Consider the following 70,999-nt stretch of genomic DNA (forward strand, 5'->3'; position numbering starts at 1 on the left):
TACTTATGCACTTGGATTCTTTATGGTGCCTGGACAAAGAACTCTGTGCTATGTAAAAGCCTATGTCTATCTCTAGTTAGCCAGGGAACTGTATTCAACTTGCATCACCTTCTGATTTGAAGATACCTTTGTGATTTAAGATGGTGACCACATGGTTAAGAATGAAAGTATGGGAACTAAGGAGGGGAACCAGAAAAGAAACAAAACCCAGCACTCCAAATGGTTTAAAACAGAACAGCCTCTTGCACAATTGGGGAGAATACTAGGACCACTTTACCGTAGCACTGATTGCCTGATATTCTGATACGTGACCAAATTTGTGCAAATAGTTGTGTAGCTAAGGCTGATATTATTTGGTCTGCAACTGACACAATGGGTGATGATGACCCTGCATGCCAAAATTATGAATGCTGTCACTTCTCAGGCCGCTTTGTGGATTAAATTAAGCTTGTGCTGGGATTTAGTTAGAAACATCATAAAGCAACCCTTTCTCTCTAGCAATGGCAGGAGGAAGAGAGAGGAGCAAGTCTGAATGGCCCTGTTAAGCAGAACTTGGCTTGTGAGCACTTGGACAGGAGACTCCAGAGGGAAAAACTAACTGCCTGCTACTTAATAGCAATGCTGACAATTGGCTACATCACGTGTGGCCAACCTGTGGCCTGGGTGCCACAAGTGGCATAGATAGCTTCTGTGTGTGTGGCATACAGCAGGTAAGGAAGGGGACAGGTAGCAGACTGGTAGATAGAGCAGGAAACAAAGCAAAACAGCAAATCAGGCAGGGAGCACCAGAAAGGAAGCAGAAAGCAGAGCAAATTAGGCAGGGGAATGGAAACAGAGTGGCACTTGGGGAGGGTGTAGGGTTAATTTGTGGCATGCTTGCTAGAAAGGTTGGCCAGCGCTAAGCTACATATTCTTCCCTTGAAGTCAGTAGCACATTTTCAATCTCACATCAGTATCATGTTTTTAGTAAGACAGCACAATTAAGCACTGGGCTTATTCAATTTCCCAATCCCTTTCCTAAGAGCTAGAAAGTTCAAAGGATGGTGGATGCAAGGGGCACCTACACAGGTACCAGATGCCTGCTCCAACACATGCTCATTAGCATGCATTAGAGCAGACTTGATTAAGTCTGGTGGAGCATGCTAATGAGCACGCTCCAGCAGCCTTGGTGTTACGTGTGTTCAGTGTCCCTATGCTTCAAAATGGTGGTGGGGGTGCTAAAGCTGGTCAAACGAACTTTAGTTAAAGTGCCCCCACTGCAATTCTGAAGCCCAGGACGCTGAATACATGGGATATCGTGGGCTCCTTAGAGCTGCTCTAATTAAAGGCTCCCACCCTACACATCCCAAGGCACATGTAAAGATACCCAAAGTCTCTAACCTCGGGTCTTTGCACTTTGTCCACTTGATTTGCACTGGCAGGTGGACAAAGTTCATCTTTCCAGCCTGTTCCAGCTTTGGGTAGTGCCACTTGACCCTATTCAGGTAAAAGGAGCAAGCTACAGTAACTCCTTTTTACAGGCCGGTCCAACATCCTCACTCTCATAAACCAGAGTGTCACTCAGTAATTCTAGCATTAGGCTCAAAGATTTTGCTCAAGCTAATACCTACATTTAAGAAAGCATCCCATCATCCTTCAAGACTGCAGAGACAAAGAATCCACAACACAAATGGTTCCAAACATTGATTGCCCGCAGCACTAACACATTTTTATTTTCAGCCTCAATTTGTCCCACTCCAACTTCAGCCATTGGAACCCACTGTTTTCACACACCACCTCAGAGAGCCGCCCCCCATCCAAGTCATCACCCTTTACAAATATAGCAGCAAGAGATCCTTCTTATGAGCACATAAGGCTATTATTCAATGAAAAGAGCTCCCAGCACCCAGGATCACTGAGCGGAAGGAAATCACTTTACTCTCCCAGAAGTATACAATTTATTTTTATTTACAATACCCTATAAAAATGTAAATTTAGAAACTTTTATTTCATTAATCAGAACCAAAATCAGGGAAGAAAAAGCACAAAGAAAAATATAATAAAATGAACTTTTTTCACTTGATTGGCTGTGAGGGAAGTGAAGGTGGAGGAGGAAGGGAGCAGGGCAGATGGAGGTTCTGGTTGTACTGGGGGTAAAGAAGAGAGGGAGCTGGTTAATATCAGGGAAGAGTTTACTGGTTTGTAAAATACCTACATGTGCAAATATTTTTTGTTTTTAAAAGCAGAGTAAAATTAAAAACCCCACCACATTCCAAAAGGAGCAAACAGCAGGACCCAGCCATGGATGGACATGGAAAACTTCAACTAGCCTGGAGCTCTACCTGCAAAGGATCAAACCCAGACCCCATAGTTAGTGGCCAGAGGGCTCTTGAGCTGCTGGGGGTTAAACAAGGTGCAGGAATGCAGGAGAAGGCTGGGTGTTAAAATGGTTCATGGGAAGACAAGGCAAGTGTGCAAAAAGGGAATAAAAAGTGTGTTCACTGCATCACACGATTGGGATAGGTGAGAGGGGAGCCCACTTGTGCAATTAATTGCACAGGGAACTAGGGCCCTGTGCTGTGTCTGGGGCGGGGGGAGAAGCAGACCTCAGTGCTTGATTATGAGGAGGAAAGGAGAAGCCATGAGACTCACGACTCAGCCAAAGATTAGAGAGGAGGTCACAGGGCCAATAAATTGTTTAAAAGCCTCAACCCTGCCAACCATATAAGGAGGCAGGGTGGCTGTTGAGCACCTCCCACTATCTCCTAGAGTGAGCAGGGATTCTCTTCCCAACTCCTTGGCTCTCTGGCATCTCTATGGCCAGGGGGCAGGAAGGAGGAGCAGGCACATTCCTTACCAATCCCTCAGTAGTGTGTGTGCTGGGGAGGGAAAAGAAGGGGATAGATAAGGGGTGTTTGGAGAAGCAGCAGCTATTGTCAAGAGGCAGAGGGGAAAAAATCAGAACTGGGGGAGAGCTCAGCACAGCAAGGACATATAGAGCTGTGACCTAGCAGCGGGGGCCAGGAGGGGAATAACCAAAACACACACCCAACCAAGTTCATGGAGCCAGGGAGGGTCTCCCATGCCAAAATTCCAAGTGAAAAAAATCCCACAAGACTTTGCTTCGGGGGAGGAAGTGCCTCCCCCTCCTCCACTGAAATACTCTGGTGGTGATGGTGGCGGCAAGGATGGCAGCTGGGGTGTTCTGAAACCTTCTACCGTATTCCCTGCACCAACCTAACAGAGCAGAAGCAAGGAGAAGACAGGGTCAGGCAGTAGCAGTGGTAGGAGATACAGTGACGGTCAGTGTCGTCTTCCCTGCTGGGAAACACCCACAGATTTTTGGCTTTTGTTAGCCATGTTTGTCCTCATCAGGACTGCCCGTTTCTCTGCCCATGGAAAATAACTCCTCTCATTTGTAAAGGTGGACTGTGAACTTCACTGTTACTATGCAGCCACCTTCCCCCTCCCTCTGATACAGCAGGGAGTTGTGGGGCAGCTAATGGCAGTGACACACCCAACCCAGAGGAAAGGGGACCAATGCTGTATACTTACTGCAACTTTGTCTCCAGCAAGTTCAGCTTCTGCTGATCAACATAGCGAGAGAAAAGGGCTAACAGGTTAGAGGGGGTAGACACTGGTTTTGCAAGGGCTGCCTGAGGGATCCGCAGAAGCTCTCTGGTTGCCATGAGCATCAGCTCTGTCCTGCCAAGGAAAATAGGCAGAGAAAAAAGCATGAGAAGGTGGCAAGGCAAGAAAACGGAAAGATTTCATGCCCAGCAGCTGTGGTATGTTGAAACATGCTGTCTCTATGTACGTCTGCAACATATGTGAGCGCCTCAGGATCAAGTCCAGAGATATTTTTTGGAGTGGTACCTAAGCAACATGTAGGTGCCCTGCACCAAACAGTGTGAAGGGTGGTGCACGTTTACTATGCTTCAGTTCTCAGCTGCAGAGCTATGGGTAGGTCAGATTGAAGAAGGGAATGGAAGGCAGACTGCAGAACACACCTATGGGAAAAACACATCTTTAAAAACTCCTGTTACTGTAAGGTAAAGTATTTCCCTTCCTTTGTCCATAAGCACACTCCACTGAGGGAGACTTTTAGAGGCAGCGTCCCATTTACTTAGAGGAAAGACTCTCTCAGAGCAAATGATTTATGCACCATGTTGCCAAAAACACAGCCAGTTGTCAGGAACAACATAACTTTTTGTAACTGTTGTGCTGCTCTGCAAATGCTTGGGTTGGATAAATTTTGTAGCAGTGTGGGAAAGATTACCTGAGCTTTGGCAGAGCATGCCTGATAAGAGAATTCACCCTCAGCATTTTTGTCACTTGGTCTTTCCACAGTCAGGGATTGCTTTGGAGTCCCTGGAGGGAGACTGCTGTGCAATATAGCCCAGTCATGCCATGGCGACAAGTTGCCCAGAAGAACAGTTTTGTCCTCTGTAAGCAGAGGCCAGGGCATGCCTCATGTCCAAGGTATAGACTAATGGCTCCATTCTGGACATGCATGGTTTTTGGAAAGACTGGAAGGTAGATTGTTACTTGAAGTGAGATATTATGATTGCAGTTCACAGGAATGTGTGGCATGTCTTTTAAAGATACCCTGTCCTGATGAAAAACCATATGCAGGGAAACCTGAGGGATCATTTCTTCCCAGCTTTTTCACCGAGGTGTTAGATTGAGAACGTGGTTTTTACTGATAGGTTCAGTAGAAAACTTAGTTCTTCAAATCTGAACAGCCCAGTACCAGATCAAAATGTGATGGGAGGGGAGGTGGAGAGGGGGAAAGGGGATCAGTCTCGTGTTGGAAGGAACACCTTATTCAGGTTGTGCAAGAATTGGGGTTGGGGGGAACCAGTCTGACCACTTACTGGTGAGTACTAAGCTGAGATGGATACTGGAGCACATCTGGACTGAACTTAGGAACAGACTGTTCTACTTGCACTAAAGAAAGTAATTTAGAGTTATAGTTCTTGGGTGCAGAACAGCCCTACTCTTCTGCAGATTACCTCATCCTGGCCAACAGCAGGAAACTTGCTGAGTCAAACCCACCTGGAAAAGGGAAAGAAAGTCTCTTCTTGATATGAGGTCTCTAGTCAGTTATGAACATTGATACTTGTAATCATCCAGTATCCAGGCTGTGAGGTGAAGGATCTGCAGGGAATGATGTCGCAGCAAAGGAAAAAGACTTGTGCTGAAGAACATCTGGGAACCAGAGTCATCTTGGCCATACTGGGGATATCAGGATCAAGTTGGTGGAGGCTTATCCAGCTTTGCAAAGAACTCTGGGGACCAGAGTGCAGGGATATAGTCGTTTCCGTGTCCACAAAACCGAGACAGCATCAGACAGGGACCCCAGTCAGGCCTCCCCTCGAATGAATAACCTTTTCTGTTAAGTCTGAGCTCTGTCTGGAACAACCCATCCAACAAAATGTCATGAAAGACTCTTTGATCGCCTGCTTATGGTACAAAGAGAAAACTCCGCTTTGGTTTTCTGGCCAGCTGTGCAGAAGACCAGGTATATATACACTGCAGAAGACGAACCTACTGTTTGACACTAGTTCCACAGCTCAGGTGCTAGCTTCTGGGAGTAACTGTGACCTGCGCCATTTGCTAATGTAAGAGATAGCCATGGTGTTCTGTCAATCTGTATCAAGTATCTCAAAATGTATTGCAGGAAGGATTCAGAAGCCTTGCAAACTGCCCTGAGCTCCAACATGCTGACAGTCATCTGTGTTTTCCCTGGAGACCACAGTCCTTGCACCTCTGGAGCAAGTCCTCAAAGAATCTATTGTGAAGAACCTTGAGGAGAATAGGACAATTTCTGTCTATGATAAGGTGACAGGCTCAAGCAGTGGATGTGATATACCTTGACTTTAGCAAGGCTTTTGACAATGTCTTCAATGTTCTCATTAACAAGCTAAGGAAATACAGACTAGATGCAAGTGCTGTAAAGTGGATACATAACTGACCGAATTTTGTTCAACGAGTAGTTATCAATGGCTCAAAGTCTAATTGGGAGGAGTTATAAAGTGGGGCTCTCCAGGAGTCTGTCCTGGGTCCGGTATTGTTCAACATGTTCATTCATGATTCGGATGATGAGATTGAGTATACACTTAGCAAATATGTGGATGATAGCAAGTTACAGACACTCTGGAGGGTAGGACTAGGAACCAGAATGACCTGGATAGGCTGGAGAAATGGTTGTCAAATCTTACTTGGTTGATTTGTAAAAGACAAGTGCAAAATCCTGCATGTGGGATGGAATAACTGAAAGCACAAATGCAGACTTGGGTATGACTGACTAGGTTGCAGTACTGCAGAGAAGGACCTGGGCGGTTACAGTTGATCATAAGCTAAATATGAGCCAGCAGTTTGCTTTTGTTGCAAAAAAGGCCAAGAGCATACTGGGTTGTATTAACAGCAGTGTTCCTTGAAAATCAAGGGAAGTGGTTTTTCCATTCTATTTAGCACTGGTAAAATCTCACCTGGGGTACTGTGCCCCGTCTTGGGCCCCATGCTTCAAGAAGAATGTGGATAGTCAGGAAAAAGTGCACCGCAGAGCAACAAAAATTAGGGGCCTAGGAAGCAAGACTTATGAGAACAGGTTGAAAGAACCAGGGCTATTTAGTCTGGAGATAAGAAAACTGAGGAGGAATCAAATACTTGAAGGGCAATTACAGAGAGGATGGAGATGGGCTTTTCACTGTAGTGGTAAGGGACAGGACTAAGACAATGGCCCTCAAGCTTCAGCAGAAGAAACTTAGGTTGGAGATCAGGAGGAACTCTCTATGACGGAGGTCAAGCATTGGAACAGGCTATCTAGAGAAACCTGTGAATCTCCATTCTTGGAAATAGTCAAGAGTAGGTTGAACAGACACATGGGCTAGGATGGTTTAGTCAATGACAAATCTTGCCTTGAGCAGGTAGCTTGACTAGATGACCTCTTGAGGTCAGGCCTGGTTTCCTATGGTCTTATGTCAGCAGTTTTCAAATATTTGTTTTCTCTCTTCTGTGGCAGCATTTCACTCATTCTTCCTTACCATATAAGGCAAAATAGGAGCCAAGGGCTTTAAAATTGCAGCAAAGCAGATTTAGATAGTCTCTCAAAGGAAACCTTTCCAACTGTAAGAACAGGGCAGTAGGCAAGTAGTGGAATTCCCGAAAAGGGGATAAACACCTGTATGGAATGGTTTAAGAACAACACATCCTACACCTGTGAAGTGTTGATTTTTTTTTTTTCCCAAGAAACTTGATCTACCCTAGGAAAAAACTGGGCTGCAGTCAGACTTTGAAGAAAGGGTCAGACTTTGAAGAAAACATAACTGATACCTGTTGTGCTTCTATTTTAGGTGCTGGGTGCTTACAAGTCAAGGAGTCTTTCAGGGTCATAGAATCATAGAAAATGAGTGTTGGAAGGGACCTCAGGAGGTCATCTAGTCCAATCCCCTGCTCAAAGCAGGACCATTGCCAACTAGATCATTCCAGCCAAGGCTTTGTCTAGACAGGTCTTAAAAACCTCCAAGGATGGAGATTCCACAACCCTTCTGGGCAGCCTGTTTCAGTGCTTTACTACCCTCCTAGTGAGAAGGTTTTTCCTCACATCTAACCTAAACTTCCCTTGCTGCAACTTGAGCCCATTGCTCCTTGTTCTGTCATCTGCTACCACTGAGAACAGTCTGGCTCCATCCTCTTTGAAATCACCCTTCAGGTAGTTGAAAGCTGCTATTAAACCTCCCCTCAGTCTTCTCTTTTCTAGACTAAATAAGCTCAGCTCCTTCAGCCCCTCGTCAGAAGCTGTGTCCCAGCTCCCTAACCAATTTTCATTGCCCTCCGCTGGACTCTCCAATTTGCCCACATCCTTTCTGTAGTGGGGGGCTCAAAACTGGACACAGTACTCCAGATGTGGCCTCACCAGTGCAAACTAGAGGGGGAATACTCACTTCCCTTGATCTGTTGGCAACGCTCCTATTAACTTGGCCCAGGATGCCATTAACCTTCTTGGCAACAAGGGCACACATTCAGTTTACTGTCTATTATAACCCCCAGGTCTTTTTCTGCAGAGCTGCTGCTTAGCGAGTCGGTCATAAAATGAATAGTCTGTTTTGGTGCTAACTCCACTGCCTTGAAAGACAGGGCCTTCCAGAGTGGCCTTCCCCAGGGGCCATGGGGGTGCAGCAGATTCATGACTTTCTGCCTGACCACAGCTATCTGCCTTGAATGGGATACCATAGAAGCCACATCTAGGACTGCTTGTTATCTGGCCTGAGCAATCACTTGGCCTTCCAATACCAGTGAAACAAACTGCTCCTAGAAGTCAAGCAGCACCTTCTTCCTAAAGGAGGCAAGCTTCCTGCACTCCTGGAAATTGTAACTCAGCACCTGGATCTGATAATTCATCATGACCCACTGTTTTGAATTTCTTCAGCCCTTTGCTTTGACTGGCGTTTTCTTTTCCAATCTTGCGAGGCAGAGAGTCCTAACTAGTAACCCTGGGTTTTCTTGGGGAATGACCTAGTGAGTCCTGGCTTCCTGAATCCAAGGCCCATCCCACTGATTTGCTCAATGGGGATAGATGACTACAGTCTTGCCCCATCTCCTTAGGGGCAAGGGAGGAGAAGACTTGGAGAGAGGATTTCCTTGGGATGTGGTATTCTCTAATAGGCAGCAGAGATATTTAGAGAGCATCCATTTTTGTGGGGATGGCCTTGCCATGTAAAGGAACAATCCTAGAAACCTGGCAATCTTGACTAAGACATTCAAGGTCCAAGGAATTTTTTCTGTTTATAGTAACCAAAGGAGGCTAATGAGCAACAGTAGAAAATTAAAATGTAGCAACCTGATCTTTTCCATACTACCAGAGAAGACATGAGGAGTTGCAAGAGGCACACACCATTGTGGCCAAAGGAGGGGCTGAGGCAGAGCACATGCACACCCACATGCTGGAAGATGCACATGGACAATCATGCAAAGGAGAGCTCTGCTCTCCAAGCAGCTGTCAAGGTGGGGCAAGAGATGGGGGGGGGGGGGGGGAAGGAGGAGGGAAGGATTAGAAACTTTTGGCTGCTCTGTTAACTCCCTAGCTGCAGGATGCCACAAGGGCTGCTGGCTGAGCCAAACTGCCCAAGCCCTCTTCTTTTCTCAAGCTGAGTGGGCAGCCAACTGCCCCTGCTGAGTCAGCTGAGGCCCTGCCCTGCTGAGTCAGCAGAAGCCTCTGCTGCAGCACCAGGGGCTTAATTTTTTTTTTAGAAACACAGTGGAGCTGAGCCCCAGGGGCAGTAGCAGAGGTTCCTGCCAAATCAGTAGCAGCTTCTGCAGCACCAGTCTCTACCAGGAGAAAGGGAAAGTAATATTGTACATGGGCAATGCAGAGAGCACAAGGGGCTCTTACTGTCCACAGCCAACAGCTAGGGAGCCCCAGCGGGATCCAGTGGCAGGTACAACACTCTCTCCCAGGCTTAGTTCCTAATATCTACCTCTGCCCACTATCAGTGGCAGAGACCTGGCTTGGGAGGCTGTAGTATAAACCATCACCATGCAATTCCTAAGAACATGTTTTAACTTTTGGTAATGCTTACTATGAATTAAAATAAAACAAGTGCTAAGTGTCAAATGCAACAAGGTCCTATGCAAGAGCCCACTCCCAGGAAAATGCAGCCAGAAGTGACAAATTCAAATTCTTCTTACAGGTTAAAATTTTTAACTGGAGGGCTACCTAGGCACCCTCGCCATCCAGCCCACTTGCCTAGACACCACCTGCTGATGTTACCCAAGACGACTGCATGTTGCACACCCTGGCCCAACAGCTTGTTCTAGAAAGGATCTGAAAAGCCTCCAACCATACATTTGCCAGGAGAAGACTGGAGGGTAGAAATTAAGCTCCAAGAGGATATTCAGGCCAAAGTTCAGTTCCCAGAGACAGCAAGGCTTTTCTGTAAAAACTCAGCTAATAAGAGTGGCTTCAGAATCTAACTCACAGGAGCTTTGAAGAGATTCAACTATGGATTACCACTTTGGCCACACTCAATGCATTTATACTTACACTGACCACCTATTCCACATTTTCAGATTCAACAATTGACTGGTTGAACAAATCCCTTCTCAAGTTTCATATATTTTTTAAAAGCTAGAATGGACCATAAAAATCACTCAGTCTGGCTTTCAGCACAGACTACAGCATCTCACTTAGATACCTCTATATGTTGAGCCTAATAATTTGGGCTGGATGAAAGCATTTTCCAGAATGTAGCATCCAGTCCAAGAAGAAGAAATGGAGAATCTACCTCTTCCCTTGGTAGCTTGTTCCAGTAGCTGATCATCAGTACTTTAAAAAGTGTATGTTATATTTCTATGTATCTGATTTTTTAGTTTTAGCTTCCAGCTATTGGTTCCTGCTATTCCTTTTCTCATTACATTAAAAAGCCCTTTGCTACCAGACATTTTCTTCCCATGAAAGTACCTACAACACGATAAATCACATCCTCTTGAAATTTTGACAAGCGAGAAAAGATTTAGTTCGAGTCTCCAATAGTATGGTATTTCTCAAGCCCTCAAACCTTTGAGTCCCCTCTGTATCTTTTATCAGTTTCCCCATCAGGTTCTTTTAAAAAACAAAAATGTTGATACCAATACAGTACCAATACAGTAATTTTGGTATCAACCTCAGCAACGGCATTCATGGAGAAAGGAAAGAGGATCACTCTTCTACCTTTTTCCAGTTCTCTTCTTCATGCATTCAAAAATCATGTCAGCATTTTTCACCCTGACAACACTGCATCTCCTGTTCAGTTTGAAGAACATTCATGGATCACTGTGGATAGAAGTCCCTTACGTTAGGCAGAAACTGCTGTTAACACTTTTCTCCAGCAATATGGCACCATTATACAGGAGTAAACTTATAGCTTCCTAGACTCCAATGTAGAACATCTCCATGGTGACCAGATGCATCACTTTCAAAAGAGGAAGAAGTAGAATCCCTTCAATGGGGCACACGTTCTCCACAACTGGTAATCCTCACTAATCTGATGTGCACAGAAACTTTGTACAGAGCGCAGCACAATCAGCAAGACCATATGAAGGATTCAAATTACTGCAGGAAACCATCAGCTCAGTGCAATTTGCAATTCCCCATTTCTGCTGGGAACATAAAGGATGACATCTCCAGATTCTTGGTCCTATTCTTTGACTGTTACAGAAAGTCTCAACTGTTAATCAGGAGGTTGTATTATTCAGCATGTAGATGGAAAAAGGCAATATCCAACTCACCACTGGCTAGTCTGCATTATCCTCAAAAAGGAAGATAGATGCAGGGGAAGACATAGATACCTATGGAGTTGGGACTCACCACTGGTTGTCTTGCATAAGTTCTGTGGCAGCATCTGAACTCTGCAATTCTTCCCCACGGCTTAAAACCAAGTATAGCAGGGACAAGCCGAACTGCAACAAGAGGGAGAGTGCATGTTTAAGACAGGCTGGTCTTCAAGTCTGCATGCACTCTGTGCACCCAACAGAACAAGGAGCCACTCTTCTTTTCCTGGTCCTGTTACACAGCCATACTTCCCTCTTTCAGGACCAGCCTTCATTTCCCCTTCTCCAGTCCCTGCTGGTTTTCTCTGTGCCTCTCCAGACTGCAGACAGTATCAAGATATCATTTGCAGAATATTCCAGGATAGACAATGCTTTTTCCATTATCTCCCCTTCAAGGACAAACTACTGTAACTTTCCCTCAACCCTGAGGATAACTGTCTTCAAGACACAGTTTACTAAGTTCAGAGAGAAGAGTTGGACAAAGGCCTCCCTAGCCTTTCATACTCGGTGTTGGACTCTAAAGGAGTGATGCTAACCAGGCTCACTTTGAATTAGAAATGCAAGTGGTTTTTTTTCCCCCCACCCAACAGCTAAAAAATAGTCCTGTTTCCTTTTCAGATATTTTGGCACATGCTGCTTCATTTCTTATCTTTCCCTCTCAATCCATTCTCTCCTGGTTATTTCGATAGGTCAAGGCTCATCATCTCAGATTCCACCCCCTGCCAATCCAAAGGTGGTCCACTGCCAGATTATACTGGGATTGGATTCAGAGCCATGGCTATAAACATTTCCATTCCTTGTCTGCAGCCTGCTGCCCCAACAAAATATACTATGTGTCAGTCCACCTGCTCTTTGTACCAGCCTTCACAATATGCTTGGGTATACCAACCATCTTGGCTGAGGTGTCATTGTGATCTGGTCCAAGATGCTGGGTTTATCTTGGTCCAGCATTCGTGATTTCAATTCATTCTTTTCTATATCAAATACCAATCCAGGATAAGGTAACTTATTTCTCACAGGCACCAGAGACCCTGGCATTAAAGTTAAAGCTCAGACAGACCAGCAGAATAAACCCTATTGTGAGGAAGAATGCCCCTATCAACCCTATTGGTAGTATTGCCGAAGGATGTTTTGCTTTAACTCCCAAACCTTTCAAAACTTCCACTGCCCATATTCTGGCTGGCCAATGCAAGGAGTCAGATCTAGAGAAAAGGGAAGAGGAAGGTAATGGAAATTCTCTGTAATGAGCCTGAAAAATTTCCCTTCCTTAAAGCTGCTAGCTAAGGGAATGGGACTTCTTCCTCATTCATTCCTACTTTCACAATTAAGACTACAAATTTCAGCAATATTTGCTCAGACACTACCCCTCCACAGAAGCAAACAATTATTCAAAAGGGGTAGCCTTTGAATAGGCTGTTAGACTAGCCCTAGATTTTGGGCTCAGAGAGGCAGTGTCCAGACTAGTTGGATGGAGAAAAAGTCTGTTTCTCCAGAGGTTTTAATTTATGGAGGGTGTCCTGAACCTCTTCCTGGATGCTGGATCGGCTAATAAGGGTTCCTTCCAGTTAAAAGGAGGCCAAAGGGGCTCTGCCCCCTCCTCTCAATGTCCAGGGGCAAGAGACACTGGGAAAAGTATTAAGAAAGTGAAGCTTTCTTTGTCTAGCACCTTCTCTGCTCTGAAGACCCCAGCCTGCTTTCTATGCTCAAGTCAGATCCTAGCACTGAAGGCAATGAGCACACAGAAGCTGCAGTCAGCTATGGCTCACACAGGGCCTTAAGGGTTTAAACTAGTTATGCTGAAATTCCCTAAAACCAACGTCTTGGCAACAAGCCCGTGTTGAGCAAGAGGGAAGAAAGGCTAGTTCTTCCAGCCCCCTCCAATGCAGAACATGAACCATCTCTTCAGCTCAGCACTATCAACACTGGGGTGAGACCCCAGCAAGATGGAAGAGGATTAGCCCAAGCACCTTGTTCTGGAGCACAGCTGAGAGGTGCAGGTTGGCAGGTGCCAGCGCTGTTGCACTGTGAGGTAGGTTTGCTAGCTGCTGCAGAAGGCTGGTGACAGTTCCCAGTGGAAGATGATATAGAACATGAGAGAAGGGTCTCAACAGGCAGGGCAGCACCTGGGAATGAGAGAAGAGCAACATTAACTAGACAGCTTCCTGAAGAGTTCTCCCAGCTCACGTTCCAGGAAGACCAGGGGACTAAAACACTGGTATGGTCATCTATTGCTAAGCAGAACAAGGGCTCTCCAAAGGATATTCCCTCTTTAAGGGAATCCAGCTCTTGCTGCGACACACAGAACGAAGGTTTAAGGTAGACAGGAGACTGGTAGAAAAATATAGGCAAAACAATAAACGGAACACCAACACCATGGAGTCAACAATAACTTTACCTCAGGGGTGAGACAAGGTGACTATGCACTTTAGACTTGATGAGAACTATTCTACTGTCTCTTGCCTATGTATACTGTAAGCTCCCAGGGGCAGGAACCCACTCTTTCCACATCTCTACAAACCTAAGAGGAGGGGTTCCAACCTCAGAGGTAACTAGGTACTGCTTAAGTTTGAACAGCAGTGCTATTTCAATTCCTCACCCATACCCCATCTTTTGGGGAAGCTGGGTTTCAGCAGAAGTTCCCCAGCCAGGTCAGCAACTACTCTAAACTGTTCCCTTATTCTTGAGATCTGTTCCTTTTAAAATTTATATTATACATTATTCCTTTCATTCTTCTTCTATTACATTATGCAAGGTTCCTGGTGTTTGAGCACTAACAAATGTAACCTCAATGTGGCATTTACATGTCTTCACATTTCGTTTTTCTTTTGGTTTTAAGGAGTGGAAACAAAACAGAACAAGTATTAACCTGGCTACTTATTTTGCTTTGTATTTGCTTTACTTAATTAACAGCCTATGGAATTAATACAGACCTCTGTTGAAGTAGGAGAGACCAGACCCTTTGCCTTCCTCCGGGAAGATACTAAATGATATTATGAGTCTGCTGTTGTTTGCTTTAAAATCTGTAGCCTTGTTTGTACAAGAAGTGAATTTTCAGTCTGTGAAGTCCTTTGCTATTCATGGTTTGGTTCCCTCCCTACCACAACCCCAGCTTAAGCCTTCTTCAGAGGGAGGAAAAATGTCAGCATTTAAGAATTCTGTCCATTTCTGAAGATTTTGCCATGTGTTCTTTCTTCTAGGGAGAGGAAAAAGCTCAGAATTAAGCCTTTAAAAAAGTCTGAAAAGGTCCTTGTTCTTTCAGTCTGATGTCTCCTGAAAGACTCATGAACTGAGGCATTCCCACTACTCAGCTGAAAGAACCAAATTCACTCTTCTACTTGTTTCTCAGATATTTGTTTTTTGTCAAAAACAAAATGCATCTTTTAGTTTAAATTATTTCCTTCTTTTCTGCACTTCCTTGGTAATAGACATTACCTGCATTGTGGTACCATACAGAAATAAAGACACTGTCTAAACTTAAAAGAAAATTATGCCTTTTTGTGGGGGAAGAGGAGGAGCAAGGACAATCATGCCCATACCTTTCTGTTTGTCTTTAGTTTTCTAGAAGACTAGAGGAGGGGATGTACATTAATGTCCTTTGGGCTGCTGTCATACAACACAACAGCAAAAAAAAGAGACAGAGACAGAAACACAAAGTGTTCTCCAGCTTCTTTAAAAAATGGGAAGTTAACAGTGCTCAGAGGGACAGGACAAAAATAGACCATCTGTGTGACCAGACTTCCTTTAGCTTCCTAAGATCATGCATTTTCTATCTTAGATCAAGCTAGGTCAGTTTCAGCCCAAGGGAGAATTTCAGGGACAGCTGACTGTGGGAAGAAGATGGTTCTACAATGGAAGTATCCAACACTGACTTGTCCCAATGCTGTTCCAAGACCACAGAGCACTTTGCTAGTTCTATATAATTCATGCTCACACACCTATGTGAGGTAAGAAAACACAACTGTCCCTGTTACTGGGAACATGGAAATGTCAAGACACTTCCTCCTCAAACTCCTGCCGTGAATCAGGTGTGGAAAGTACAAAACCCAATTCCCAGTCCCCTGCTCTGGTCATAGCTGCTAAGAGAATCAGAGCCAGCGCATACAAACCATTGTGAAAAGGAGCCCCCTTCCTGCCTCAACCTCTCTAGTTACCTCATCCTGAGCATCCTTCTTGATAAGGAAAGGCAAGTTCCTGGCTGTTGCCATGAGTATATCAGCGGCCTGCTCCGTGGACAGGAAGGGGAGGGTCCGGGCAACCAACCGTTTCCCTTTCCGGATACACATGATTTGTACAAAGTGGTCATCACTAGGCCTGCCAAGGACAGAAGAGTCAGGTGGTTGGTCAGTAACAGGAACAATCCCAATTCACAGTGGTTGGGTACAGACTAGGAAAGTATTTAGGGTGCTCCCTCATTCTTGTTAAACACAGGCCAGCATTCAGTCATGACTTCTCTTACTGCCACAGAGAGGATGCCTTCCAAAAGCCTTGCTTGTTCAGCCTGAAGGGAAACGTATGGGAAATAGCATGGTGCTCCTCCAAGCCTTAAAGGTTCCTCTAAAATGGCTCTTAAACTGGGGCAACAATGATCACTGCAGTTAATACTGCACAACTGCTTCCATACCACCCCCTACCCCACATTTCAGAGTATGTCTACACTGCGGTCACTTCTGCATGGCAGTAACTCAACTCAAGTTTGGGTGCTGACACCAGTTGAGCTGTGGCAGTGCAGAGCTTGCATGAGCTCAACACCAGGGAGCTACCAGATTCCCAAGTGAAGCCTTAAAGGTGAGGCTGAGTGAGCCCTGTGCTGCTACAGCTAGACTGTTACTGTTACTAAGCTGACTCTGGTAGTGCCCCCCTTCCTCCCCCCCGACAGTCACTTCTGTGACCACAGCACAGACATGCTATCTGTTGTTTCTTTTACTGGGAAGGTATCTTCCAGGCTCTAGTAAAGGGGTATTGGTTGTAGCTGAGTTTGTCTCAGGACATAGGCAGACAAGATTATTTGGGCAAATCCAATATTTTTTATTAGACCAACTAAGATAGTTGGAAAAATTATTTGCAAGATTTTGGGTACAAACACTCTTCATCCTCTAGTAAAGGAACTTTGTGGGGGCAGGAAGAAACTAGAGTCATTATAAAAAAGGTATGGCAGAACGGGGACAAAAAAGGCCCACCCTACTATAGATAAAAACTCATGCCCCTTTAGAGAGAAAGTCAGAAACAGGAGGACTGGGCAGCAGCCAAGGGAGAAGAGCCTCTCAGTGAGTTATAATCCTTCCACTTGGAATGTGCATGGCATCCCCTCACCATGCCCATGAAGCACATGGCTAATGCCTCTCCATAGCAAACACTTTAGTGATTAATCCACAAGAACTAACAGCACAAGCCCACCACACAGTGCATGGGGGGGGGGGGGGGGGGGGGGGGGTGGTAAGGAGAGGAGAGCAACTACTAATGCCACCAAATACCCAAGCTCCTCTGTTGTTTGCCTGGTTTCTTTTACATTTCTGTACATTTCCTATCTCTTGTACAGAGACAAGTTCCCCATACACTTCAGAATCTTTGCCTCCCTATCCCCATCCTTTCCAACCACAAGGGTAACAGTCAGGGTCCCTACTGGTTTGAGCAAGGCTGTCACTGAGGGACGCTGTTATATGTAGGCAGCAGCTAAGGGCCTGACCACCTTCCCTGACCTTCAACACAGACAGTACTGACAGGTTCTCTTCCCTCCCTACACTGTAAGAGAAGAGCAGCAAGGCTGGGCTAGCTCATGTGCAGTGTTGAGAGTACTGGAGGCTCTTGTTTCTCCAAGGACATCTGCATGGCACCTCATATGAACAGACTCTAGCTACCTTTGTGCCAGCTGGCAAGTATACTGCTACTAGTGCAGACCACAAACCCTGCCTGGGACCAGGGACAAATATTCCGGTGGTTCCCCTGTTGCAAGTGATGCCTGAGCCAGGTGCGGTCCCTTCCATATGCCCACACATTCAGAAAGGGTCCTCACCTATCCTGGCTGGGCATTTTCCCCCTCAGATTGTCATACATGTCACAGATCTTCTGCTTCCTCTCCTCCATCAGGGCTGGCCTTTCCCCTTCCAGGCTCAGAAGATAGCGTCTCTCATAGTCCTCCACATCTAGGAGGAGGCTATATGTCTGTAGAACAAAGAGCTAAATTAGAGCTTGGCAGGTGGAAAAGGAAGTGGTTTCTTAAGTAGTTTTAGGAATGGAAAGTGCAGCTAGTCAGAAGAACCTGAGGAGGGGATTCCATCGATCTCTGGGGCAGACACAAAGGCAGCAGCAGACCACCCTCTCATACTAAAGAGGTCTCCACTAGGGCTGTGCAACGCTTCAGTAGTCGATTAGAGGAGGAGATTCGGCGCCAAATCTCTGAGTCTGAATCGAAACATGAGACCAATGAAAAAGTCTGAATTGAATTGGAAGCCTCTGAATGGATTCGGAAAAGATTTGGTGCTGCTTTGGAGATTCTGCTCTAAACAGGCAGCAGTCCTCACCATGCTGGACACAGCTGCCTCCAGCTGGTAAGTCTGTTGTGGTGGACAGAGTGGGGAGGGAAGGGGCAGATCAACACCCTCACAGCAAGGGAGGGATTGGGGCTGGGACAAGCTGCCCAGCTGGGGCTGGGGGGCGGGAAATGCAGGCATGGCAGTGCTGAGAGCAGGGGCTATGCCCTGCTGCTGCTTACCCCCCTCTGCCCGGAGCAAGCCATGCCTGCATTACGCCCTCCTCCCCTCCCATCTCACTGTGGGAGCTTTGATTTGCCCTCCCCGCCCCCACCACACACATAACAGACTCAACAGCTGGGAGGCAGCTGTGTCCAGCATGGTGAGGACCGCTGCCTGTTTAGCTTAGGGCTGAATCTCTGAAGCAGCGCCGAATCTTCAGACCCAATTCAGCCATGGGACAGCGATTCGAATCTCCAAATCGAATCGCTGTCCCTCCGAACTAGCCGAATCCGAAGTGAATATTTGCTGCTTCACACAGGCCTACTCTCCACTAGCTCCTTGGTGGGACTGCTGAAGGAGCCAATAAGGGGGAAAGCATTGCCATCATTTACTGGGAGTCTTAATAAAAGCCTGATTTATTTCTAGCTTTAAACACAATGCCACAATCAGGCCGACAGAAAAACTTGTGGTGTGAGGCCCCAGTTTGCTATCTGAATCCAAGAGGGGTGCAGGCATGGAGTCTTTACTAGGACTTGCCAGTTTCAGCAGTCCCAAAGCACTCTGATGGCTTAGCAGGTCCCATTTTTTCCTAGCTTGGTTGACTCTTCTGCCTAAAGCGAAGAACAGGAAGGAAGTGTGAGGTGTGCATGTACAGGAGTAAGCTGCACACTCACCTTCTCAATTGTCACAAGTGTCTGACGTCTCTTATCTCGAACCTGCTTCTCCTTGGTCTCCTGGGGAAAGAGATAACAAGGCTGAACCAGCAGAAGACTTAAGGCCAATTCAGCAGGATGGGACCGTGAGGCATGAGCAGAGAGGAGACCATAACCCAGGGAGGAGAAGGAGGAAGAGAGGAAAAGCCCAAGATCAAGTTGAGCAGCTTTCACCACCATTACTTACATCATCCTCACTGCGGGATGTCACCACTGCGTCAATCATTTTCCGGGGGTTATTCACACTGGAGACCGTGAGCTTCCCTAATGAGCCCTCAAACTGCACTACAAGGACAGAGGAGAGGTAATGCAGAGGTAAGCCACACCCAAGCCTAAAACATTCATACTCTATCCTACTGATCCCATTCCCAAGCACAAACAATCTTTGGTTTCACCCTATACCCTGTTTACTCTTGTACTTCCCCAATCAGAGATGGCCAGAGAGCAAGCCTCCAAGACATCTCTCCTGCCCCCAGCTGCATTCTAAAGCATCAGCCTCCACCCTTTTAAGAGCAGAATATATAGCTGTTTCTCATACAAGCTTTGCCACCCATCTCTCCCCTACCTGGGATGTAGAGCAACAAGTGAGGAGAGGCATTTACCTGGCTTGTAGGCATGCTCCAGCTTGGCTACCTGGGGCGTGATGAGTTTAGTACGCTCCTTCTTGGGGCCATCTCCATGCATTTCCTCAGTTGCTGATATTTTCTCCAGCTTCTGGAAGTAATTCTGAATCAAGGAAGGAGAAAGAAAAAGAGAAGGAGAAAGTTAGAACTGCAGAACAAGGACAAGTTTGGATCCTTTGTGCTACTGTCGGCTGAGCCCTGCAGTTGGCCAACAAACCAGACTGCGTAGATATAGTTGGCATACCACCAAAAGCAATACCCATTGAAGGAAAAGCCAGAGCCAACACCAAGAGGAGATGCTGTGCTAAGAGCTTCAGCCTTGCCAGAAGCAATTTATCTAGGGGCACGTAGGACCTGAAAAAGGGGAGCACAGAGTACACTCACAGCTCCAGATTCAGGTTCATACCTAGATGTGGGCTTGGTTGGTGTAGCCAGCTGTGGCTCAGCTGGCAAGTGCAAAGCATTTACCTGATAGTAATAATCATCTAAGTATGGGTCAGTGCTTTGCAGCTGCATCATCTGGATCTTAGACACCCAGTCTTTCTCCCGCTGCAGCATAAGATTGGCATAGGGGTCCTTCTGCATCTGCTCCTGATGGCTGTTTCGATGGCTCCCTCGGTCCCCCGCTGAGCCGTTCAGATTCCGGTGCTGACTGATAGGAGGGCAAGGGGGGGAACCCCATGAAAGCACAGGGAAAAAGGCCCAGTAACAAAAGGGGACCCAGCAGAAAGAACCTGAGACAAAAGCCAGAAGGCCAGCTGTCCTCCCCCTCCTAAGTGACTGGGGATCACCAATTCTTCTAAAAAGATCCCCATAGAGGAATATATTCATACCCCGGGGCAGTATATACCCACCTTGCCCACCAACATAGGTTGTATACCCAAACACTCACTTCCGGTTCTGCTGTTGTCTCTGATGCAGAAGTCGCCGATGCTGTGGGTGAAGATGAGTCGTGTCTGGTCGAAACATCTGTGGCTGGGACCTAGAGGAGAGAGAGTGACCACTGCAGATGGGTTTCTGCGGAAGGGCAGCTACCAAGTATCTACAAACTGAGCACAATCCCATTTGCTTATCCAATGGAAGTATGTGGTACCTTAAGTTCTGCAAATGGGACCCAGGACATGGGGGATGCTGCTGCTGCTGCGCTGAGGGAGGTGCTGGAGGGGGTGGCGCCCCAAAGAAGGCACGGAACCCACTGGCTGGTGACACCATCTGCCCCACTCGGCCCTGCAGCAACTTGGGGTTCATGGATGGGAGGGGACTGCCAACGAGTCCAGAGATTCGAGCAAATTGGCTGGGAGACATACGGCCGGCCTGTAGGGACAGAGAACACTATCAGCCGCATATGCTGGGAAGAGAGCATGAGACAGGTGGACTGACCAGCATAGCTTGATTCGTCCAGCAGAGGAAAGAAAATGGAAGCCACTGACAACCATATAGGAGAAGGGACACAGAGGGAAAGAAAGGGTTGTGCAAAGGCAGAACACATGATTCAGATCCCAAACCGCACACATAGGGTACTACTGAGAGAGGACAATGACAGAACACAAGAGGGAGTAGTCAGAGATTTACCTGTGCTCCTCCTAGCAGCTGTGCTCTCTGCAGGTGGGTGAGAACAGGAGTGACGTTGGGAGGGAACGGGTGGCCCAGGAGGGAGGAATTCTGGGGAAAGAAAATGGAAGAGCGAAAAGGAAACACTAACTCTAAACAAAGAAACAAAACGGATCAAAATATGAATGATCAACAGGGACACTACTACAGATACCTATGGGTCAGGCAAAGCGAGAGGCCGTGAAAAACTAAAGCTAGACAGACTTGAGACACCGAGAGGCTGATCTGATTGGAGGGGAGGAAGGGAAAGTGCTGAGCTACTGACTTTGGTGAATAAAGTTCACAACCGGATGGCTCCCATTAAAAAAAAGTTTAGACACGGGGGCCTGGAATTATGGGTGGGAGCAGAGGGCAGGAATGAGGACTGCAGGGACACATGCCAGTATTAGAAAGTGTTGGAGGTTCAGGAGGGAGACTTAGGGAGCACCAACTTCATTGATACTAGAAATTATGACTCTTATGGTTCAGATGGGGGAGGGGTAGGGGAGGACAGGACTAAGACATTAGCGCAGAAGGGGATCAGGTGGGGAACACACAGAGGGCTGAGGAACTCGGTACCGGGACGCTGCACAGCTGGTTCGGAGACATCCTCTCGCCGTAAGGGGCAGGGTAACGCTGCTGCATTGGAGCCCGAATGTGAACAGGCTTTGGACATAGGATCTATCAGGAAGAGGAAAGGAAAAACAAAAACCACACACACACACACGGAAAATGGTCTTAGTTCTAGTGACCAGACTTCCCACACCAACTCTCCCTCCACCCAACCTCTGAAATCTTTAAGTTACTTGGACCTTGGGTAGCAGGGCTGTATAGGAGCTGACTGACGGATGCATGAAAAGAACACACACTTCTCAATAGACTGCTTGTTCTTAAATGTATAATTGGGAATAACGTGGACCAGCCAACAGCAAGGCCAGCACTAACAAACTGGGTGGGGAGAAAGACTTCTCTTCCATCCCTTCTACCTCCCACATCACTCCATCTCATGGTAGAAAGACAAACCCAACACAACCACGGGCAGCATCCGCAGACAGCACCTTGTGGCAGTTACTCTGGCTAGAGACCACCAGGGTGCACTGATGCATAGTAGTCCCCATGCCCTCCTGCAAATGAAAGCAACCTACATAGCAGGACCAGGCAGGCTGCAGGGACAGTAGGGACATCAGCAGGACAAGGAGTATCTGAGAGAACAAACCCACCCCTCCCCTCCCCTCTTTCCATTTCCTGCCAGAAGCCAGACACTCACAGCAGGTGAAATAAACCATCAATCTTGTGGTTTTCTGCTCTGAAGATTGTGCGAGTGGTAAGAGATTAGGACAGGTGCCTTCAGGACCCCTTTTACACCCTCTCCTCCCCACTATTTCTGTTCTTCTTCTTGACCCAAACCATGCTGCTTCTACTGCTTTCATGGAAGGGGAGAGGAAGGAGAGGAGGCACCTGCTGGTTGAAGTTCGGCATGGCAGCTTGCTTGGGCGGGGTGCCGATGGGGACAGCGCGGACAGGGGGGCTTCCAATGACAGGGGAGGAAGAGCGCCTGGGCAGTGCCCTCTCTGAGAGGTCGCGCTCCTCATCCCGGGCCTGGGGTGGCCTCTGAGGCAGGGCGTAGTCAAGCACTGACACCGACGGCATCTCCTGTACATCAAGGGAAGGAAAATGACGGACAATGGTCAGTTACTTTGAACTGATCACACTCTACCAACCTGCCAGTGACAGGAAGGCAGCCCAGCACACCCTCCATCTCAGAGAGAACCCTTGAATCTCAGAGATCACTTCCCCTCAGCTAGCACATCTTCATGGCAGTCCCACTGGTCCAGCATATCAGAAAGTCAGGAGACAAGCACTCTCCAGGCCTGATTTGCTGCTTGACAAAGAAAGGCATAGAGAGGTTGTGCCTCTCATTACTAGGAGAAATGTTTTTACAAGACTTTTGGATGAATGCAGCAAACTGTTTCATACACATGACTGCTCCTCCTTTTGGCTCTAGCAACAGATTTATGTTTATTAGCCTCATTTGCCTTGCAGAAGACAGGAAGCTGGGTTTTATTCCAGCTTAAGACACCAGAATTCTTGAAGATTTGGCCAGCAGAGATTAGTTATCTTAACTTAGCCTTAACAGCATCTGTACCAACTTTCAAGTGGGGCTAGTTTATTAAGGATAATATGCAAGTACATTATAAGCAGTCTCACTCACAGATCCCAGGGGATACTGGCAGAACTGGCTGTGCTTTTCCTCCAAGCTAAATGTGCTTGATCTGGAGTCAGCAAGGAAAAGCCACAGACCCCTTCTTTCACAATACTATTTTAGAGTCCTGTTTTACAAAGCAGAATTGCTCTTCAAGAGTGAATCAAGTCCCATGATTCAGGGGCTTAGCTGGTTGCCACAAGCACAGGAAGAGATTGCTCATGAAGGACAGGGCATTACACAACAAGGTAAGTGCATTGTGGGTACTTTCAGTTTCTTCCGGCGCATCTGCCAGGCAATGGTCTGATCCTATGCAGCAAGAGGGAGGTCACCAGACAAAAAGCACCTGTGGTTTGATGCAATACAGTAGGACACAAAGTGCAGAAATGGCAAATCTTGTGCTACTCAGGCTTTTGCTCTAATCAGGAAAAGGCCTCCTAAGGTGGGAGAAAGCACCTTTTCTGTATTTACTGCCAGTGCAGGTGGCTGAGAGACCTCAAGTTCTCCTCTGTCAAGGTAGTAACAATACTGGGACACTACACCTGAGTGAGAAGCGGCCCTCGGATGCGTCTCAGAACTGCTGATCCATCCCAGATGCTGGAGTTCAGTCCTCCTGGATGCTGTGGAACAAAAGAGATGGGTTGATATGGAGAAGGTTTTTCTGGCTGCCCACCCTTCTTCTCCCCCACCACCTCCAGCTCCACCCCCCAACTGCACTCACTTGAACAGGGAGCCGGGTTTGCACAGCCTGCATGATGGCTGGGTCTTCCAGTTCATTATCGATTACCATCTTGGTCAGCCTCTCTGCCAGGTTCTCTTCATGGTCCCCCAGCAGGTCCATTTCATCAGTGACTGTCCCATCTTCCTGCTCCCCAGTGGTTGCAGGCTTGTCTTCCAGTTCAGCCAGCCGCTCATGTGCCTCCTGCCAATCATCATCTATAAGGGAACCACAGAGGAGTGGGGCTGGAACTGTTGTACCACACTTCTCCTCCAGTGCCAGCTGCAATTCCCAGGCAGAGGCAATGAGGAACCCCTCAGCTTCCTCACTGGACATCTAACAGAGCTGCAAGTGGAACTGCCTGAGCCTGAAGCAACAGCAGCATGGTGGGGACGGACAACATCTTACTTCAGATACGTCACCTCCTGAAGAAGAGAAGGAGGCAGAGACAAAGACAGGGAAACAAGGGAGAAACACAGCTCTCACCCACAGCACCGGCTCCAAATGTGTCATCGTTGAACTGGTCAATATCTTCATCTTCCTCACCCAGGGCATGAAAGGCATCTTCGTCCTCATCCAGAGGGCAGTCCTCCAGGGACTTGGAAAAAGGAGAGAGAGAGAGAGCAAGCATGTGTGCTATGAGAAGGTCTTGTGATGTGCTGCAATTTCACCTGCCTTCCCAGCACCACCAAGCTGGGTTCCTCCTTGGCCACTTCTCACCCAAACTGGAGGTCTGCCCATCTCTCGACCACTGCCCTGGAGGCTCTCTCAAGTGAGTCTGCGGGTGGGATTGGGGGAGAGGGGGAGGGGGGGGGGGGAAGTGTTCCTCCAGCACCAACCAAGCACAAGGCCTGTATTTCCCAAGTTCACAACATGCATATATGCCAAACACAACCAGAGTGCGCTCTCATTCTACCAAAAAAGGTCCCTCTGCCCAAGAACTGCCAAAGTGCAAGCCCTCAGATAAGGCAAAGCCACCACCATCTCCCTCAACTCCCACTTCCCCCTCCCACACAACAATACTAGCCACAGACCGTTTCCTGAACTTGCCTCCTAAGACAAAGTAACATCTCCCCACCACCTCCCCACATATATCCCCCATCCTATCCCATGCCCACCCTCAAAGCCGACCAAAAGGCAAGACTCATGGTCCAATGGATAAGGTGCCAGTCAGGGAGACCAGGGCTCAATTCTCTGCTCCACTACAGACTTCCTATGACACCTGAGGCAAGTCACTTTGTCTCTGGGCCTCCATTCCCCACCTGTTAATCAAGGCTAATGGTATCACCTGACCTCAATGCACTGCAAAGGCAAAAGTGCTGGCACCCCTGCACTGCTCAGATACTACAGCAGTCAGTACACAGGACAGGAGAAACTGCTGTCACCCACGCATCCACAACACACAAAGCACCCCCCCACCCCACCAAAGGCATCCCCCACGTCTTCCCTGACGCACCCCTGCGAAACAAGGCACCCCATGAAAGCCATGTAAACGAGGACACCCCACAAACAACACACACCAGCCCACGCTTTCCCAGGGCAAGCCAAAAATGTCCACTCAGATTACTGCCTTCCTCAAGACAACTTGGTAAAAAACAAGGGCTCCCCATGCCCCTAAACAACATAAATGCTATGCTGCTACTAGTTAAACTTTTATCATGCCACACCTCTAACCACATCACCCTTTCCCTTGCTCTCAGCAAGGCGGGTCCCCATCAGTAGGCACACGGCAACTGAGCACACAGCAGAGCCAAACAGGCACAGAACCATAGAGAACGAGGGCTGAAAGGGACCTCAGGAGGTCGTGGAGTCCAGCGTGTCTCAACCCGTGGGTCACAGGAATATAGGAAAGGGTCTCGAGCAAACTTTAAAAATGGATTCTCCTTTAAAGGAGAAAAATGAGGCACACGGGGGCTTTTCCCTTGCAGGCTGGCAGAGCTCCAGCCTGTGAGGGGCTGCTTGGGGCCCCCTCCCTGCCCACTGGGGACAGGGAGCAGCAGGACAGGAGTGAGGGGTCCTGGGCTGGGACTGGCCACTAATGTTTACAAGTGGGTCCTGGTACAAAAAAGGTGGAAAATCACTGCTGCAGTCCAACCCCTGCTCAGAGCAGGACCATCCCCAACTTGATCGTTCCAGCCAGGGCTTTGTCTTCCTGGGTCCTGAACACCTCCCAGGATGGAGAGCCCACCACCTTTCTGGGTTACCTGCTCCAATGTTTTCCTACCCTCCCAGTGAGAAAATTCTTCCTAATATTCAACCTAAACTTCCCTGCTGCAACTTGAGACCACTGCTCCTTGCTCTGTCATCTGCCACCACTGAGAGCAGTCAGTCCAGCTCCCTCCTCTTCCCAGCCCCCGTGCAGGGAGTTGAAGGCTGCTATGAAGTCGCCCCTCAGCCGTCTCTTCCCTAAACCAGCCCAGTCCCCTCAGTCTCCCACAGCCCCGGACCATTTCCGTCCCGGGCCGGCTCCCCGCGGTGTGCGCATCCCTCCGGCCGCGAGGCCCAAAGCTGCACACTGGACTCCCGACCCCCCGGCGCGGGCCCAGCCCCCGCTCCGGCCGCAGCCCCCCCGGCCGGGCCCAGCCCATCCCGCGGCTGGAGGGCCGGGGTCAGGGGTCAAAGGTGAGGGCGGGGGGGCGGGGCCGGGTGGCTCCTCACCTGGTAGCGGAACATGGTGCGCGTGAAGAGCGCGGAGCCCCTCCCCCCCAGCACCGCCTGGGAGGCTCCGCGCGGACCCCGCTCCAGCTCCGAGCCCCCACCCCCGGCACGCAGGCAGCGTCACGGCGCACGCACATGACGTCACCGCGCCCTCCAGCCTGCCGAGGGTCGAGTCTCCCGGCGGGCGCATGCGCGGTGCTGCCGGGCGCACCTCCGCCCACCGGCCCCGCCCACCATTAAAGGCACAGCACCGCCTCCCTCCGGCGGCCTGGATGTCACGTTCCTTCCTTGGAACGCTTGGCTTAAAGGGGCCGCGAGGGCTTGGGGCAGCCGGAAAAACCACGCGCCCTCCCGTCCGAGCAGCTGTTCTGCTGTCTCTTCTCTGCCCCGCTTCTGATCTGATCTGCAGTTCTGCTGTCTGCTCCCCGCCCCACTTCTTCTGATGTGCAGCTCTGCTGTCCCCCGCCCCCTGCCCTCTGATCTGATCTGCTGCTCTGCCATGTACTCCCGCCTCGTGCTCCTGGATCCTGCCGGGTGCCACTCGCGGCCCCAAGGGGCAGCTTGGCCACCCCAGCCCTGGAGCCGCTCTGTGTGATAACAGCAGTCGCAGAGCCGAGGTGCTGCTGCCTCCCCAGCCCGGGGGTTACGCGTCCCTGCCCCCCAGCTCTCCCCGTTCACGCATCACTCAGCTTTCAGTTCGGTTTGCTGTATCACCCGGGCCAGGCATGACTTGCTCAGATGGGGCCAGGGGAGAGTTTCTAGGCAGGACAGTGGCAACAGCAGACTTAAGATCCTTTTATCGCTAGGTTATAACCTGGGTTTTTTTCCTTACCCCACTCAGAATCTGACATGACTTTGAGTCCCCTGGATCTCACTAGAAACGATGGCCGGGAGCGTGGCCAATTTGGAAGCCAGGACTTGCTGCTACAGAGCAGCTTTCTAGCTCTCGCCAAGTGGTTCCCAACCTGAACCTGGCACGCCAGATGCCTTGAAGGGGGCTGCAAGGTCTGAGATGGTAGGAGCAAGCTCAGAGTCATCCCTGCCTGGCCACTCCCCTGCCTCCGCTGCCCTGTCCCCCTACAAGAGGGTAAGCACGGTAATAAATACGTTTTTGAATTTCACAGAAGGTAAGGAGGGGTACCTGGAATCTGTATAGGTCGACAGGGTATATAAGTTGGCCCCATTTTTCTGATCCGAAAAGTTAGGTCAGCATTGGATCTATGACATTCCTACCTTTTTGGATCAGAAATATGGGGTCAACTTGTACTGGCCCCTGCACTCCCTCACTACAGGCCGGGCACCCGGGGAGTGGGCATGTGCCACAGTGCCATGGGGCCAGGCTCGGTGTTTGGCTGGTGCAGCCCCATCCCCTGTGAGTGGCGATGCCTGTACACAGAGCCCGGTGCTGTTCGCAGGGGATGGAGCCCCATCAGCTGAGCGCCAAGCCTGGCTTTGTCTGCTGTGAGCGGTACTGCTGAGCACTAAGCCTAGCTCTGTCCCCTGCGAGCAGTGCTGGGCTTGGCACTTGGCTGGTGCACCCTCACCCCCCTGAGAGGGATGCTGCCTGGGCCACACCAACCAAGCGCCAAACCCAGCTCCATCCCCTGTGAGTGGCACTGCTGAGCACTAAACCCAGCGCCGCTCGCAGTGGATGAGGCTGGGCTCAGCACTCAGCAACACCACTCACAGCAGACAGGGCCAGGTTTGGCACTCAGCTGGTGCACCCGCATCCCCTGCGAACAGCACTGCCTGGGCCGCACGAGCCAATTGCGGAGCTTGGCACCACTCACAAGGGACGGTGATATGGTGTATAAGCCGAGGTTAAATTTTAAAGAGTCAAAAATTGGGTTTCAATAGTTGACTTACATACTGTGAAATATGGTGTTTCAGGGCACAGTTTCTAAAAGCATGTCAGGATTCAAGTCAAGAGGTAGAAGGAAGCAGAGTAATTGGAGTGGTGTAACTGGAAGGACCAGTACCTTGCTGCCAGAACTGGACCCCACCTGCAAAACTCAAACAGCTCTGATGTTCACGGTTGTTCAGGGTTTTGGAATGACCTGTTGTAGGAACCTGTGTCCAAACGTTCCCAGAACTAAAGAGTGCTCTAATCTGAGGTTCTACGTCAGGCCCAACTCTATTCACATCATAGCAGGGCTAGAAAGAACCATCTGAATGAGAGGATACAGGACCTGGCTTGTAACCTATCAGACCTTCACATACTTGTTGCCCTTAGGGTCAGCTGTGTTACTGGAAAAGGTCCAAAACAAGGCAGTGTGCTAGCCCCTGAACTTGTGGGGGAGTCAAGTCCCCTGTCACTCGTTAGTCCAAGCCAGGGCTAATAAAGACTTTGCCCCTGCCTCTCCACTGTTTCAGGCAGGCTGCCTCCTAAACTGGAACCAGCTTAGCCTCATCCCTGTGATACTTCAGGTTAGCTAATTAGCACTGCTGGGTGGCAATGCCACAGTGCCCATCTCCATGCTAATTAGTCTGCCAGGGCAGCTGCATGGGCTCACCTATCTTGCTTCTGGTTGAGGAGACAGTCTGCCCGGTGTGTTTGAGGGGCCTGGCATGGTAAGTTTAATTATATCTGGCCTTGGTTTGCATAGACTGTACAAGTTGTGTTAGTCCAAGAGCTGGAGAGCTACAGAGTGCAGCAAGGTCTAGCCCTGGCCAGCAGCCTGAAGAAGGAAAGCCCAGTGGATATCCATCACAGCCACATCTGCTTCTATTCTGCAACCACAGCTCAGAATGTATTTCTCTGTGGTACCTTCACTGAGATTTCTGCTCTTCTAAGTGCCAGGGTATTTGGGTTACTACCGTTCAGTGCTGGCCTTGTGTATTTTTAAAGGAAGTGTGAGTATCGTCAAGAGATGGATGAAGCGAGAGGGAGGGGGAAGGGGAAGGGGAAGGAGAAGGGAGGGGGTGGGGCACAATAATCTTTATCTCTCTTCCCTCTTCCCACCAGGGAGTTTTGGCCACTGATCACAAGATCTCCACTCCTCTTAACCTGTTTTCTTCCTACTTAAAACAATATTTACTCTCTTGCTACTGTTCCCAGACCCAGAGCTGGAGACCCAACCTGCAACCAGGCTGTTTGCACAACTTTAGGGACAACTCTTCTAACATGAACATACTTTAATGTCCCTAAAAGATGTCACAGCAGCTCAGCAGAGCTGCCAGGGATGGACAAATTTCCCTGCACTTTCTGGAGGGCTGTTCTCTGCTGCCAGGTGCCATGGTAGCAGTGGCAGGTGACTGTAGACTAGGCCTGAATGAGTAAGCCCTCCAGATGATCAAGAAAAGCAGCCTAGAGTCCAGTAGTTTCTGAAATCAGAAGGCAAAGAAAGAGAGTCCCAGATTATTATTAACAAGATAACTCACTTTTAAGCCAATCCTGTGACTTTTTAAGGGACATGACTCCTGATTTTTGGGCTTTTGACACTGGCAGTACTGCACCTCCTGAGGCACCCAGAACCTGGCCCTTTAGGTTACTAGATCTCTACCACCCTAGTGGTGCTCTGAAGGTGTGTACTTTTAGTGTGTGTTCAACTAGCTTTTGTTGTTTCCTCAGCTTGTTTTGTTTATACAGTGACTGTTTAGATAGATTTAGACTTGGGACAAGGACCCATGCTCTATACAAATCTGTAAAGTGACATGTTATCACAGGACTATGCAAATAGAAACTCAACTATAATAGTTCATGTGTTTATTAGCTTTCACTGTCTTCGTTCTCTGTCCTTTTGCTTGTGCTTATCCAGCCACTCGAACAGCTTAGGAAGGAGGAGAATATTAATAACAATAATCATCAGCTCCTTATGTGCTTCTTTGTTCAAAGTATTTTACAAACTTTAACTGATTAATTAGTATTTCAGGGTTCCCCTCTTTGACCTGAGGGATTAGGCAACTGTCAGGTCTTTGCAGTTTGTTTCCACTCAGAGGAGAAGTTGATGATGGAATAGGCTGATGCAATCCTATTTATTTATGAAGTGAGTACAAAGTAGGAATCAACCAACAAGACACTGTGTCTTTGCTCACAGTGCCAAGCCCAGTTCAAGCAGCACTGAGCCCAAGAGGTTTGCGCTATTGCAGTGATGTCAGCACTTCCCAGGATGTATCTGGTACCCCTCAGCTTCTCTGATGCTTTCGCAGACACACAAGCCTTCACACAACAGCAGAGAAATCCTTCTGTCCACAGGTGCCTTGCATGAGTGGTGACATTTCTCTGTTTGGGGTGGAGGTTGTTGTTGTTTCAGCTTTCTGGTTCCCTAAGAGAACAACCACCCTAACTAAATGGCAGTGGTCAAGCCTCCTGGAATCAGAGTGGTTCCATCTGATCTATAGCATGTGCCATTATTATGATCCCCATGTTCCATTTGGGAGAACTGAGGCCAAGGAACCACTCCAATACTAGTGGCAGAACAGCAAATAGGACCTGAACTTTGAAAGTCCCAGCCCCTTCTAAAGCCACTGCGTATTTTAGGAAGGGTACCCACACAGCTGGGGAAAAAGCAGCGTACATGCACAATCTTTGCAGGGGATGTTCTCATCATAATGCATTTTTTGTGTAATACCATACCTGTGTGTGGGTCAGTGGAGATCGAATCTGGCACCTCTGGAACCTAATGCATGAATCAGTACTGCCTGACCAAAAAGAGCTAGGTCTGTTGGCTGGAGCTCAACCATCCTCCACCTGAGGTGCCACTCTGAATGGGTGTGAAGAGGTATGTGTGCGTTCTCATGGGGCTGGAGCTCCCTTGTGCTTGGCACCTCAGAGGGTACCTCTACACTGTGACAGTAGGGAGCCTGGTATCACTACCTAGCTAATAAGCCCAGCCCACTTGCTTCCACTTTGTGCACATCAGCCCTCTAGGCATCCTCACCACCTCACTTCCAAGATCATACACATAAAGCAGGAATTGGTGTATATGGCTCATTGCTTCATAAGCTCTCTGCTGTTCCTGATGACACCTGAGAGGACTGAAAGGGAAAGCAAGTTAAAGAGGAAGCCAATGTTTTCTGCTTAGTGGGTTTTCCTTCTACTCCTGTAGGCAATTTCAGTTTCTGAGCTCTTGGGTTAGCAGGCCAAGGACAGCCTTCTCCTGAACTGCTCCTGCAGCCTCTGTTCAGGCTCCATGGGATGATGGGAGAAGATCAGGGGACTGCTTCACAACCATAAAGAGGGGACAAGGATATTGCCTGGGCCACCTGTGAAGAAGGGGTTGACCTCAGCTCAGCTTCCTGCTCCCAACACAATGAGGATCAGTGAAAGGGTTATAACGGAGATACAGGATAGAAGGACAGCAGACTCCTTGGCAAATGTGAAGTTCCTGGAGCTACCTAGGAGGACGCAGGCCAAGATGAAGTGGGGTGGGGACAGAGACATTCATCCTGAGTCTCTCCTTGAAGCAGGGGGTTCATCCATGGAGGCACGCATAGATGTTAGAATTGCCTTTCCCAACTGCCCATGGTTCTGAATGTGATAAGTACAACTTACCTGTGTGAAACTCCCCCCCACCCACGCCCCCAAGCCTCTGCCTTTGAGGAGGAAGCTGTGTAAACCACCTAAATCATTCCCTACTAAATAGTGGCTGTCAGCCAGGTGACGCCAATGGAGGATAGAGCAGGGAGGTAACCTGAGCTCCCTAACCTGGCCACATGGAGTCTTGCAAAATGACTACATTATGCTTGAGAGATGGAAAAAAAAACTTTCTCACAATCATTGTTAGGAGCAGTGCCCATGGAGATTGTGGCAGGGCACTGTTTGTGCCTGCCACTTTAAGACCAGAGCCAAGCAGCCAGCAGGTACTTGATTGCGGCAGCTATTTTGACCCTGGCTGCTTATATAAATAGTTCAGTTGCCTGCCAACTGGTTAGGTAGCAATATTGCCTGGCTGTGAGGCTTCTTGGAACACCCTGGAGATAAGGGATGAGCTGTAGAGGATGGATTGGAGGCTCCTGGTCCTGGAGCCTGGTGGGGCTCTCAGTGGTGCAGGAGTCCCCAGGAAATGCCAGGCCAGTTACCACCCTGGTGAAAGGTGGGTTGGGGTGCCTTAATCCCAGCTCCCATAACTGGGTGGGTTCACCCTGAGTAGGGGCCAGAAAGCAGACCCCAGGAGTGAGGGTGGGGCTAGAGACTCTGACCTGATTGAGATAGTACCCTTAACTGGTCCAGGCTGGGGCCAGGACCAGAATGGTGAAAAAGGCTAGGGACCCATGGTGAGGAATGCCCAGAGCTTGGAGTGCCTGGGGTACCTGCCTAGCTTTGGAGGTGGGGCCAGGGCCTGTGTGGCCACAGGTCCTGGGGGAAGGGACCATACCTGAGAAGGGGAAATAGTTTCAGGCAGCTAGTTAGCCTGAATGAGGGTGGGGTAGGCCACTGGCAAGGAGGGATCTAAGAGGGGTCCTGACTAGAGGATTCTGGGGCCCAATGTGGGAGCCGGTGACTAAAAGAACAGCTGGATGCCATTTGTGAGGCATGGGTATGTGTATACTGTGATGTAGGGGAGGTATGGAGCTGCAGATAGTGCCCCCTGGCATCAGGGCAAGAAATGGGCAGCCTTCTGCTTAATTAACAACTATTAATTAAATATCATCAAGGCACAGTGGGAGAGAAGGTGGGCAGTTAGCCCAGGAACAGGTGGTTGGGCTGAAAACAGATCGATGCTGAGAAGGCCCTCCTGTTACAGAGATCTTGAGAGCAGCAAGTAAAGCAAAAGGCTTTGGCAGGAAGCACTTCAATGGCATCACTGCAATCCTGCTACAGCAGATGTAAAATGTAGCTGGAAAGAATGAAAAACAATGACAGGATCCCCAAGTGGGTAGGTGGGAATTAACCACTGCTGAGAACCTCAAAGCTGACTATTGTCCCTCAGCAACATGAGATGATGGGCTGTAGAGGCTTTTGGCTCTAGGGAACCATCTCCAATCCAGCTCTAGGCAAGGTGAGGGCTGATGGGGCACGTGTGGCACATAAAGCCTCTCACTTCTCCATCACTGACTCTGGCCCAGCCCAGCTCTTTGGCTAGAACTGACTGGTGCTGTTTTTGACATGGCAGCAATGCCTAAGAGGCTGCAGCTGCATGGTCTATCCACATGTCACCTCTCTCTCGAGATAGAAGTTGTCATTTCCTTTTGCCGAGTCATTGGTGACTTGTTTGAACCGATTTTACTGAAATCCAGTTCTTACTGAAATCCAGTTCTTACTGAAATCCAGAGCAGCATCCATGTCATCCATACCATCATCATGGTTGGTACTGGCAGACAGGTGTGAGGTATTGTAGCAATGGAAGTGCAGGACTAGACAAATTTTAGCCCTGGAACTAGCATTTTTGCTGCATCCACACTGCAAAAAGAGAGGGTGGTGTGGCTGGATCTGCCACATCCAACACACGCTTTACCTGATAACCCCTGGTGAGTTTACCAGCTCAGGTTCCAAGGGGGATTTGATTGAAATAAAAACCATTTAAATCACTGGTCAGAAAGCCTCAATATAATCATTGTATTAAGATTATATGAAACAACAAGAATGCACTTTTTGTGGAAAACATATTATTCACAACTCAGAGAGAGATGTAGGTTTTCTCTTTAGAAGGTACACACTATACTTTTTAAAGCAGTGATTTATACTGGTACTTTTCAGATTAATTTTGCACCTGTATCAGAAAACTGAATTATGATTTGATTATCTTATTTATCAAAGCTAATTGAAGCAGATATTTGTGCAGTCATTGGGAGGTGAACTATCTCCAATTCGCTACATTAATCATAGATATTTGGGGGTTATTTTTGCCACACTATATTAGGGAGACAAAAACAACTGTCACCAAACCCAAAAGATAATTAAATTGTTTTATTTAACTAAAACAACAAGGTTATGTATTTTGGATATTTTTCTTCAACAACAAACGTATAATCATTTTAACAAAACAAGCATATGTATTTTTGCATTTTTTTTAATAACTATTTTAGTTATAAATGTGTTTTTTAACAAAAATTAAATGGATCATTTCAGCCAGGTTGACATGAGCAACTTAAAATACTGGGTTATGGAGCAAACTCAAGTCTTCACCTTCCTCTTCCCTTTTTGCACACTGTTCAATTTCTTTCTCATACACTTTATCCAGCAATTTGCCTGCTATATCTGCTCTGTTGGGTGGACTGTATCCTGGTTGTAATGACTGAACCATGTCAGTGAAGTATCCGTTCTCAGCCCTACGGAAAGGAGAGTTTTGTTGCATAAACAAACCAAGCAATTTTTTCTATCAGTTACCTCTTATTTTATTCTGCTGGTTCTTATAACAAACTTATCTATGGTTGTTTCTGGATGATGGAGATTTTTCTTTTTCCTACAGGTGATATACATACTATGACATATACATTTGACTGGAACACTGGTATCATTAACACAGGGGTGGGCAAAATATGCCCCGTGGGCCAGATCTGGCCCACCAACTGGCTAGATCTAGCCTGCAGCTGCCCCTGCAATGTTTCACATGGGGCTGGGCCCCACCTGGGCAGCCCACACCTGCACACCCCCAAGTCCCAACCCCAGCCAGCATGCAGCTTTTGGTGAGGCTGTTCCCAGGGCAGCAACAGCCAGCTGGATGTTCCTCTGCTCCCATTGCCTCCCAGCAGGAACTGCTGGGCTGAAGCCCCCCCCCCCCCCCCCCCAATACCTGGAGGTTGCAGCAGGGGCAGGAGGAGGAGTGGCCACTGGAGACAAGGAGCAGAGCAGCACCCCGTCGGCTGCAGCCACATCTGGAACAGTCTTTCCAGAAGCTGTGCACTGGTTGGGGCAGGTGGTACTATACTACTCCTCTCGCCTCCAGCTGCAACTCCTGCTCCTACCACACCACCCCAGGCAGGTGGGTGGGAGGAAGCTTTAGTGGAAGGTCCAGTGCATGGAGATCCAGCTCCTGGCCCATCTGCTCTGCCCACCCACAGGGGTTGCTCATCAAGCTGAGTGGGTGAAAGGTGGCCCAGAGCTGGGCAGAAACCTCCCACTGAAGCTTCCCACCCACTCACCCAAAGCAGCATGATGAGGTAGAGGTAGGAGCAGCTGCAGCTTCCCAGCCACTCTATCTCTGCTGCACCACTCTACTTTGCCTGGATGGTGGGGCTCAAAGGGTAATAATCACTCAGTGTCTAGTTGGCAGCCGGTATCAAGTAGAGTGCCCCAGGGGTTGCTCTTGGGGCTGGTTTTGTTCAATATCTTCATCAGCAACCTGGAAGATGGGATGGATTGAACCCTCAGCAAGTTTGCAGATGACACCTAGACTGGAGGAGTAGTAGGTATACTGGAGGATAGGGCTAGGATTCAGAGAGACCTCCCTCAACAAATTGGAGGATTCAATCAAAAGAAATCTCATGATGTTCAATAAGGACATGTGTAAAGCCCTGCATTTATGACAGAACAATCCCATGCATTACTACAGGCTGAGGACCAACTGGCTAAGCAACAGCTCTGCAGAAAAGGACCTGGGGGTTAGTGGACAATATGTTGAATATGAGCCAGCAGTGTGCCCTTGTTGCCACGAAGACTTACAGCACACTGGGCTACGTTAGTGGGAACTTTGCCAGCAGATTGAGGGAAGTGATTCTTCTTCTTTAGCAATGGTGAGGCCACATCTGGAGTACTATGTGCAGTTTTGGGCCCTGCGCTAAAGAAAGGATATAGACAAATTGGAGAAGAGTCCAGCAGAGGGCAATGAAATGGCTAGGGGGCTGCAACACATAATGAGGAGAGTCTGAGGGAACTGGGCTTATTTAGTTTGGGGAAAAGAAGACTGAGGGGGGATTTAATAGAAACCTTCAACTACCTGAAGATCCAGTTTAGCTTCCAAAGAGGATGAAGCAAGACTGTTCCCGGGTAGTGGCATATGACAGAAAAAGGAGCAGCGATAACAAGCTGTACCAAGGGAAGTTTAAGATAGATATTAGGAAAAACTTTCTCACTAGGAGGATAGTAAAACACTGGAACAGGTTACTCAGAGAGGTGGTGGAAACTCCATCCTTGGAAGTTTTCAAGACCTGGCTAAACAAAGCCTTAGCTGGGATGATATATTTGGTGATGGTCCTGCTTTGAGCAGGAGGTTGGACTAAATGGCCTCCTGAGGTCCTTTCCAGCCCCAGTTTTCCATGATTTTAGGATTCTATGTTAGACAAGCTTTCAGACACCTGGAAAAGGGCATTTTATGTCCGAAAGTTGTCTAACATCTTCTCCAGCTATAAAGACAGTCTAAGAAAATATTACCAAACAAATCATGCTCAACTGGCTTTGGCATTTTGAAGTGAGAGAAGAGGGCCACTAGAGGACAGCAGCATACAGGGAATGAGACCTGAGGCCACCTGCTTTTTGCCTGAAGCTGAGAATTGCTTAAGCTTGACTTTCTGAGATTCCAAAGAGTTCAATTTTTAACTCTTGGTGCTTCCCTGAGCCCCAGGGTGCTGTCGTGTCATTATCCTCTCCCTTTCCCTCCCCATCTCAAATGACTTCCCTCAGGGTCTCTGAATGGTATAAAGAAGGTTCAGATATAGAGGAGCAGCATCAGAGTAGGTATGGGGTAGGGAGCAGTATGCTGGCTCCCGGGGTTCAGGGGATGGGCACATCGTTTTACCATCATTAGTTCCCTACACTTTATGTTGGCTTCTGGGACTGAAAAGCTGGAGAACAATGGTCAAGGCAGTTTTTACTGTACAGGCATGGGTTCAGAGCACCAAGTCAGGGACCCCCAGGTGAGCAAATGTGTTGTGCTCTTCCTCCTTTGTGTGTCTCTCTCCTACTTCGCTTTTTCCTTCAGCTCTTAATTCCCTGTGTTTGGGACCACATCAGTGCCAAAAAGTACCCACCTTATTTAGTAACAGGTCCTGCATATGCATGTCGGACAGGCAGGCCCTCTAATACACCTCCCTGGTTCCTACCAAGCTGGGTCCAGTCTAGCCCCATATCCTGTCTAAGGCATTTAGATGGTCTCCATCACTCTAGGCTGTGGATGCCTCACAAAGTTTAATGTGTTCATTCTCGCCATACCCCTGAGAAGTAGTGAAGTGCTTTTATCTTGCTGTACAGGTGGTGGAACTAAGTCACAGGGAAGCTACACGACTTGCCCAAGTTCATTGAGGGAGTCTGTGGCAAAGCAGAGAGTTGAACTCTGGTTTCTCAAATGCTAGGTTAATGCTCTGAATGCTGGATGGTTCTACTGTGACAATGGCCCATGCCAGTTTCTGCAGAGGAAGGTGCAAGAAATGTTGTGGCTGTGGGATGACCCACTCCCAGGAAAAGCACATTCTACCCCTCAATAATTAAATCAGTTATACCATTATGAAATACTTTATTTTGATTTTTAGCTGAGATTTTCAAAGTAGCCTAAGCAGTTAGGAGCCTGATAGGTATTAAATGAGAGCTGGGTGCCTTCTTCCCTGTTGTTCCATTAAAACATCTCAGCTTTTATGTGCATTACTGTAACTCTAAAAAATTTTGCAGAAGATAGGGCAGAGTGGCACCCTAGAGACTAACTAGTTTGGACAGCTATAAGCTTTTGTAAGCAACAGCTTGGTTCATTAGATGCTCTGGATATTTTTGTTTTGCATGCATACCTCACCAGTTTTTGCAGTCCCCTCACAAACTCTTGGTTTTTTGGCACTGAGGCCCAGGGGCCAAAGGCACATCACATGAATAAAATATGCCTGCGGAATTTGGCAATTTTCAGTTTCCCAGATTTGGCCCTCGCTCTTCTGTTATGAGAACATGAGCAGAAGATTCCTATTTCCCATCTCTAGACCATTCACTGCTCTGTGTACTTTCTCTAGTTCTCAATTTCTAGCTTCTCCAGATGCTTTCCAAGTATCTATGCCTCTTGACATTCTGATTTCCTGTGTCTGAAGCTCTTCAAATCCTGCCATATCCTGAAAGCAGAACCCCAGAAATTATGTAGCTTTCCCCTCATATTCCTGGAAGTTATGGTTAAGGAACATAGGACTGGAAAAGGACCTCCTAAGTCCCTGAGCTTTGCCCTCTGCTGCTGCAAGCTCTTGCAGGCAATTATATCAAATGATTCCTTTTATCAACTGATCAAGCTTCATCTTAAAGAGTACACAACTTGTCCTCTCCTCTCCTCTCCACTTCAGGTTCCTTTACCATCATGATAATAGTATTTCAGTGCCTTCTAATAAAGCATTGATAAAATGACCATGAGTTGGCTTGTAAAGTATCTTTCTTTCTCTCATCTTCTTGCCAAAAGCAAAATTATATGTACAGTGAAGTCCTCTGTTTCTGTACAGCATTGGTTTAATTTACACACTGCTCTATGTTTATGGTAGTGGAAACAGGTCAAAGAAGCATGTCTTGCACTTTGAGCAGAAGGGGTGAAGTTTGTCCAGTATCTTTAATGTCCCTGCTGAGCATATACACAGAGAGAATACATTCTCTAAAAAAATATTATGAACTGTTTTTATTACGGATTAGTTGGATGTTGAAAAACTGGTTGGCTAAATCATTCTCCCATCCCTTCCCCCATTACTATTTCTAAATCTGCATCCCACCTGTTAATCATGTTAGTCTAAACACCCCAGTACTGTGCTTCACATTTTATAAGCCTGAAAAGGGAAATTAGTAAAGCTACAGACCCTTAATTTGGGGGTCTAGCGTTAAGTTCCTGTTCAGATGGTGCCTGCAGCTGTTCGTGGGTGCAGGAGGCATAAATGGAATGCCTTCACACTTCTAGTATGGTTTATACAGGAATGATCCTAACTTGAGCAGGTAGTAGGATGTCCTAAGGTCCCTTTTAGCCCTATTCTTTTATGATTCTATAAGGCAAGGCACTGGGTTCCTCTCTCGCCTGAAGTTCAGGTGACTCAGGCATGTCCCCCTGAACTTACATTGGCCCATAAGTTTGTCTCAAGTTAGGTTTCAAATTGAAATAGTGAATAAATTTTGTTTTCTGAGGGATCTTCTTTGACACCTCATTCTAATTCTAATAACCCTACCCTTTCCATCCTGCTCCCCAAAATCAGAAACAAAAGCATCTCCCAAGTAGACTCTGGACCCCAAAATGGGGAAGAGTCCATGAGACTTCCTGAAGTCAACAATAAGCATGACTATTGCTATTGAAGAAGGTACTCTATGTAGCCCTCATGTACTCAATAAACATGGGTGTAATCTTTGTTAATTATGGGCTGAAATTCCCCTATTGCAGGCAGCACAAGTGTTACACTGGAACTTTGTCTTTGGGGAGAATTTTTCCAATTGTTCCCATGTGAGGGTCTCCCACTCTCTGTATCTGATATGATATGGTTAAGGGTATGACAACAGATAAGCCCACCCTCTACTTGTAGGTCTAGCACAGGGATGGGCAAAATACGGTCCGGGGGCTGGATCCAGCCCACTGGGCCATTCTAACTGGCCCGCGGGACCCCTAAAAAATTTAGAAAATTAGTATTTATTTGCCCCTGGCTGCCTGTCAAAGATGACAGGAGACGGGGGCAGTAGGACCCAGGGGAAGCCAGTGGCAGGAGCCAGCAGCAAGGCCTGCCCAGCCCCCCTCTCCAACCAGAAGCCCCTGCCTAGAACCAGAGAGGGAAATGCAGCCCTCAACAGCTTGCCAAAACTCAGTAAGTGGCCCTCTGCCTGAAATAATTGCCCACCCTTGGTCTAGCAGCACTTGCTTTTGATCTCTTGATACCTAATTCTACTCCACTGAGGTTAACAGGAATTTCACCATTTGTGTTGGATGTAGGATTCAGTCTTAGAAAGAGATAAAAGGGCTACTCCAGCTATAAATTTTATGCTCTGTAAATATGGGATTCCCATCCCCTGGTGACATCAGATATTTTCAGCATTCATAGCTTTGTTGGCTCAAACCAACATACCAGGTGGCAGATATCAGGTGACTGTCAAATCACTATGGGGCCATGAGAATCTTACTTGATCAGAACAATGATCCATTTAGTCCAGTGTCCTGACTCCACATTGGCTAGGGCATTAAAGGAATGTATAAGAGATCCTAAATCAGGCATGCAAAAGACATTTTTAGAAGGGGTAATTGCTTCCTAACTCATTCACAGAGAAGTTAGCCTATGCCAAAAAACAAGGAAGCTTATATTCCCTATTATTTCCCATCTCCTATACCTGTGATACCTTTATGCTCTGTGTAAATGCCTAGTCCTTATTTGAAAACCAATATGCTCCAGGCGTTATTTCTGGGCAGTGAGTTCCGAGGGCTAGTTGCACAAGGAATGGAAAGTGAATCGCTCCGTTCAGTTTAAAATTTCCTATTTTCTGGTTTCTTTCGGTCTCCCTCTTGATTCCAGCATTGCAAGACAGGTTGGAAGTGGTTAGGCCTCCCTTCAGCTTTCTCTATGGTAAATACAAAGGAAGGAGTTAGCTTAGCAGTCTTGTCCTTTTCTTTCCTAATTGTTCCCTTTCACTCCCACTTCCTATCTGATCTGTTACTTTTCTCTTGTAGCTTGTCACCATGCGGAAATTTACTGGCCTAGTCAAGCTGGTATTCCTTCCCATGTGCACAATGTTATCCTGATAGACATATTGGTGTCTATTAGTTGAAGCTGTTCCTCCCAGCAGGGTTTTTTTTTGTTTTACCTTGGATTTCACCTGCCATCTTGTAGCTAAACGTTTTACTCTGTTTGGCCCCTCTGAAGTTCCTTATTGTCTTCCAGATGTATAATAAATATGTTAAAGAATGAGAGTTTTGTTGCAGAACCAGCTTCTGACCTGTAGCCATGAAAAAAAATTAATTTTATTTTTACCCTTTTGCATTTTTTAGCCAGTTTCTGATCCACAACTATATTTATTTTTCAGCCCAGCACTGTCTGGCTTCCTGAGTAGCCTTTTCCCCAAAGCTGCTTGCAAGTCCAAATCTATAACATCAGACAGTTCTCCTTTAGCCAGCATTTTACTGACCTCCTAAAATAAGTGTAATAGATTAGAGTGGCCCCATTTTTTCGTTATGGAAGTTGTGTTGGTTTGTCTAATATTCTGTTGATCTGTATGCTTTTTCATTCGCTTTCATGATTGTTTTAACCAGCTTTCCCAGCCCTGGCATAATTCTAGTCTATAATTCTTTGAAATCACTATCATGAGTTCCCCATTAGATCAGCTAAATTCATATTTAATTAACAACTTCTTTCATCAGGTCCTTTGAGTGCTTTTGTTTCTACAGTTCAGTTTTAGTGACTTCTTGCTAATTAGTTTATCAGTCTCTCTTCAATACCTCAACTGTAACACCTTAATTTCTGACAAAACCTCATTTTTGTCTGGTAAGAGTAGTAGGTATCTCTCAAAATTGCTCTCATAAGCATTACATTAATGAAAGTAGATAGCTTTGCAATAAAGTCTTTCTTTTCCAAAATTACTCCCTTTCCCTCTTCCAGCTGACCCACAAATTCTATTTCAACTCTCTGCCTCTGCCTCTCTCTCTCTCTCTCTCTCTATATACACACACACACATATATGGGCGGATTTACTGACATAGCTATGCTAATGTAATTATACTAGGATTACCATATTTCCAGTTCCAAAAAAGAGGACACCTGTTGGGGAGAAGCAGGGGTTGGGAGGGCTATATGATAGTGGGGTGCGGGGGGCAGTTTTTAACTGTTACAGTAAATAACAAGTGTTATTGCCTCCGAAATTAAACGTAAAATTAAAATAAAGCCACAGTGCCCCTCTAGCCCTGCCCGTGCCCCCCACTCCCTACCTATAGCCCCTCTGGACCCCAAGACCATGCTGGTGCCCCTCACTCCAAACCCACATCCCACTGGTATTGCCAGTGCCCCATACCCCTGATCCACAGTCCCCCATCCTCCCGGTGCCTCTCACTCCCAAGCCACACCCCGCCCTAGGCCCTGCCAATGTCCCTTGCTCCCACCCTGCCCCGAGCACTGCCAGAGGGGAGCCCCAGCTGCTCCCATCCCAACTGGGCTGGAGTGTAGCAGCTGCAGCAGCTCTGATTCGTGCAGGCAGTGGCAGAATGAATCCAGCCCCGATGCGGGCTGGAGACAGGAGGGGGGGAGACCTATGGCACCCCCCTGCCCTGGGCTAGGGCTGCTGTGGTATGCCAGGCAGTCTGGCCATGGTCCCTCCCAGGCAGCATCTCTGGGCTGCCCTACCTTTGTGAACGAGGGCACTAGCCCTGGTCCCACCACCCTGGCCACACAATTCCCTGCTGCCCCTGAAAGCCCCCCCCTACACCTTGTTCCCCTGCTGGAGGGGCAGGCACCTCCCCTTCCTCCCCATGACCTGCTGCAGCTTCAGTGCCCGGCCACCTTTCCCCAGCTCCCGCAGGCACCTGCCACCCCACCTCTTGCACATATCCCCTATACACCCCATTGCCACAGACACGCGGGCACACACACATTCATGCATGCACACACATGCACATGCTCCCTTCCCCCCACCACAGTCCCCAAGCCCTGGTCCTCCAACCCTTGTTCCACATAGATTTACCTGCATCCAGCTGCTGGTGCTGCTCCCACCACTCTGCCTGGCTGTATGCCAGTTACCCCCAGGCAGCCCCTTGCAAGCTGGAAGGCTAACAGCCTGCAAGGGGGAACCCTCAGTTTCCTCCTTTAAAGAGGAAAATCCGTGTTTTTCTGCAGGAAATGGAAAACCCAGATCCCTGGCAAACACACACACTGCTAGGGCAAGCCAGGAAATGCAGTTCTACAAGCATCAAGGCTGAAAAAGGACTAGCTAGCAGAGCCAAATCCGAGACATTTGTTCATATTTCAAATAACTGCCCAAATGGAGATCAGAGGACCCAAAAAGAGGGCATATCTGGGAAAACCTGGATGTATGGTAACCTGTACTAGGGTAGCAAGGCTGGCATAACTTCCCATATGGATGCTCTTATCTTAGAATAGGAGTGCCTTTTTTCTGGTTCAGTTAATACTGCTTTCAAGACACAAACTGGGGCAGGGGAAACTCACTCTAACTCCTGGATCAGAGTGTCTGCTTCAAAAATTATACCAGTATAGTTGCACCAGTATGGGGTAGCTACACTGGTAAATTTCCCCACGTAGGTCAATCCTCAGGGTTTCGGCTTCTGGCATAATTAAAGCATTTCTTGTTTTTAGGTCTTTAGCTGTTTGCTGTAGAAACTCCTTCCCAGCTTCTATAATTTCCTTTCTGCTCTTTTACCCAGCAAACAGTATCTCCCTTTCTATGGGAGTTCAGTCTATTAGACTCAAAGTCTATCTACTTCAGTGTCTTCTTTCCTGCACTAATTGACACCCAGTGTTTCAAAGGAAGGTGTGAGAACCCCACAGGAGGCTTTTAGTGAATAATCTGCCCTTCTTGAAAGTCCCATTCTCACCCCTAGTAGTTGATTGGCTCCTGTGGTGCTGGAGTTTGGGTTTTAGTTACTGGATAGCATGATCCTGTGGGAAGTATAACTAGAGGGGGAGATACCCACTATCCATTTATGCTCTAGTATGGTTTTCAAAACTGAGCCTAACTGGTCACTGTAAAAGCACCACAAAAGGAGAGATCAGTGCTGTTCTTCCTTGCAGAGATGCTGATGACCTTTCCCAGCACTTCCCATGGGCATGGGTTCCATTATCGCTCCAAAAAGAAGGCCTTAAATGTTGCCTGGCAGGATGGTCCCCACCAAACACCTCGGCAGCTAACCCTACTTTGTGCCATCCTCTTATGGTTAAAAAGTGTTTCCTGATGCTGAATTCCTGTTACTGAATGGGGATGTTGTGCACTGCAGTAGGATTATCTCTGTTTGCTCTGCCCTTGGTGCCCAGTTACTATAATTCTTCCCTTCACCTCTTTTCTCTCTGCAGGTCCTGTGTGCTGGTTTCACAGGGAATGAAAACAACACTGGGCTGATACAGTTCCACTTCCATCCCTTCTCAACCTTGCCCAAAGTGCAGTTGCTGATTTTTGTAGCTTTCTTGCTCATGTACCTACTCAGCCTCTGTGGCAATGCCGCCGTTGCAGTCATTGTCTGCACCAACTGCTCCCTCCACACCCCCGTGTACTTCTTCCTGGCCAACCTGGCAGTGCTGGAGATCTGCTACTCTTCTGTCATCGCCCCCTTGGCCCTGGCCAACCTCCTGTATGGGAGGAAGGCGACCATCTCCCTTGCTGGCTGTGGCACCCAGATGTTCTTCTTTGTTTTCCTGGGTGGGGCTGACTGCATTCTCCTGGCTGTCATGGCTTTTGACCGGTATGTGGCCATCTGCCACCCACTGCGTTATGCTCTCATTATGAGCTGGATGGTCTGTGTGCACTTCATCACAGGGTCACTGGTGCTAGGGTTCCTGTTAGCCCTGCAGCTGACAGTCTTGATCTTTCGCCTGCCATTCTGCAGCGCCAACTAAATAAACCACTTTTTCTGTGACATTCCTGTCCTGCAGCTGGCTTGCAGTGACACACATGTCCACCAGGCTGCCCTCTTCATTGTGAGTGTCATGATTCTGACTGTCCCCTTCCTGTTCATCTGCATTTCTTATGTCTTCATTGTGGCCGCTGTGGTGAGCATGTTTGTTATTACCCTGAAATAGAATAGTTTTCTGATAGCATGCTGTTAGGTTAACAATAATTTGGATTATTAAGAAGTATTAGCTTTACAGCTGAATACAAGGCATGACCTGTGGCCTAGCAATGCAGCTGACCACAAGGCAGAATGATAGCTAAGCCTTTGCTTGTGTCAAGTAATCATTTTAACTGTATTAAGCATTTTCTGAGTTAAAAAGTGGATCTGTGTCTGTGTGCTGAAAAATCAGCTACAGCAAGAAGTAAGATAAGACAGGGAAGCCATTGTTCTGGGTGCAGTGGTTGCGTCCTTGAGAAGTATCTACTACTGTGTAAGTTTTTGCTAACATATTATAATGTTACTGTTACTTAACTTTTAGCTTTTAAAAAGTGCTAGTTCAGCTTAATAGAAATATGCTGTTACAAAGATTTGTAAAGCACCGCCCAAGTATTGCTTTTGTTAACCCTGTAAGTCTTGCCTTATTGTAATAGGTATAAAAGATCGCCTCACCCTTTAGGGGGGGCCATTTTGCCTCTTTGCTGGTTTAATTGTCATTGCTCGAGCAAATATACTGCAGTAAACCTTTACCCGTGGTTGTCTGGTTCCTATGCAGCTAGACAATGAACCCCAGGGAGTTTTCTCCCACCACACTGCCATCCTGAGAATCCGCTCTGCGGCCGGTCAGCACCGGGCCTTCTCCACCTGCTCCTCCCACCTGACCATCGTCCTCCTGTAGTACGGCTGCTGCAGCTTCATCTACCTGCACCCCAGCTCCAGCTACTCCCCACAACAAGGCCGGGTGGTGTCTGTGGTCTACACTTTTGTCACTCCCATTCTGAACCCCCGATCTACAGCATGAGGAACAAGGAGCTGAAGGAAGCCCTGAGCCGAGTGCTGGGAAGGACAGTGATACCCCAAAATAAGTGATGACTTTGGGCCACTGGTCAATAAATGATACCCCCTTCAGAGATACCTGTGCACTGAGGGCATGGCTTCTAGTCTGCCTCCAGGTGGAAGGGACTGCATTGCATGACAACCTGGGTAACCAGGACTGATGAATTTCAGTGAGTGGTTACCAGGGATCCTGGTTTTCTCTGTTTAGAAATCCAAAATTATCTGTAAAAACTCAAAATTCTCTGATTAAGCCCCCCAAATCTGTGTTTTTCCATGATTAAAATTAAAGGCCACTACATCAGATATCAGGTATCAGATGAGCACAATATTTTCATAGATTTTAGGGTTGGAAGGGACCTATCAAGTCTGACCCCCTGCTCTGGGCAGGAAAGAGTGCTGGGGTCAGATGACCCCAGCCAGGTGTTTGTCCTATCTCTTTTTAAATACCTCTAAGGAAGGGGACAGCACCACCTCCCTTGGAAACGTATTCCATATTTTGACAACTCTCACTGTAAAGAATTTTTTCCTGATGTCCAGTCTGAATTTGCTCTCCTTCAGTTAGTGGCCATTGTTTCTAGTTACCCCGATGGGCACCCTGGTAAACATTGTATCCCATTTCCTTCTGTGTCCCCCCCTCCCGATGAGTTTGTAGATGCCCACAAGATCACCTCTCAGCCTTCTTTTGCGGAGGCTAAGGATATTCAGGTCCCTCAATTGGTCCTCATAGAGTTTTTCCTGTAGACCTTTAACCAAATGGGTCACCCTCCTCTGAACCCTTTCTAGGTTATCTACATCCCTCCTGACATTTTATTTATATATCTAGAGTTTTAATGCAATTTGGAAGCCTGCTAGAGCTTCAATCATTATAATAAAATACATTCCAAATACCTATATATTTTGGTGCTTGATTTTGGTTTTTTATCATAGAAATCAGAGCTCTCTCTGCCCCCTTCGCTCACCAGGACGTGGGTCCAACTGCAGCCATTCCCACAGCTGCTTTGTGGTGCTAAGCACCACTTGCATGCTGGTGCCCTGCCCCTGCTATTGCCCCTTACACCCCACCCACAGCCCTGCCAGTGCCCATCACTCCTGACCCACAGTCCATGCATGCCCCGCACTTGATCCCTCCCTCCCAGTAGCAGCTACTACCCTGGCACTAGGCATGGATCGTGCTGCAGCCATCCCGCCTGCTGCTTTGTTGCTCTGAGCAATGCTGGCCTCTGCTGTTCTGCTCCTCACACCTGTGCCCAGTCCCTAGTGGTCCCCATGCCCTTCCTGGGAAACCCTTGCCTGGGGCTCAGGAACTGGGCTGGGTGTGTCGCTGGCTGGGCAAGCCCCTTCCCTTCTAGGCCAACCTCCCCATACACAGGCTGCTTCAGTGAGCCGGGGGGCTCCAGGCCCGGCTCTGGAGGCTGCTTCTACCCGGAGTGCACCCCCCACCCCCTTACACAACCATGGGCCCCCTGCTGCCACCCCCAGTCCATCACGCACACACATAGACCCTGCTGCCACCTCCTCCCCTCCCTCTCCTGGTCCTTTACAACCCCCCTGAGTGGCTCCTGCAACCAGAACCCCCTGGGGCTGGCAAGGCTGGCAAAGCCCCAGGCTAGGCATGGCAGCATGCGGGATTGCCTTTCCACTCCTCCCCCCGGCCTCCCCTCTCCTCCCCTCCTTGTGCCCCACCACGCAGTACGCCCCAGCCACCGCCTCCAGTGCTAGCCCCAGCAGAGCTGCTAGTAGCCACCATAGCTGCAAGCTGGCGGGATGGGGTATGGTAGTGCAGTGAGCAGCAGATGGGCAACGCTCACTCCCAGCACCCTGGCCCCGGCTCTGGGTAACACCCCAGCTGGGCAGCACCCACGGCCCCAGCCCTGCCCTGAGGGGCCTGGGCTAGTGGGCAGAAGCACAGCATGCGCTCTCGCCTTCCCTCTCGCACTGAGCTGCTGCCACTGCTGCCCCAGCTGGGCAGTGCCCCCAGCCCTAGCCCAACTGGGGTGAGCCATAGGGGGAAGAGGCAACCCCTACCCACCCTGGCCTCGGTCTGTGGCACAGGACAGGGTGATTGCCACACACATCCCTGAGCTGCCTCCTACCCACCCTACCAGCTCTCCCTTCATGCCCCATTCCCCTAGCAGCATGACCCTCACCTGGCCCACAGGGCCTTCCCCGGCCCTTCCAGAGGGGGCCCCCAGCTGCCCCCTATGCCCAGAGCCCAGCCTCCAAAAGCCCTACTTACCCCAAAGGCTGTAGGAGGAAAAGTGAGTCTGAGCCAGCCCTGGCTGACTGATTCTCAGGCTCTGCCCCTGCCCCCTTGGGACAGGGCTTAGGGTTTCTCACCCTTTTTCAAGTAGCTCTTGCAGGCTGGATCTCTGCCAGCCTGTAGACAGCTGCTTGCAGAAGGAGAAACCCACGTTTTCCTGCTTCAAAGGGGAAAATGTGCATTTTTCTCCTTTTAAGGGGAAAATCCACATTTTTCCACAGGAAACAAAAAACCCCTTATCCCTGGTGATTACCATGGAACAAACAGTACTGTCACTCCTTTGCCAAGCAGAAGCAGATGTTGCAGGGCAGGGTACACTACAGCTTGGCTTTGCTTTAGAGGAGAAAGCCATGATATGGAGTCTGGGTATATTCATGCTTTACTCACATTAGAGACATAAGTCCCCAAACAGAGGTGATCATAAACAGCACGCAGACAAGCCCTTCTTTCACCTATGTCAGCCCCAAAGTAATGCTAGAGTCTAGGGTGTAACTCTTCCAAATCCTGACTGTGCTTAAGAGGCTATAATGATTTACCTCTAAGAAACAGTGAGTTTTGCATTATATACCATGGTTTCATGATGTATTAAAGGGTACCTGATCTATACAGCTGTAAGCCATGCAAACTCCCCATCCCTGATGGGTTTTTTTCTATGCAGCTGGCACTACAAAGGAGTGCACACAGGCCTCTGCTCCTTTTGAAAATAAATGTTTATGTGTAGATTGTATTGTTAAGAAAACTTTGAATTTAATATTGATTCTAGATTTATTGCCTCTACTGTGTGATAGGACTCATACCTTATTAGGTCGGACATAAGCCCTGATTTTCAGTTGGTTATATAATTCTGGCTGCACGAAACATTGCAAACAAAACTGCAGGCTCAGTTTTTGTGCGCAATTACTCTTGTGCAGGCAAGCTGGCTACTTGCACATGCAAATGGCCATTCTGATATTTAGGCCCTGATTCTACCCCACCTGCTAGGCACATAATTGGATCAAAGCACCTAAGTACAATGCTATTCTATTCTGCTCAATTCCTTGAAAAACACCTAATGTAAATTGTGTGTGGCTCTTCCTCCTCCTCCCTGCTCTTTTATGTCTCAGTCTTAAGCGTAAGATGATGTGGTGTTACAAATGGAGGCGCATTAATAGATTTTCAGGACTTGAACAGGGTGGAATAGAATCACACTCAGGTGCTTAAGTCCACTATGCAACCTACAGGTGGAATAGAGCTGGGCCCTTGAGGCTAAATCTTTTAGATCTGATGGGCATTTTTACATGTGCTCTGGGGTTGGGGGTGGGGGCTGCTTTAATAAGAGCTGCTCCAAGAACCATTCTAATTAAAATGCCCACAGTGTCTTGTGTATTAGTATCCCTGCACTTCAAATGGTGATGGGGGTGCTTTAATTAAAGCTTGTCGAACAGACTTTAGTTAAAGCACCCCTGCCACCATTTTGAAGTGCGGGGACGCTGACACACGAAATGTAGAGACTGGCTGGAGGGCGCTAATCAGCACGTTCCATCACACTTGATTAAACAAGTCTGCTCTGACGTGCCGCATGCTACGCTTTTGCAGCAGGCCTACTGCGCTTGCATTTAATATTCATTGTATAAAATGGATAAACAGCACCGGGAAAGTTCCTGCCTTACTGAGAGTAGGGATCCAGGTGAAAACCTAAGGCAGCAGTCATCTCACTGAGCCACAAACCCTCTGGCTTGTATGTTTCCATGTGGTCCCATATATCTCCCTCTCCTGGCTGCAAGAGGAGTGTTGGAGAAGAGTCTTGGCATTATGTGGCTTGTGGTCTGGTAGTTACAGCACTTTTCTGGCAAACAGCAGAGTTTCCAGCCCCTTCTGAGTGAGGGAGCCTAAAACCTGACTTTCCTGCCTCCTACCTTAACTCTTGAAAGGGTATTTCCCCTTGGTTTTTGGGACTTGCCCAGCCTTACACATATCCTTGGGAGTTTCTGTTTTCTCACGCAGCTGCTAGACATTATCAGGGCCAGCAATGCCAAATCATACCATATTTTCTCACATACACCATGCCTCAGAATATAATACCCACTCTATTCCTGACAGGCAGAATGAAGAAAAAGATCTTTTCTTGCAGTAAGTAACTATGTAGCAGCAACTAGTGAGCTGAGCCTGCTAACTTCTGCTACCTGTGGATTGCTGCAGATGTTACTTGTGGTTCACCAAGTAATCAGCAGAACCAACTTTTACCGTATTTGTGTATTATGATGCTCACTACAATTACCAGCAACCAGTTTGGGGGGAAAAGGTGTGTGCTGCAGGTGAGAAAATACATAAAGCACCCAAAACTTCAGTGATGTGTGCACATACAGTTGAGGCACGTGAAGTGAAATAGGGGATATATTAGCCCCTAACAGTCCATTTATGTACACAACTTAGAAGTGCATTTGTCAACTTTTGTCTTGCAAATAACTTGAGCAAGCACATGGGAACTCTTAATGTGTAACTTGTAGCTCTCAGGGAATTTTTGGGAAAGAGGTAAAATTGAGTGTAGCTCAACAGGCTGGGATGAAGAGACCATGGAGTGGCACCCTATGAGAGCAAAGAGGTGGGACAACAGGACTTTACACAAGACCTAGGGAAAAGCTACAGAGTTACAATCTGGCACTCAAAACATCTGTGTTTAGTGATGGGTAGAACAGCTAAATGAAAAATGCCTGGGGCTGTGGAGGAGGTGAATTAGTAACCTGAATAGGAGATGCCACCTTTGAAAATCATCTCGTTTACTGAAGTGCCTAGAAGATGGACATAGAAACTTAACTTCAAGCTTCTATCGTTCAAATATGAAGAGTTGTCTCTTCAGTGACATGAATCTCAAATCAATTTAATTTCCTTTTATGTGAAATTTCTGCATTCCTTCATTGTCTGAGTTGTAGTATTCTACAGTGTAACTTGTAGCCCTCAGGAAATTGAGTTAATTTGTATGCCTGCATGTTCATGCCCCACAGGACCCCTGAGCATTTTAACAAGGCCTCTGGGAAGGCAATTCTCAGCCTGCATAATTATCAAGCAAATTGTAAGGTTCAGAGGAGCCAAACGTGTGTTTCAAGGAAAGATCCTGGGATCTTTGATAGAGCAGATGGGCTTCAAGGGACAGCTGCTCCGTGATGTAGCAGAAGCACATGAAGATGCTGCCTAAGATATTGGAAACCTAACAGATACTATGAAACACCAAGCTCTGAATCACATCCTGGCCACCTTTTTTCCCTTACCATTTACCTGCTAATATTTCAGTTGTATTGGCAGGAGAGTGGCTGCAGAGCAACCTTCCAAGGTTTGATGCTGGCCCATAGCCCAAAGAGGCTGTCCTCAGCCAAATAAACATTGAGGGATGTCCATGGATATGTACTGAGAAGACACAAGCATCAAGGTCATGTTTACTTGGTAAACTCACTGTGTGAGGCAGGGGTACCTTCAGGCACACTACACTGCCGTAGTTGTTTTGCTTACTGAACTAGAAACAGTGTAGTTAATGGATGGACTAATTAGTTTGGAAAATGTCCTGTCACTAGTCAGTGACAGATTCCCTGTGGCCCAAGCACTAGTCAGTGCCTGATGGAAGTGCCATGCAAGTGTGGTTATAGCACCTTCTGGTTTGGGAGGCAGCCTGCAAGGAGAAATGCAGCATGCTTGAGTATTTCATAGCTGGGAATGGTATGTACCGAGGCAGAATGGGGGACGTAAATAAGTAGAATAAGATAAAAGTGTCCACAAAAGGGGAATTTCATGAATAAGGCAGTGTAACAGGGAGCCAGAGGTTCCTCTTATAGAAAAGAGGGCTTGTATTTCTGTTTTAATTGAACCCTAGAGGACCAGGTGTGGCTATAAAGGGGTGAAGAAGACGCTTCAGGGGAGGGGAGTGGTGCCTTGAGAGGCACATCGATCTCTGAGCCTTGTGAAGGTGGCAGGGACACCCATGACAAGAAGAATACAGGAGGTGTGAGCCCCACCAGGGCTGTACACAAGTGAGGCCAAGTGGGCTGGGCCCAAAAGGTGACAGCACTCAGCTAGATAAAAGGAGCCAAGGTCAGGGAGGCTGAGGCTCCTACAAAGACTCTGAGGCTTGAAGGAACAAACAGTGAGTGGGCAAAAATATCTCCATTTTGATAGGTAACACCTATGAAGCATGGATGTGGCTGTAAGGGAAGTTGGAGGCCACAAATTCATCCCTTAAGACATCAATAGGGAAAGGTCTGACAGTGAAGGGATTCCCTCTGGACTTCGGGCAGCCTTCCAACCATTTTTCCCAAACAACATCAAGATGTGACAGTCAACAAGGGTTAGGGGCCCAAGCAATAGGAGGAAGCAGGGGTTGAGGGTTCAAAAGAGGGCAATACCATGCTGATCAACCCCAACCAGGAGCTCGAGCCCAATACACATCTGGTGCGCTGGCAGGGAACCACAGTTTAGACAGATTTCCTTTTAACTACATTCTGAGGGCTGTAAAAGTGCCAGAGCCTGATAGCCCAGCTGCTACAGAGACAGTAGTGACAAATGGAAGAGATGTTGCAAAGTCAGGCGCTACAGATGGAGCGGCAAAACACACTGTTAGCAAGATAACAGACTTTGTGTGAACAGATAGCATGCCAAGAGGCAAAGGTGGAGGGAAGCAGTGGTGTATTTTCCCTGTTGAGAATTACTGAAGACAATGACCCAGAGGCATTCTAAGAGGGTCACAGAGATGGCTGAGTGGGAACAATTCACCTGGGCAATTTGACTGGGCACTCTGTTAACATGAGAGACCCAAGCCGCATATCACACATTATCTCAACAAGAGGCCCAGGACTACCAAAAGGTCAAAGAAGCAATTTTCCACTACCATGAAATATCAGAAGAACACTATCAACAGTTTGTGGGTGAGAAGGGCCAAAGATGAATGGTGGTCCTGTATTCTGGCTCAGGACTTAAGAGAGTAAGTGGCTCATTCCAGAGAAGAGGTCTAAGGAGGAGCTGGTAGAACAAGTGATACTAGCACAGTTCTTGTGGGATTTGAAGATAGGGACCCAGAGCTGGGCGAGGAAACATCAACCTACACCTTGAAAGAAGCCATTAAACTCATTGATGCATTCTCTGAGGCAGAGGAGGGGCCAATGAGAGAACGAGGACCACGGAGCACTGTAAGCATGGCCACCAGGACCGCAGAAATTGGTAAGAAGGGGAGAAGCCGAAGCAAAACCCTGAAACCCAGTAGGGATGCCTGTTATTGCTGTGGTAGGGTGTGACACTAAGCTAGGTTCTGCTTGGCCATAGCAAGGGGTCATTCCCCAATGTAGGAAGGCCCTAGGTCTGGGGAGGTGAGACTTGATGAGAGCTACCCATCTGAAAAGATGGACTGTAGCTATGGAATGGAGGACCAGGGAGTAATCCGCATTCAACTGTGGAAATACAGTGGTAGCAGTGGTTGACTCTGGGTGCATCTAGACAATGTTACAGGAGAGGCTGACCCCCCAGAGAGGCAATAGGACTTTGTTGCCAAAGACCCTGGTTTGCCAGTATGGGGAGCAAAAGACTTATAAGTATATAGAAATAGATGTTACGATCATGGGGAAAACATACACCATCCTGGTCTGTGTTGCCTCAAAATTGCTGTGCTCCATGATCTTAGGCAGACATTTACCCCACTTCAGAGAAGTATTGGCCATGTTTCTGGGCCAAAATCCAAAAGGAGAGAAGGGGACGGAGACCATCTCTGAGGCAGGGTTTGCAGGGCAGGCTCTGGAAGGGCTGACACCATCGGTCTTGGATAAAATATTAGACCTCGAGCAACTGGATGGGTCCCGACAGTTCCAACTTGAGCAGACTAAGAAGAAGGGTTCTAGAATGTTGTCTAGGAGGGACGTGCCAAGTGTAATGATGTGATTCTGCATCCTGAGCTTATGAGCACGAGTCCCGCTTTGAGGTAAGAGACAACTTGTTATATCGGGTAGGGTGGGGAAAGATAGAGAGAGAGAAGGTCATGCAGTTGTTAGTGCTGAGGCATTATAAAAGAGCATTAATGAGGATGGCATATGGACTTTCCATAGGTGGTCATCAGTGGTGGGACAAAACTGAAGCCCGGTTGCTGGGGGATTTCTATTGGCCAGGCACATGCTTGGAAATAGTGGATTATTGTGGGTTGTGCCCTGAATGTCAGTCAGTGGCCCCGGGGACATCCCTGGTAGCTTCATTGGTATTAACGACCTTAGTAGAAAGCTCCTTCAAAAGGATCATGATGGATGTTATAGGACCGCTTCTGAAAAGCAGCTCAGACCATGAGTATGTACTGGGGGTACTAGACTAAGCTACCCAGTGTCATAACCCAATGATTTTAGTGCCTTGGCACAGTGGAATTTTCCCGCCACATGAGGGTCTCTGTGCACAGCAAAAGTTTTCTGTTGCAACAGAAAACTCTGGTGCAAGAGAGTTCCCACCATTCGTATGCAAATTTGTGTCCCACTATTGGCCAGTTCTAAATTATTCCTACGTGGCGGCTAGCGATTGGCTTGTTAGCCGTATAAAATTCTGTGTGACTTCCGCCCAAGTCGGAGAACTTTGAGCACGCTGCAGAGTGACTTTGAAGATTCCTGACTCGTGGCTGAGCTGATAGATAGCCTGATCAACTATCGATTTGTCTCCCCGTTGCTGAGCGCCATCCCTCGACGTACCCTTTCCCTGCCGGCCTGGTTCGTGTACGGATTTGCTGGCCTGAGCCTTGCCAGCTGGAGCAACTTGTGTAGTTGTTTAAGCGACCGGACCACCTGCGTCGCGGCTACTAGCGGCGTAAGTAAAGCTTTTTTGCAACCAATACGTTTTGTCTGCCTCTCCATTCACCAGCCCGCCCAACAACCGAGTAATTTCTAGATCACCTCAAGTCGGCCCCGGCCGTCTGAGACACCCAGTACCCTGAGGCAATATTGATGCATATGGTCACTGCCAAAAACGTGGCAGATGAGTTCTTGAAAGTCTTCACCCAGAAGGGTCTCCCAAGAGAAATTCAAGTGAATCAAGGGACTAATTTCATGTCTGGTGTGTGGAAGGGCACGTGTGACTATTAAAGCTATTATGAATATCCATTTACCATCCACATATGGATGGATCAGTTAGGCAATTCAATCGTACCTTGAAGGGGATACTAAAGAAATTCATAACAGACAAGCCACAGAAAAGGAACCAGTTAGTCCCCACTTTAACATTTGTGGTACGCGAGGCACCCTGGGCTTCCCTCACGTTTTCACTTTTTGAGCTGCTTCATGGGTGACAGCCTCAGGGACTACTGGATGTGGTGAAGGAAGGATGGGAAAATCAGGCAACTGAGGCTGTATATAATACAGCTGAGAGAAAGACTGGAAGTGGCTCAGAAGACAGCCCGCAACAACCAACAGAGGCCCAAGAGTGACAAAAGATTAATTCTAATATAATAAAGGATTTAATCTGTCTGTCTGTTTGTCCCTAACACTTTTGCTCAAGTGTGCATGCACCAGTGAGATAGGGTTACCATATGTCTGGGTTCCCCTGGACGTGTCCCTGCTCTTTTTAAGCCCTCTGATTGTGGTCCAGGCAGTTTGTCTGGGATTTCCCTTTGCTCTGGGGGTGGGAGCAGGGGGAAGGCGATTGCAGGCAGCAGGGAGCACACACGGACTAGCCTGCAGCTGCAGAGACACACAGACCCATGCGGTGCTCCCTGCTGGCTCTGATCACCTCCCCCTCTCCCACTCCTGGAGCACAGCAAAATCTGGGACATTTGGGCAGGGCAGGGGGAGTGGGGGCTGCAGCTGTGACAGGGGGAAAGAGTTGCCTGTTCTCCAGTGGGGGAAAGGGGTGGCGGGGCAGTGAGGAACTCTGTGGCAAGGCCGGCAGCACAGGCACTGGTGCCTGTGCTCGGAGGGGCTTAGTGGCCAGGAGCTGCTGCCTGGGGAGGTGGGGAACAGGGAGAGGGGCTGCAGCCCTATCCCAGGGTGGGGGTGCCACAAGCCTCCCCTCCTCTTTCCTCCAGCCTGTGCTAGGGCCGGACACACTCCACCGCTGCCTGCATGAATTGGAACCACCACGCTCCGGCCCAGGCAGGACAGGCACAGCTGGGGCCCTCCAGCAGGGCTGGTGGGGCAGGGGGCTGTGGGTCAGAAGTGAGGGGCATTGGTGTGGGGGACTGTGGGTTGGGAGTGTGGGGGCAATGGCAGTGCCTAATTCCTTTGGGTTCACTCAGCATCCAGGGCCTGCAAAGGATCTGAATCAGATTCAGCTCTTTCAGATTCTTCCCTGGGCCTCAATGCACAATGACTGAGGAGTGAATTCAAAGGAGCTGAGTTTAGGATGCTTCCTGGGACCAATTAGGAGCAGATTAAGACCCTTCCTGGGACTTTGATGCTAGAGGACTACAACTTGGGTGGCTCATCTGTGGGGAGTGGCCACACATTAATGGAACCTGAGCTGGGTAACATGGAGTGGGGTAACTGATCAGGAGTGAAGGGCACCAGGGTGGGGGTGGGGCATTGGCAGGGCTGGGGTCAGTGGGTTTGGAGTGTGAGGCATTGGGGTGGGAGACTGTGAGTTGGGAGTGTGGGGCACTGGCAGCCCCAAGGGGCTGTGGGTCAGGAGTGAGGAGCACCATCAGGGACAGAGGGTCGGGAGGCTGTGGGTTGGGAGTAAGGGGCACCATCAAGACCAAGGCGGGCAGGGTACTGCAGTTTGGTGACTGAGGGGCACTGGCAGGGCTGGGGTCTGTGGGTTGGGAGTGAGGGGCAACAGAATGGGCAGGGGCAGGGCCACCCTTCAGGGCTAGCCATGTAAATACTCCTTTGAAATCCATCATTCATGATGGGCTATTGGCTACTTATGACCATAAAACCCACAAAAGAAAGTTTGAGGTCAGAGACTGAGTATTAGTGATACTCCAGACAATGACTGCAAGCTACTTACCTGGTGGCAAGGCCCCTATGAAATGCCAGCAAGTGGGACCTGAGATCCTCCAGCCTGGTAAGAAGAGACAGAAACAAATCTAACATGTTAACCTGCTGAAGCCTTGAAGAGAACAGAATGGAGACCTAACCCAGATGAATTAGATCTGGGACCCCTGGCAAAAGCGACAGGCAATCAGCAGAAGTAGGGACTCAACTGATGTAGGTAAAGAAAGTGCAACTGAGGCAGTTGGTAAAGGAGTTTATGGATGTGTTCCAAGAAGACCCTGGAGTAGCCAAGTGGATAATACACCATATAGCAACCTCACCTGGAAAGATGGTGAAAGAGGCCTGGAGGTGTATACCGCAGAATTTGCATGAGCTGGTCAGAGCAGAGATTGGCTCAATGCTGGAAAAGGGGGTGAGTCCAGAAATATTCCAATAGTATTTGTTAGGCTGAAAATTTGCCCTGGTTAAGGATCACACGCCATTACATTGGTTACAGTAATCAAACATGGACAGTATGATGAAGTATGCATGAATCCTACAACTATATTGTTTTTGTATAGAGCATTGTCCTGGGAGAGAAAATACCAATTCAGACTTCTTTTCCCGAAGGTATGAGGTAGAAAAGCACAAGGAGAAGGATGCACCACCTACACTGAGAAGGAAACAGGAAGGCAAGTAACAGAGAACTCTTGCCCAGATCCCAGGGGAAGACAGGGAGGCAGACAGGGCAAGCAAAGACCTTTCAGGTGGAGGATGTTCATGGCCTAGATAAAAGAAGGGATGGTAATGGACAGAGAGAGGTCCATGGCCCCAGCCAAAACCTCCAAAGAAGAGGGGGAGGTGTGTAACAGGGAGCCAGAGACTCCTGTTACAGAAAGAGGGGAAACACCGCCGATGAGACTCCCTCATGACCAACGCCAGTAGCAGAGATAAGGGCTGGGCACAGGTGGCAACAGGAAGGATCTAGTGGCTCATTAGCCTTAACAGCAGACACTGGTGTGAGCGCGTGATTCACCAAAAAGATAAGGGGGCACCCTGGGGATAGATAAAGAGGGGAATGCTGACTGGAATGCCCAAAAGCTGAGGTCCCCAGACAGTGGCAAAAGCACCCAGCTTGATAAAAGGAGCTAAGTTCAGGAAGGCTGAGGCTCCTCCAAAGGCTCTGAGGCCTGAAGGAACAAACAGTGAGTGGGCAAAAATAGCTCCATTGTGATAACGACTGGTAACACCTGTGAGGCATGCATGGGTGTAGCTGTAGGGAAGGTTTGAGGCCATTAATACAGCCCTTAAGGCACTTAATACCCTGAGACATCAATAGGGAACAGCATATCAGTGAAAGGATTCCCACGGGGCCTTGGGCAGCCTCCCAACCATTTTCCCCAAACAACATCAAGCATGGCAGGAAAGCAAGTGGTAGGTGCCCAAGTGACAGGAGGCGGCAGGAGTTAAGGGGTCAAAAGCGGTCCCTACTGTGTCGCTCAACCCTGACCTGTCACAGGCATTATCTCAGGTTGGGAAAAGTCTCCTGAAGGAAAGGGTACATGCCCTGCTACTTGACAGGCTGGATCACATGATGCTGTGGGCAGTGCCTTAGAGAGAAATAACCTACATTGGCTGGGGGAAGGGGCAAGCTGCATTGCTTCATTTGCTGAAAACGTGTGGAGGGGTGCCTTGAAGCTAAAAAAGGTGGAGAACTGGGGATTTTGACTGGAGTGTGCCATTGCCTCTGCTGAGACTCAAGACCAGAGGGTCCTGGCTAGAAGGTCTGACCCTCTATTTAGGGTCAGACCAATCACCATCTTTAGTGTCAGGAAGAAATTTTACCCCTTGGTGAGATAGGTATGAACTGTGGGGGGTTTTGCCTTCCTTTTTAGTGGGCAGGTGGCCCTCTACCTATGATCTCTAAGGTGTATATTAATAACTTTTGATTAATAACTACTGATTTTTGTGGGTGATTTTTTTTTATTGGACTGAATGCATACTTGGGGCCTGAGCTAAAAGACTCCCTTGGAGTTTCAAATTGTAGCAGGTCATAAACACACTCAGTCCACAGCAGCATACCATTCAGTCATTTATCACACCCCCTGCATGGGCTGACCATCACCTCACCCCATCTACCTAATCCCCTCAGGAACTGCCTTATCCTACCTATTACACTGTCCTCCCTCCCCCTTATAACCTGAGCCTCTCCTCTTAATCCACTTTCCTAACTCCCTCAGAGCTTCCCTTTCCTCCATAATTGTCCTCCCAACACAAAACAGTTCAGGCTTTTCACAGACCAGTCTGCATGGTTCACTTAAACCCAACCCTGTGTGTTTAATTAATCTGACAGGTATGAAGCTAGCTTCCTTCTTGGACAGCGCTAAAGAGATGGCAGAGGCCAGTTGCTTGCCTTTGGGCTGTGCTGAACTACCTGTCTCCTCCGGTCTCCTTCAGATCTTGCATCCATATGAAGGATCCATGATGTAGTTTTGCCTACTTGCAGCTGGAAAAGCTGAGGAAGGAATTTTACTCAGTACTTTTCTCTGGCAATGGCAAGAAGTGCTGGGAAGCTTCATCACCAGCTCAACTCCCCAAGGTCCCTGAAAAGTATGTAAAGGCTGCAGGGTAGAGCCTGGAGCAGAGCTAGAACGTTGAAAAGGAAAGCAGCTGCTCTCTGCATCTGATGTGAGGTAAGAGCCCATTTCTAGGTCATTTGTCTCCTAAGCTTTGGTAGGCAGCTAGGACTTCTTCTAGGTTCTACTCTTGACTCAGTCACAGACTTTTTGAGAAGATTTGGGAAAGCTTTTCCGGTGAGTTAAGAAATGAACAGGGTTTTTTGTGGAGGGAGTTTGGTTAGAAAATGCTGATTCCTCAAAATTGAAGTTTCACAAGGAAATGTATTCATTTCCACAGAAATGTAAGAAGAAAATCTTCTTGTGCCTCTTGGAACATGTCACCCAGGTTCAAGTTGCTGGGCTGTCTCATTCCGAGCAGGAACCTCCCGCCTTTCAAGTCAGCACTCTAACCACCAGGCTGTTGGCTCTTCTAGGCTCTCCTTTTTCCTCTCTCCCTTAATTTTCTCTCCATTTGTTTCTGTCCTTTTCCGAAAAGAATTTATAAAGTCGAGGTTTCATTCTAACATGGAACAGAAACAAATATCAAAACCTGGACATGTTTAATAACGTTGAATTTTTGGGGGCAGAGTTTTTATTGTGTGATATTCCTTGTGGTCCATTGGGATGAGACTGTTTCTGAACCATATCAAGTGGAAATGGCGGTGCTGAGATTTTTTATTTTCTAAGGTGCAACTGGCCTTTGGCCCCCTCTGGGAGACAGAGAACTACTCATTTTAAGAGCCTTCAACTGCTGTTATTATTGAAGTCACAATGGGGGAGGCAGGCATTGTGCAAATGCAGAATCCAAAGTTTCACACTTGAAGAGCTTATGCTCTAGAATCACATGACCACAACAAATTTCTGTATACAGTCCTTCCCACTGTATGTGTGACTTCTCTCCATGTCAGCTGACAGTGTTTAGTGATATCTGATATCCACAGCCTGACCCCTGAATTGTCTGCTATATTTCTTTGCAAAGAAATAGCAATAAAGAATACGGTAGAACTTGAAAACAGTTTTGTACCAGTAATGATACCTTTTGTTTCTCTTCTTTCTGTGGAGCTTTAGAGGTACAGAAATAGCACAAAGTGATTTCTCTTTGGGACCAATTCTAATAATAAAATAATATTTTTAAGGGACCTGTGAGAAGCAGTGTTTCTGAGAGGTGAGATAATATTTTATTGGATCAGATTTTGTAGTTGGGAGAGATAAAAGACAAGCCTTTGAAAACTTAGATCATCTGTCTCCCAACTACATATATGGGTCCCGTGAGAGTGAGAGTTATTACCTTACCTCATAAATTTTGCATCTCTGAAGTTCCTGGATCATCACAACTACAACACCAGCACAAACACAATGCCACCTTTTAAGGCACCTGAGAACAGGTAGTGCTGGGTAACATATAGTTCTCCTAGTTCATGCTAAAGGGCAGCATCAACATTTTTACTCGGATGAATGATGTATTAAAGAATAACACTTCAGTGTTATTCAGAACCTGTCTGTTTGGAAAGTGAGATGATCAGATGCCATCAACATAATGACCGTGGGATAAAGGGGGTTACTCTGCTCAGAAATGACTCCATGCAATAGTAGGGCTGGGATTTTTAACTTCTCACTCATTTTTGTTGCTGAAGACTTTTGTTACCAATCTGGTTTTTTGTGCCTGTCAGATTGGCACATGCTATTCCATTATGACCTGAAATGATACCTCGCTGCGTAAGGAAAGAGAAGTGCTTATAGCACAGAACCAGAGAAGATGGGAGTTGGGAGATCTCACAGTCTGGGTCAGAGGAGCTCAGCTCCATGCCTGAGTTGGAGCAGGAGAGGGAGAGGGTCAGGTCTTCGTGTGCTGTAACTTGGGAGAAGCTGAATGAATTTGTTTTTCTCTCTCTGATATTGATGAAAAATGCCTGGGAGGTACTAGAAGAATGATGAAGAAAGAGACAAAAAATAGCTGTTGGCGTAATACATATGTTTAAGAATGATAAGAATTTATTTTCAGGATGAAGGTTTCCCCTCTCAGAGACATTTTGCTGACACCAGCTTAGAGACTAGCAATAGACTGCTTCTTTGAGAGGTCTTTAGTAAGCACAAAACTCAGTTTTAGCCTCATAAGCCACTGCAAGAATTACAGGACCCATACCACCAGCCAGTATCTTTGAGGAGGACTCCTGCTCCCTATCTTCAAATAGGTGTGATAGGGAAGGAGTCAACAAGAGATTTTCCTCTGGGATCAGTGATCCCTGAAGTTTGTAGCTGTTCTTCCCTCGTGTTAGTATTAGCAAATATTCTTCTTTCTTTTGCCATCTCTCGCTGAGGGTGGCTATGCCACTATCTCCCATAAAACTCTGCATCAATGTTCTCCTTTCCAGTTTGCTTTTAAAACTGGTATCTGTCCTGTTAAAAAAAATGCATGGCAGAATGGTAGCACTTCCCAGTTTCTCATTCCTGTCATTGCCTTGCATCTCTCTCTACCTTTTGGAGTGGGGTTTTCTGTATTTTTCCTCCTTTTCATTCAAAATAGATACACAGTAAGTTACAGTAGAAATGAGCATAGAGAATGTTATCTAATGCAGACACTGGGAGATTTCTTTTGCCTAAGAAGGAGTTATACATGGGTCTGTCAGAGATGACTGTCCCTGAGGAAGAAGAGCTGCCTTGCTGTTCTTGTTGCAGTGATATGCACAGCTGGAGGAACTGTCCCAACTCCCGCTCACCTCTTAATCCACTGGTGAACATTATGCCTTTATGAGAATCAGGCCATTCTCTCTCTCTTTGGGCAAAGGAGTAAGTGGTACTTGCTGAAGATGCAATGACTCTTTTAGCAGCCAGGGACCAATGATCTCTTACACAGTGACTATTTCAAAATCTCAAATATCTATATATTCATTCCAGACCACTAAAAAAAATGCCTGCTTTGGCTTTGCACAATTCCATAACAAGATGTTTGTTCCTTGTGAATGCCCCAGACATTGTTATCCTCATGCAGCATGGAATCACTCAGTATTGCTCCTTAAGAATTGTGTCACCAAAAATGTTACATCCACATGACCAGACATGTACTTTATGATTTAGACTTCACCCTTTGCTTTTGGATGTGTTTCAGGAATAATCTGGATTAGGCCATTGGGTTTTCCCCCCTCCCCTAATATGCGCACTAGGGCCCTCCACTCACTGCTAAGATTTATTTAGATGCTGTCAGTTAATTTCCACTCTAGATCAGACTCTATGTTACTTTTCATTTAGATGAGGGCATACAGGCTCTTCAAGGCCAGTGAAGGAGAAGCCATTTAGTCTTTCTGTTGTGTTTTACTCAATTAAATCCAGAAATACTGAAGGGTACATTCATTGACAGTCATATCAGTGTATAATGCTAACTTCCATGGTATTCATGTTAGGGGAAAGGAGTCTTGTAGGTTAGGCTAATTTTAGACTTCCATTAAGAGCTGCTTGTGATGTGCCAGATACAGCAATGAGTTAGCTATTGGCATTTGGAAGCATTTGTGCTAAAGAAAACTGGGCCGCTGAGCGGAAGGGTAAGTTGCCTGGATTTCTAATTTAAGGGCGGCAGACTTGTTTAGTTTCAAACCTAATGGCTTAAAAAGCAGGAAATGAAGCCAGGTCTTTGGGATTCATTTAGCCATCCTTTGAAAAGAAAGAGGACAGTTCTACCAGTTGTTATACAGGCAGCAAACAGGCTTTACAAGTCAGATTATTATTGGACCAAGTTTAGAGCCATTACCTGAATCATTCTTTCCCTCCCTGTTAAATAATTTACAACTATGAGTCCTGATGGGTTGTAGGGAAAGGCTCTACCATTGTTACAAGAACCTTTATCCCTTTCCTGTTCAGGGATGCCTATCAGGAGAGACCACTGAGAAAGGTTCTGTCCCCTATAGGTCTTACAGAGACCACATGAATCCCTCAGAGGAGCCAGATTTCAATGGTAAACATTCAGTGTTATAAGCTCATTCACTTTATTCAGGCTGCTTTTGCTCCCTTCCATCATGCATATGTGTCTATCCTACACATAGAAACATCTCCCCAATTACATTCGTAATTTCCTCTCTTACATTACTCAGAATCCCTGCTAAAATCTCAGTGCTTCTGCCTTGCCTATGAGAATGAGTGGGGTGAAAAAGGAGGTGGAGGTAGACAGGAAACAACAAGTTCAGAGAATCATCAAATGATATAATATTATTGTTGTTAAACTTACCCATGTCTTCCCTTGTCTGCATATGACCTTAAATTATTATGCCGTGTTATATATGAGTATGCATTCTTTAAGGTAGCATGCTGCGATGGACTAGCGGTTTTATTTTAATATTTCTGTTTTAAATGTGTTCATGTAGCAGCGTTATGTACATGGGCAGATCTAGGATTTTGAGAGAGGGGAGCAGATGGTGAGGTATATCATTCCATATAGAACAACAATTTTTTTCTCCAGTTAAAAATAAACTACAAGCTTCACTAATATGCTACGGGGCCTAGGCTATATTATTCAGTTTAGAATTGAAGTAAAAAAATATAACTTCATTGCGATGAGTTAAAAACAGTCTGCAGGGCTGTGAAATAGGAGATACATTAGACAACTTCAGTTTCAACAACCAACACTTCTTCCAGACCATGGGCACAGCTATGGGCACCAAAATGGCTCCACAATATGCCAAACCTTTTATTGCCCACCTGGAAGAAGAATTCCTCAAGAACTGCACCATCAAATCCATACTGTACCTGAGATATATAGATGACATCTTCATAATTTGGACTGAAAACCTGCAGTCTCTGATTGATTTCCATCAGAAATTTAAAAATCATCACCCCCACCATCAGACTATCTCTTGAATATTCCAGCACCAACATTTCCTTTTTAGACATCATGATCAATATTCAGAATAGTAAAATACAAATCACTACATACAAGAAACTCTCGGACCAACATACATATCTACATAGAACCAGCAATCACCCATAACCAGTGGTCTCCAACCTTTTAAAGCAGGAGATCACCTTTGGCATTTAAAAGCAACCCAAGATCTACCATGTGCTGCCGCCACTTCCCGCCCCCATCCAGCAGGTAAGTCTGTGGGGAGGGAAGGGGAGGGTGGTGCAGATAGAGGCAGAGGGAGAAAAAATTATTTGGGGCTGCGCTGCCCCAGCAGGTAAGTCTCACCTGGCCAGGGTCCCACTCAACCTACCCCTGCTCCTGACTCTGTGGCACTGTCCCTCACCATGGGGGCCTCAATCTAGTCCCTGCCCCTTCCCTCCCCCAAACTGACCTGTTGGGCTGGGGTGCACTCAGCCCCCTACCCCAGCCTTGGATTGACTCTAAGAGGCTTCAAGATCTACCACAAGAGGCTCCGAGATCTACTGGTGGATCAAGATCCACTGGTCAGTGAGCACTGCCCTAAACACACCAAAAAAAGCTATAATTTACAGCCAAGTTCTCTGATACCACCAAATTTGCACTGAGGAGAATACCCACAATTGTCATCCCACAAATCTTAAAAGGGCTTTCATCCAACAAGGCCACTCCTCCAGAGAGAGAGAGATCACACTTTTGAAAGAGCCACCCAGATACCACTTGAAGAGTTGCTGCAGCATAAAAAGAAAATTCCTAGGAAGTGCACACCATTAGTTATGACATAAGAACCTTCCCTGGAACCTATACGGAAAATCCTCAAACAATTACAACCCATAATAGAGGAAGACCCAATTCTTAAAGAAATCTTTCCAGAACCACCCACCCTATCCTTTAAACAAGCACTGAACCTCGCTAACTTCATTGCCAAAACTGAACTTCTTATCACCCATAACACACCAAATAGATCTAAACCATGCCAGGACAAGAAATGTAAAACCTGCCAACACATCTCCACCAGTCCCACAATAACTACATCCCACACTAGAGCCATCACCATTCCTGGATCTTACACCTGCAGCTCCAGAAATGTAATACATCTCATCCAGAGCACCAGATGCCATGATGGAAAATATGTAGGAGAAACCAAACAACAACTGTGTACCATAATGAATGCACACCGAAAATCTATCAAAAGCAAAAATATCCAATTAAACTGTGAGTGGCCACTTCTCACAAGAAAAATCACTCCCTCTCTGATCTCTCAGTTCTAAACCTCAAGGGGAATTTACAAAATACCCTTTGTAGACGAGCCTACGAACTTCACTTCATAAATCTACTGGATACAAAAAATCATAGACTTAATATAGACCTTGGATTTATGACACGTTACAACTTGCATGACATCAGACACCCCAGGTAACCAGATTCCATCTGACCACTTGCATTCCTTCACACATTTCCCTCCCTCCTCCTTCTCCCTTCCTATATCGACCCATTGTTATCCCAACTTCTATTCACTTGCATTTTCACAAACATGCTTGTTGTAAATTTGCTTCTTTTCTACCTTGGAGAACACATAACATCATCAGAGTCTCCCTATGCCTGACAAAGGGTTTTTGTGTGTGAAAGCTTGCAAAGAACTTTTCCCTAACTTTTTAGTTGGTCTAATAAAAGGTATCACATCTACCCACAGAACCTTGCCTGCCTATGTCCTTAGACCAACACATCTACAACCAACAACCAAGGAGCAGCTAACACAGCTGAATTGCAGAACAAAGGCTAGCTTGATTAGTGGAACATCAAGAAAATTAAAAGGAAGAGAGGGTCATTAACGTGTGTGGAATAGAGTTTAGAAGGGATCAGGCAGATTATATGAGGCACTGCCTGACTAGACATGCTGGTGTCACTTCCAGGCAGATGGCTTTACACTTTGGGTGGAGCAGGAATCAAAGAAGGGTGCAAGTGCAGCAGTGCACCCATCTGGATCCACCCCTTGTTGTGTGACTTAGTTTCCCTGCCTATCTTGTACAGTGGGGAAAAAAGGTGGTAAGAGATAGGAAGGTAGTCCTATTTTTTGTTGCTGGTACAGATGCCCAGTCTGTCTGAATAGACAATAACATACATGAGCAAGCTATGGTGCTAGGGAAGAATTCCTATCTGGATGTAAGTGGCATTTTTGCCATCTAGAGGACCACAAATGCCAAGTAGATGGCCCAAACTGGACACTTAGAAGACGAGGAAGGGAATAGATTGCCACTCTAATGGCTTTTCTCTCTACTTTTCTCTTGGCAGCTCCCGTGCGTCAGATCCATGGAGAATGAAAACCACACTGGACTGACACAATTCTACTTCCATCCCCTCTCACCACACCGAGAGATGCAACTGCTGATTTTCATGGCATTCCTACTTATGTATGTGGTCAGTCTCTGTGGGAACTCTGCCATCACGCTCTTTGTCTGCACTGATCATTCCCTTCACACCCCTATGTACTTCTTCCTGGCCAGCTTAGCAGCACTGGAGGTCTTTTATTCTTCCTCCATTGCACCATTGACCCTGGCCAATCTCCTGTCTGGGAGGAAAGCCACCATCTCCCTTGCTGGTTGTGGCACCCAGGTGTTCTTCTTCATCTTCCTGGGGGGTGCTGAGTGTGTCCTCCTGGCTGTGATGGCTTTGGATCAATATGTGGCCATCTGCAACCCACTGCGCTACACCCTTATTATGAGTTGGAAGGTCTGTGTATGCCTTGCAGCTGGGTCACTGGGGCTGGGTTCCCTATTTGCTCTGCAATTTACCACTCTCCTCTTCCATCAGTCATTTTGTGATACCAGTGAAATCAACCACTTCTACTGTGATGTGATGCCTGTGCTGCGGCTGGTGTGTGGCAATACAAAGAGCCTTGAGGCCATCATTTTTGCTGCCACCTCCATAACCCTGACTGTCCCCTTCCTCATGATCTGCATCTCCTATGTCTTCATTATAGCTGCCATCTTGCAGATCCACTCTGCAGCTGGCCGTCACCGCGCTTTTTCCACCTGCTCCTCCCACCTAACCATCGTTCTTCTGCAATATGGCTGTGCAATATTCACTTACTGTCACACCAGCTCTACCTACTTCCCAGAACAAGGGCAAGTGGTGTCTGTAGTCTATACCTTTGTCACCCCTTTAGTGAACCCCCTGATTTATAGTATGAGGAACAAGGAGCTGAAGGACGCCTTCAGTAGAGTGCTGGGAAGGAAGTTGCTTTTCCAGAGGGAGTGATGAGCTTTGGCTATCTAATTAAATGAATAATCCTTGGATGACTCAAGCAGCTTGGGAGAAGGACATGGAAGATTCCATCTTTGGGGTGCCGGTTACATTCTGGATTCAGGCTGTGGTACTGATAGATAGTTTGGAGTGTTTGGGGGTGAATTTGTCAAGGTACCATGACACCTCATGGGAGTTCCATGGTAAGGCCAAGCCTTGATCAAGCAGAAGTCATGCTGAAGACAACTCATGTCCATTCTTCTGTAAAGGCTCCATTTCCAGACTAATGAAAAGTGGATCATTTTGCCAGTGTTATATTTTTCCTTTTTTTCCAGCAACATTAGCAGTTCTGGAGATTGAAACACATACTTCAAATTCAGCAAACCAATATTCACGTGGTAAGAAAGATGTTTTGGCTTGTACCAGAAATTTCTATTTAGATTTGACCAAATTATAAGCAGCAGAAAAATCACCACCTGGACATGCGCAGTGGAAGGACTAGATACTTGCTCTAGTTTTCTAAATTTTCCAGCTGTTCAGCAAGCCTCTTCCTACACCCCTGAATGGGTTCTACACTGATACATGGAATAACAGAAAGCATAGAGGTAAAAAGTCTTTGTTCCTGCATTTCCTAGTTTAGCAATTCTCAGCACCCACTTGTCACACAGTTCTTCAGCATAGCTTTTCTGCATATGGTTTCTCTGATTAGAATGCAGAAGTAGCTGCTGTAGTACAAGCACACTGGAGATAGACTCTTGAGGGAAAGTGTTGCAGGGTTGGGGGACTGATTGTCACTGTGATGAAACTGGAAATGCTTTGTAATAACTGTGCATTGATCTGTTTTCTATAAGAGTATCTTGGTGTATTTTAATAAAGAAAAGGCAAACAGGAACCAGATGGGGCAACTGACAACTGACGCCCAGGAAAAAGCCAACCTATTAAATAGGTACTTTGCATCGGTCTTTCATCAGCTCCATGGGACGTCCATGCCCGCTACAGGGCCAGGAAGTCCGGGTGAGGGTGATCCCCTGCCCTCCATTAATGCTGACTTCGTGAAGGAACATCTTGAGAAGCTGGATACCTTCAAGTCAGCCGGCCCTGACAATCTTCACCCCAGGGTACTCAAGGAGCTGGCGAGCATCATAGTCCAGCCTCTAGTGCGGATCTTTGAAAACTCTTGGCGCTCTGGTATAGTGCCCAAAGACTGGAAGAAGGCCAATGTGGTGCCTATCTTCAAGAAAGGGAGGAAAGTGGATCCGGCTAACTATAGGCCCATCAGCCTGACTTCTATCCCAGGGAAGATCTTAGAAAAGTTTATTAAGGAGGCCATCCTTAATGGACTGGCCAACGCCAACATCTTAAGGGATAGCCAGCACGGGTAGGTCTTGCTTGACCAATCTCATTTCCTTCTATGACCAGGTGACCTATCACCTGGACAAGGGAGATGAGATTGACGTCATATATCTTGACTTCAAAAAAGCCTTCGATCTGGTGTCCCATGATCGTCTCCTGGAGAAACTGGCCAATTGTCGCCTTGGGTCCTCCACGATCCACTGGCTGGAAAATTGGCTCCGGGGTCGGACCCAGAGGGTAGTAATTGATGGAAGTCACTCATCGTGGTGTCCTGTGACCAGTGGGGTCCCCCAGGGCTCTGTCCTTGGACCCATACTGTTCAACATCTTCATTAATGATGTGGACACTGGAGTCAGAAGCGGACTGGCCAAGTTCGCAGATGACACCAAACTTTGGGGCAAAGCATCCACACCAGAAGACAGGTGGATGATCCAGGCTGACCTGGACAGGCTCAGCAAGTGGGCGGATGAGAATCTGGTGGTGTTCAATGCCGATAAATGCAAGGTTCTCCACCTTGGGAAAAAAAACCCGCAGCATCCTTATAGGCTCGGCAGTGCTATGTTGGCTAGCACTATGGAAGAAAGAGACTTGGGGGTCATCATTGACCACAAGATGAACATGAGCCTGCAATGCGATGCTGTAGCTAGTAAAGCGACCAAAACGCTGGCTTGCATCCATAGATGCTTCTCAAGCAAATCCCGGGACGTCATTCTCCCCCTGTACTCGGCCTTAGTGAGGCCGCAGCTGGAGTACTGCGTCCAGTTTTGGGCTCCACAATTCAAAAAGGATGTGGAGAAGCTTGAGAGAGTCCAGAGAAGAGCCACGCGCATGTTCAGAGGTCAGGGAAGCAGACCCTACAATGACAGGCTGAGAGCCCTGGGGCTCTTTAGCCTGGAAAAGCGCAGGCTCAGGGGTGATCTGATGGCCACCTACAAGTTTATCAGGGGTGACCACCAGTACCTGGGGGAACGTTTGTTCACCAGAGTGCCCCAAGGGATGACGAGGTCGAATGGTCACAAACTACTACAAGATCGTTTCAGGCTGGACATAAGGAAGAATTTCTTTACTGTCCGAGCCCCCAAGGTCTGGAACAGTCTGCCACTGGAGGTTGTTCAAGCGCCTTCATTGAACACCTTCAAGATGAAACTGGATGCTTATCTTGCTGGGATCCTATGACCCCAGCTGACTTCTTGCCCTTTGGGCGGGGGGCTGGACTCAATGATCTTCCGAGGTCCCTTCCAGCCCAAATGTCTATGAAAATCTATGAGGAACGAAAGAGGGTTGGTAGTGAAGGGCATCTTATACAGGGATGGTCAGGCAGAACTAGTTAGGGTAGGGGAGAAACCCCTGGGACACTCCATTTAGAAGGGCTCAGTGATCAGAAAGGGGATGGACTTTGAAAGGGCACAGAGATTAAATGATTAAAAACAGAGGCATAACAATCAGAGTTTGTTCCCTAGCAAATCACACAGGAGAATGGGGAGTCAGGGGACATGGATCTAAGAGGAGAGCATGGCAGGGGGAGGGGAGTACATGTGGAAGTCTTACTCATGCCGTGATAAGACTACCACCACATGCTCTGGCACTTGGTGCTCTGCCCACCCCTGCTCTTGCTTTTAAAATAGCAGCAGAAGAATGTACATGTACCAGCTGATGTTGCTGCAAGAGCCACGCCATAGGCCTGCTCTTTTTGCTGGAGAGTGGACTCTGTGGAAGCCGGGGATGATTCTAGTAACCCTCCCAAGTTGGCATCTGGGGATAGTGCCCCTCAGCCCATCCCTAGTTATACTACTCTTAAAAAATGTCATTGCTAATATGTTATTTTAGTATATATTAATTAAGAAATTTTAAAAAAGATAAAACTGAAAGAAAGCAAATCCAAAGTGG

General features: G+C 47.5%; 2 protein-coding genes and 1 pseudogene across 5 annotated transcripts; 2 read left to right on the forward strand and 1 right to left on the reverse strand.

The window, feature by feature from the left end:
• Positions 1–1,925: 1,925 nt before the first annotated feature.
• PATL1 (PAT1 homolog 1, processing body mRNA decay factor) lies at positions 1,926–26,595 on the reverse strand. Of its 4 annotated transcripts, none has more exons than XM_006260093.3 (19): positions 26,487–26,595; positions 24,315–24,426; positions 23,832–24,046; positions 23,653–23,730; positions 22,366–22,560; positions 21,487–21,588; positions 20,890–20,979; positions 20,411–20,631; positions 20,210–20,299; positions 19,786–19,969; positions 19,297–19,420; positions 18,882–18,979; positions 18,656–18,715; positions 17,303–17,451; positions 15,444–15,603; positions 13,260–13,415; positions 11,330–11,421; positions 3,535–3,684; positions 1,926–3,216 (listed from the first exon to the last, which is right to left on the reverse strand). In XM_006260093.3, exons 1-19 carry the CDS (start codon positions 26,499–26,501, stop codon positions 3,195–3,197), a joined length of 2,313 nt encoding a protein of 770 aa, XP_006260155.1. In that variant the 5' UTR covers positions 26,502–26,595; the 3' UTR covers positions 1,926–3,194. The 4 variants fall into 4 exon arrangements, with proteins under 4 accessions (XP_006260155.1, XP_014462770.2, XP_014462771.1 ...); XM_014607284.3 differs by lacking the exon at positions 26,487–26,595 and adding an exon at positions 26,276–26,451; XM_019496786.2 differs by lacking the exons at positions 1,926–3,216; positions 3,535–3,684; positions 26,487–26,595 and adding exons at positions 3,691–5,270; positions 26,276–26,453.
• A 17,279-nt stretch (positions 26,596–43,874) lies between these two features.
• On the forward strand, positions 43,875–46,773 carry LOC102567436 (olfactory receptor 10V1-like; annotated as a pseudogene).
• A 20,042-nt stretch (positions 46,774–66,815) lies between these two features.
• Positions 66,816–68,588, forward strand: LOC102567204 (olfactory receptor 10V1). The gene has a single exon (XM_006260092.4). The coding sequence runs from the start codon at positions 66,827–66,829 to the stop codon at positions 67,772–67,774; it is 948 nt and encodes a 315-aa protein (XP_006260154.1). The 5' UTR covers positions 66,816–66,826; the 3' UTR covers positions 67,775–68,588.
• Positions 68,589–70,999: the final 2,411 nt, after the last annotated feature.

The sequence above is a fragment of the Alligator mississippiensis genome, chromosome 2 (genome assembly GCF_030867095.1).
Source record: "Alligator mississippiensis isolate rAllMis1 chromosome 2, rAllMis1, whole genome shotgun sequence".
Classification (NCBI taxonomy): domain Eukaryota; kingdom Metazoa; phylum Chordata; order Crocodylia; family Alligatoridae; genus Alligator; species Alligator mississippiensis.

Excerpts from the sequence above, each read along its gene's own strand:
- PATL1 (XM_014607284.3), bottom strand. The coding sequence starts at position 26,416 with ATGGGCTGGGCCCGGCCGGGGGGGCTGCGGCCGGAGCGGGGGCTGGGC. Across the intron at positions 19,970-20,209 it reads AGACAACAGCAGAACCGGAA|TCAGCACCGGAATCTGAACG; the intron begins GTGAGTGTTTGG and ends CCCTCCTATCAG. Across the intron at positions 19,421-19,785 it reads TAGATGATTATTACTATCAG|AATTACTTCCAGAAGCTGGA; the intron begins GTAAATGCTTTG and ends TCCTTGATTCAG.
- LOC102567204 (XM_006260092.4), top strand. The coding sequence starts at position 66,827 with ATGGAGAATGAAAACCACACTGGACTGACACAATTCTACTTCCATCCC.